The 72,089-nt window shown below is 32.3% G+C and overlaps 2 protein-coding genes and 2 long non-coding RNA genes across 4 annotated transcripts; 3 read left to right on the top strand and 1 right to left on the bottom strand.

The window, feature by feature from the left end:
• Positions 1 to 18,437: 18,437 nt before the first annotated feature.
• LOC103496314 (probable receptor-like protein kinase At2g42960) lies at positions 18,438 to 23,894 on the top strand. The gene is made up of 8 exons (XM_008458126.3): positions 18,438 to 19,735; positions 20,258 to 21,036; positions 21,124 to 21,228; positions 21,414 to 21,536; positions 21,717 to 21,887; positions 21,969 to 22,098; positions 22,385 to 22,594; positions 23,294 to 23,894. Exons 2-8 carry the CDS (start codon positions 20,378 to 20,380, stop codon positions 23,414 to 23,416), a joined length of 1,521 nt encoding a protein of 506 aa, XP_008456348.2. The 5' UTR covers positions 18,438 to 19,735; positions 20,258 to 20,377; the 3' UTR covers positions 23,417 to 23,894.
• Positions 23,895 to 33,772: 9,878 nt separating this feature from the next.
• On the bottom strand, positions 33,773 to 36,406 carry LOC103496315 (probable WRKY transcription factor 12). Its single transcript, XM_008458127.3, has 3 exons — positions 35,830 to 36,406; positions 34,969 to 35,109; positions 33,773 to 34,274 (listed from the first exon to the last, which is right to left on the bottom strand). Exons 1-3 carry the CDS (start codon positions 36,291 to 36,293, stop codon positions 33,962 to 33,964), a joined length of 918 nt encoding a protein of 305 aa, XP_008456349.2. The 5' UTR covers positions 36,294 to 36,406; the 3' UTR covers positions 33,773 to 33,961.
• A 1,671-nt stretch (positions 36,407 to 38,077) lies between these two features.
• On the top strand, positions 38,078 to 45,975 carry LOC127144072 (uncharacterized). Its single transcript, XR_007815691.1, has 3 exons — positions 38,078 to 38,180; positions 38,253 to 38,317; positions 45,894 to 45,975. It is a non-coding gene; the product is annotated as an uncharacterized LOC127144072 (long non-coding RNA).
• Positions 45,976 to 46,588: 613 nt separating this feature from the next.
• Positions 46,589 to 47,002, top strand: LOC127144071 (uncharacterized). The gene is made up of 2 exons (XR_007815690.1): positions 46,589 to 46,703; positions 46,841 to 47,002. It is a non-coding gene; the product is annotated as an uncharacterized LOC127144071 (long non-coding RNA).
• Positions 47,003 to 72,089: the final 25,087 nt, after the last annotated feature.

Below are 72,089 nucleotides of genomic sequence, written 5' to 3'. Positions count from 1 at the left end.
AAGGTTAAAGAATTTCACTGTAACGCCCCAAAAATTTAGATAATTTTGGAATCAGTTATCTTAATTTTGTTTATCTAGATTTAATTTATTGGGCGTTATTTTGAATCCATTTAATGAGAATTATTTGATTTAAGTGGGAATTAAAATTAATTAAATATTCATCCAAGAAATATTTAATTAATTAGAGGTTTTGACACGTGGTGTTTGTTGAGTTTTTATTAAATGGTAGGTTAAGAGGATTAAGTAAAGTTGTGGATTTTAGTGTTGTTGAAGTTGAATTTAATTAAATAATTATGGACGTTATTTAATTAAACCGTAGGGTGGAAAGTTTGTTGGAGATTTGATAATTATATGTATACGTGGAAATATATATATAATTATTATGTTAAAGGAAAAGATAATTATATTTGTTGAAATATAATTATTTAAGGAAAAGATAGTTGTATTTTGGAGAAAGAATATTTATTAAAGGAGAAAAAGTAAAATAATTATATTTTGGGAAAATATAATTATTTGTAAAAGGATAATTAATTACTTTGGAGAAGATAAATAATAATTAATTATTGTGGAAGATAGTTAATTATTTTGGAGAAAGATAAATAATAATTAATTATTGTAGAAGATAATTAATTATTTTGGAGGAAGATAAATAATAATTAATTATTGTGGGAAATAATTAATTATTTTGTAGAAAGATAAATCTTGATTATGGAGTGGAGTTGCTATGGTTGGGTTAAGATAATTCATGTTGAAAGTTATATACATATAATTATTATGTTAAAGGAAAAGATATTTATATTTGTTAAAATATAACTATTTAAGGAAAAGGTAATTGTATTTTGGAGAAAAGATATTTGGTAAGGGAGAAAAAGTAAAATAATTATATTTTGGGAAAATATAATTATTTATAAAAGGATAATTATTTTGGAGAAAGATAAATAATAATTAATTATTGTGGAAGATAATTAATAATTATTTTGGAGAAAGATAAATAATAATTAATTATTGTGGAAGATAATTAATAATTATTTTTGGAGAAAGATAAATAATAATTAATTATTGTGGAAGATAATTAATTATTTTTGGAGAAGATAAATAATAATTAATTATTGTGGAAGATAATTAATTATTTTGGAAGAAAGGTAAATAATAATTAATTATTGTGGATGATAATTAATTATTCTGTAGAAAGATAAATATTGTTTATGGAGTGAAGTTGTTATGGTTGAGTTAAGATAATTCATTAGTGATTTATTAGAAAAGATTTGATTGATTAAATTAATTGAGGACTTAAGTTAATTTGAGATTTTGGAGGAAAAAGTTAGTTTTGGTGGAATTGTAATTAATTGAGTATATATATATGTATATATATATTTAATTAATAATTTGGAAAAGTGTAGTTAATTATATTATGGAATATAATTATATTTATTTGGAAAAAAAAATAATTCATGAAGAGAGAGATGATTGATTTTGATTGGACGAAAAAGATATATATTTATAAGAGAGAATAATGGTTTAAATAAATATATATTTATTGTAGATTTTGGTGAGAGAAAAATAATAATAATAAAGAAGTATTATTATTATTACTAATGGTTATAAATGTCTAAAAGATTAAGGCATTGATTTAGGAAAGATAATGGGAATAAAGATATATGTATATTTTTTTGGTATTATATATATATATATATATATATATATATATATATATATATATATATCCTAAAAGGAAAAGGAAAAAGAAATAATAATAATAATTATTATTATTGTTATTATTTGGGTCTATAAATAGCATTGGAATGCTTAAGATGGAAATAAATGAAAAAGAAAAAGGTTTTTTATCTTCTTCTCTAAGATAACCCTCTGCTGTCGCCGCCTCAGTTGAAGTTAAGATTGGTCTCTTTGGAAGCTTGAGGATTTAAAGTGATGAATTTTTTCATCAAGGATAAGAGGATTTTCCAACCTCCATCTGAGTAACCTTGGTAAGCCAATAAAATTAAATTAATATTTTATTAATTTAATTTTGGATCTATTTGGGTTTTGTGTAAAAGGTTCAATTGGCTAAACTTTTTAAGATCTAAATCTTGGATTTTTCCCAATCAAGGTTGAATTGGTTTCAACCCCAATTTTTAGAAAGTTAATTAATTTGGGAGGATTTTTGGATGTTAGCCAATTGCTAATTTCATTAATTAAGATACTAAGTGTTCCTTTTATGATTAGGATCAAATTAATTGGAGAATTTTACTGTCAACTAGGGAGTACCTTTGTTTGGCTAAAATCTCCAGGTAAGAGATTCTCCTACTAGACTTTCGAACTGAATTTAAGAGACCGCATGTAATTATGATTATGCATTGATGGTAGCTAAAATGCATAACTTGATGCTACTGATAATGACTGTCATTGTATTGATGTTGATGATGATGACTGAGATTATTATGTTGATGATTGATGATGGTGACTGATGTTATGTTAATGACTGATAGATTGATGTTGATGATTGTTAATGCATGATATATTAATCACATGATTAAAGACGTTAAGATTAATACTCATGCCATGTTATGATGTTATGTTATGCTACATGCTATGGATAGGGTGTTCTGTTAACTTTGTCTATTAGAGTCGTACCTGCATGGGTGTCCTTCGGGATCACCACCTATTTAGGACTGTGTGGTTCGACGGGACGCCAGTCTAGCATGGATATAGATATGATTCGAGTGATTCGACGGGGTCCTCGCATCCCGATTGTCTTAGCGTTACCCTCGGGTTCACTACAGACCAGCATGTCCTAGGTGCTCCCTCGGGACACCGAAGACCAGATTTTCGTTCCTACGGGAGCGCATGTTGCACGTGTTCGGGAACGTGCCAGAGATTGGGTACCATTTTCAGGACTCTAATGGGAAGTTAACAGACACCTAGCGGGACTAGTAGTAGGTCCCTTACTGAGTATATGTTTATACTCACTCTTTCTATGTTTAACATTTCAGGCGAAGGTAAAGGTAGAGGAAAGCTGGCGAGCGACAGAGAAGGATCCGTGACATGCCATATGGGGACTCAATTTTGCTTCCGCGTTTATGTTTCAGTGTTTTAATATTCCGTTTTTAATGAAAAATTTATTCTTCCCTCGTTTCAAAAGTGTCTCTTGTCATTGTTCCTTTTAGTAACGACTTCAGCTTAGTATAAAGAGTTGGGTCGTTACATTTACTTAGTTATGCAATAAATTTATTTTACTATAATAATATATTAAAAAATTAGAAATTTTGATATTTCTATATTGCAATGTCACAAAATTTTACTTAGCTATGCAATAAATTTGTTTGACTATATCATACTGTAGTTTTCTTTTTTAAATATTGCATAGTCCACGTTTTTATGTTAACAAAACTAAAATGTGATACATTAAAATAGAAAAACATATTTATATTAATCCTGAGATAAATTATTTTGAATGACATTGTGAATTATTTTAATTAAACTTAATATTGCTAAAGAAGTATAGAAAGAAAATGTATGACATAATATGAAAAATAATTATAGAAAAAAATGATATTATATCCATCTTGAAAATAAAGAAAATGGTTTTGTCAAAAAAAGGGAAAAAAAAGAAAAGGAAAAAAAAGAAAGGACAGTAATTTGTATGTGATCACACCTCATATAAACATTATAAAGTGGAAGAACACTCTTAAAAAACTAACCCTATTTTCTTAAATAATAGGTTTAAAACCACCATTTTTTTTTCTTCAATGACTACCCTCGTTTTGCAGAAAGTAAAAAACTATATTTGTTATGTTAATACAAGTTGACAATATATATGGTATCAATCTTTACAAATTTCCAGAGAATAAATAATAAAGTGTAAATTCTTGTGTCAAACAATAAACCAAGTTTTGATCATTGAGGAATCGACATCGTCCAGAGGATTGGATTGTAAACTTTAGTTTCATGATTATACAATAAAATTCTAGCATTGTATATAATAATAGTTGCTAATCTTTGAACTAGATGATTTTACAAATTGAATTTAGTTAAAAAACAACCTACTTTGATCCATGAATAATCTTTTGAGGAATTGTGTTCTCTTACTTGCCTTCCTTTAGAACTTAATTTAGGTTTTTTGATGGGAAGGATAAACTACTTAATGATGAGATGATCAATCCCTAAGATTCTATTTATAGACACTATCCGTTCATGATGTTTAATTAGAGCATTATCTTTTAACCGAATGAGCTTAATAAAATAATAAACCCAAAAGAGATAAATAACATATAATGCAATTGGGTCACTTTAATAATAATATTATATTTAAAATAAATCTAACATTCTCCCACTTGACCCATTGACATTATTTACCATATACGTTCATAGATATAATGCACAAAATTAAACTTCATAACATATCATGTCAAATCAAAGAAATTACTAAAGAATCATGGTAGTCATACATCATTACATTAACGTACTCCCTTCCATGTATCACTGAAATAGTTCTTTTATTAACATGACCTATAATAAAGATAGTGAATAATGGTCTAACAATAAATGTTTTTATCAAAGATGACGTCGTGTTTGGTTTACATAATTCATTTATGTATATACTAATCATAAAGACAGAACCATAAGATAAAATAAAAAATAATAAATAAATGAGCTCAAAGTGTCAAATAACATAATATTGATTTCAATAATAATATCTACTAATGCCCACACGTTTAACATGATCATTGGATGTCTATGGTAGCAATCCTTTATTTAGTAGATATGCAATTATAAGTTTAATGCTAAGGTGTTTGATTGACACTTTTTGTTTATGAACTTTTCTTCTTTAACAACAAAGTATTTTAATTCCACATGTTTAGCACCTTTAGAATACTTGTGTTTTTCTTTCAGAAGAAAACTGTAGCAAAATTATCACAATAAATTCTTAGTGGCTTGACAATACTATCGACAATTCTAAGTTCTGAGATAAAGTTATGCAACTATAAAACATGAATTGTAGCTTCAAAGCATGCTACAAATTCAACCTTCATAGTTGATGCATCAACAGTATACTGCTTCACACTTTTTCATGAAATTGCTCATTCAACTAATAGGAACATATAGCCAAAAGTGGATTTTCGTATATCCACACATTTGGCAAAATCTGAATCTAAATATCCAATCATCTCAAGATAATCAGATCTCTTGTAAGTAAGCATATAGAATAAGGATTATAATTAAATTTACTCCCATTGATTCTTAGGTATATACATCGATCAACAATGTTTTCTTTAAAACCAAAAGATGTGATGGTATCATTACACTTAAGATACTATTGTCTGGAAGCTTGTTTAAATCCATATATGGACCTCTTTAATTTACACACTATATGTTCCTTTCTTTCAACCATAAAACCTTCTAGTTGATCTATGAACATTTCTTCATCTAAATTCCCATTTAGAAAGGTAGTTTGAAGGGATAAAAAACCCTTTACAGTGGAAGAAATACAGAGACCCAATTTTAATTGGAACCTTAAAAAATATCAATACATTGGCAAAAGTACAAAACTAATTTCCATGGCTAAACATGTTTTGAAAAAAAATACAGAGAAGAAGAACTTATTCTCGTTGACGACTCTGAATCTACCAAACACCAACTTGGGACACCATCACTTGAAAACCTTCTTATTCGCTGATTGAGATGGTTTGTTGGAACCAAACTGGATTAAGGGAATTTCTTTACAAATTTTTTTTCCAGAGAGAACGAGAGAGAGTCGTAGAATCGCCTTCTGTTTTGTTACGCAAAAATTCCCTCTTCTTCAGACGGAAGAAGTGGGAAGTTGAGAGAATAAATGGAAACGTGGGAAAACCACCCACGTTCCCTATTAATTTAATAAATAAATATTAAATTAATATATATTAAATTAATCAATTAATTAAATTAAATAATTAAATCAAATTAAACTAAACTATTAATTAATTCTCCAATTAATTAATTTCTAAATTAAATATCTTATATTTAATTTAATCCAAAATTTTAATCATATTCAAATATAAATTTATTTCATAACCTATAGTTTTAATATGTATCACATACACATTAAATTTTAACCTATAGTTTTAATATGAATATAATTCACATTAAAATAATATTTGAACTCATTCAAATATTTTATTCTCTCGTAATTTAATTTTGAATCATATCCAAAATTAAATTTATATAATAAAGTCTAATTAAAATATAAACTTTATATTATAATGTATCAATATACATTATATTAATTCTCAAAGTAAATTTGAACATTTCAAATTACAACCAATTATAAATCTCATTACTCTTTATGAGCTAGGAAGGGGATCTAATGGACCTACAGATCAGAAAATACAACGATATGAGATTAATTAGCTAAACTCATTAACTACATTAATTAATATTCGTTAACTGTGTGTACATTCCACTAAAGACTCACAGGTGAACTCTTCTCACTGTAGATATATTTATGTGTCCACGGATATAAATCAATACCAGTAAGTTAGTCCTTCATAATTGTTCGTAACACCAGCTTGGTCAAATTACTGTTTTACCCCTAGGTTACTTTTAGTCCTTAAATACCAGTGCTCCTCTGATGAAAAACTTGTTTATGGTCCAACCACTAAACAGAACCTCCTCTTGTGCCATAGAGAGGGTAGGGTCCTTTGTTCAAGTCCCGGAGACACCATTTAAGGGAACACTTATCTACTTACCCTAAAGGTGGGAAGAAGTGAATTCCATCTTGTGTGATTATGTTCCCAACTCCCCACTCTGTCTTGTCCCCAAAATGATAAGGATATTGAGTCGGCAATCTGGCCACTCTCACCTGTACAAATCAAAGGACAATTCCTCGCAAACAGGAGTTCATAATACACTCGGGATTAAGACTAAGTCACCTAGGTCATCCTAATGAAATAGAAATCCAACTAGTTAACGGAGTTACATCTAGTGATTACTATTTCGTGGTCCAGTCTTATGCAAACTCATTGCATAGGATACCCTCACTCGCATGTCGCATACATGAACGCATTGGATCAATGTGTTTGTATCAAATACAAAGTGAGCCGTATCTATAGTGTTAACAGGATAAGGTACCTAACCTTAACCCTATACTATAGACCCTTTAAGCTGATCTTGAACATTGATCCCCGTATGTCTCTACATACTGTTCAAGACTCATTAAACAGCTTAGGATGTTAGTTTATTGGATTTAGGTTATTAAGACAAAACTAATAATATAATCAATAACACTTATTGAAATTATAATGATGAAACACTTTATTAATAACGGTCAATTAATTATATTTACTATCTACGAGTTTTAGGATATAAAATCCAACAGTTATCACACCAATTTGATGAAACTCTACATTATAGTGAGCTACTAAAGCCATAATTATTCTCAATGAGTTCCTTTTCGAGACGGGAGAAAAGGTCTCTTTGTAGTCAATGTCATCTTTTTTAGTATAACCTTTGGCAACAAATCTAGCCTTGTATCGTTCAATATTGTCATTTGAGTCAAGTATGATCTTAAAGACCCATTTACAATCAACTCTTTTACTTTCCTTTAAGCAATTCTACAAGATCCTAGGCTTCATTATCATTCATTGATTTTAACTCTTCTTTCATGACATCTAACCATTTAACAAAATTATCTTTTGTAATGGCTTGTGAAAACAAAACTAGATCATTGTTAATACTTAAGTTTAATTTTGATTCACATGCAAATAAACCACATAGTCATCAGAAATAGATCTTCTTTATCTTACAGATCTTAACTCTATTTCTTGTGGTCCCTCAGTTACAGGTTCGTTTGTTATATCATTATGTGGTGTTTGGCCATTAATTTTTCTTCTTGTGGATTATTAACAAAGTCAACAACTACAAGAACAACAACTTGAGAAGAAGTTATAGATGAAGAAATTTCCACCCTAACTTTTTGAATTTTCACTTTATGTGGTTCCAAACTCCCACTAATTACGTCATTCTCAATGAACCTTACATTTCCAGTTTCAACTATTCATGCACATACTATGGTTAAGACAATAAAATCTATACCCTTTTGATTTTTTCTAAATAACCAAAAAGCTTTTAAGGCTCTATAGTTGCTATTTTAATCTTACGAAAACAAGAATCAAAATATTCTAAATTTCACTTTTGTTTCAAAATATTATTTCATAAGCCTATAGTTGCACTTATGTACTTGTGATTATCTCCTTATCTAACTAATATGGGACTTTGGTCACATTTCTAACAAACCTCCCCTCAAACAAAGTTCCAACTGAACCTCCCCTAAAATAGTCATTCATCCATTTAACTCTTATCTAGGCTAACTTCTCTTTACTAGAGCATACTGTCCATATCTAATATAGCTCAACCAAGGATCATACCATGACTACTTTTAAAGTTTCACTATACCTTTGTTTGGCTTGAGGATTATATCAACAAGGCTAAACTAGGGACATGACTCAGATACCACTTATTAGCGACAACTTCGGTATAAGCCTTCATGTCTTATAAAATATCACATATTCTATAGTCTAGATAATATCCTACGTTTCCATAAAATTCTATGGGCTTCATAAATAATAAATTTTCATATTTTCATACTACCAACAAGCTTTAGTAATATGGAAAAATTATGTTGTACAACCAAACTTAACTAAAAGTAATAGTACTACTTTTCAACTTTGCGGAAATCAATGACCAAACATAACAATTCATGATGTAAATGAAGCATAAACTTGGTCAAATGTAACACACATCTAACATGCTAATAGACATGCTAAGGGAGATCACAAGGCACATCAATATTCACAAATTGATTTATCATTTAAACATTATTTGCAACACTATTATGAGCATAATCAATAAACATAGTCAAATGTTTTCAATCTTACCATAGATTTCTTAAATACAAGATACGTTACCTTATCTAAACACTCCCACACTTCCAAGTATTTAGATACGTAGCATATCTAAAGTCCAACTATTCCTTTTTTTTAGGGTAATAAATTTCATAAACAAATCCATTTAGCTCACAAAACTTTATTATGAGGTATTCATGATCTCTTTGTTTAATTGATTTTCTACTTCGAATTTTATGTGTGATTCATGTCAAAAATTATTTACATCTAAGAATGAATATAATAGACTAACTCAAATTCACCACAATAGCATTCCATTTATGATATTCATAACAATACAATAACAATGAACTAATATGTTTATCAATGAAATATTCAATATATGCATATCAAATGCATATTGAACATCATGCTCAAATATAGCAATGAGATAAAATTGTCAAATTCTCATGTCATTTATAAAAACTTGAAATATTGTTGAACCTTAAACTATAGGAAAATCAAATTCACAGTAAAAATCAACCCGAGAAAGCGCAACAAGTTTTAGAAAGGTACAAATTAAAAGTTGTCAAACAATATACAAAGTTTTGACAATTCTCTTGTCGTCATTTACCTGGAGAAGTATTGTATGAGAAAAAGACTAGGTGTTTGCAAAAGAGTAGTTGTTTCTTCACTAGGAGGCTGAAGAGATTCTCTTGACTAGTATCCTCTTAGGCCTGAAAATTAAAAGATTGATGACAGTATATGTACGTATATGTATATATGGGTTAAAAGTAGTTAAAAGTAGAACTTGTTGTTGGATGTTTATAGTGGAAAAGAAAGTGAAACTTTAGTGCATTTTAAAACATAAAAATTGGATTTAATTGTGTAAATTAAATTCAATTTTTAGAAACCTCAAATTGGATTCAAAGCATCAAATTGAAGAAACAATATCTTCAATTTGAATGACTTGTATTTGATTTTGGTCAAATAACAACTAAATTAAGTTAAATTTGACAAATAATGTTTCAACTTTTGTATTTATTTGATTTTATTTTATATTTTGAAGAGTTACTAAGTTGCTAACCTATAGATAGTAACTTGTTCCTTTATTTATAACATCCATTCCAAAATTGAAGAGTTTTTACTACAAGGAATCAAGGTTCTCCCAACGCAGGCAAGCATCACCGTAGATTCCAAAAGGCATTGGCAAAAGATATCCTGATGTACATACATATGTCGGGGAGGATGTTGGCAGAACTGCATCGAGGGACCCATTCTCGATGAACGAACGACACAATGTCAGGACTTTCTTTCACCCGACGCTTCTATTGCCGATGGAAAAAAGATGTCAAAAAAACACTTCACACCCGACTTCACATTCATACATCGAGTGAGGTCACCGCCAACATCCCATGTAGACGTTGGAAAATGTTTCCCCAACATGTTACTCAATAGTCAAGGGAAAGGCATCATTCCCGACGCAATGCGAGCACCGGGAGATATTTTAAATATATCTCATTTTCAATTTATTGAATTTCTTTTTTCAATCGTGTGGTATTTTTTCGGTTCCAATTCGATTTAAATTGAATAATTGTAAAAAATAAGCAATAAATTACTAAATAATTATATAAAATACCAAACCAAAATTAAATATATTATAAATTAAATGTTAAATTGTCTAACAATGTCGAATGTTGCAAAGAAATTACATAGAAAAAAATTAAATACATTGATGTCCTAATGGCTGCCGATGCCATATTCCTACAAATCCACACCTACAATGACACAAAAGTACATTCGTATATATATATATATATATATATATATATATATATATATATATATATATATATATATATATATATATATATATATATATATATATATATATATATATATATATATCACCGAAGGCAAACTAAACAACTTAAAAGTTTAAAAATACTTATTACAAGTGCTCATGGTCCTCTCTGTGCCCAACTCATTTCCTCAATCATCTTCTTCATTTCTTCCATCAGTTGGGCATGTAGCTCCAATGTCCTTCTTTGTTCTTCAATCAAGCATTTGACTTTTCAAGCTCGATTCTTTGTTGCTCAATCAGAACTTTAACTTCTTTGACCTCCCTATAGTGCATTTCTTGCGAACATGAGGTCGAAGAACTAGCACTCTTTCTGGTCTTAGGCTTGGGGCCTAACCAAGACCTTTTGAGTAGCCCGATTGTCTACCAAAACGGTCTCGCATATCTCATCCCCGAAAAGTGGTTAAAAACCCTTTGGGGTGGGCTGGGACTGAAGTTTCAGCATTTGATTCTACAACAAAATTAAATTTTTAATTAAGTTATGAAGTCATGAATAAAAGTATATAGAATAAGACAAAAGATTTTCATAAACTTACATGTGCATCCGTGGCCACCTGCGAAACAAATTGACCACTCCGAGCGTATGTCTCTAAATAACTCCACACGGTCGACTGGCTGACCTCGTTGTTCAGCGAGCTCATGTTGTCGTTGTAGAAACGACTTTGGCCTGTTACTATGGTGTAAGGTTGCTTCTGTCTAGCAGCCTTGTTTGTCCTTGATTGCTCATGCATGCATGCCAAACATTTTTTTAAGTTATAGATGCATACAAAAAATTAAATGAAGTAATTTAACATTGCAGTATGTAAATCTCACTTGAAAAGCTCGGCTCAAATAGTGATCACACAGAAAGTGCCAATCTTTTAGACGTCCCACCAATTTGTGCAATGGGTTGGCACGTGCCTGTTATGGGTCACTGTACTTTTTGAAATGTTTATGACAGTCTCCCTTGAACTCCTTGAAAGATATGAGCATTTGATGCTCAACAAATCTAGTAAGTACTTGATCGTTGAAATCAAGCACGAAATAATGCTACAAAGTAAAGAATGGGAATATTAGTTTGGTTTATACTTATGTACGTTTAAAATAAAAACGAACTAATTACTGAAGTTACCTGTAGAACGTCCTTAACCACCTCGATGTATTTTGGTGGAACCCCCATCAGATTTTCAATACAACCCCCTTCCCTTCCCCCCCCCCCCCCCCCTCCCCCTCCCATCTCAAATTCAAATACAACACCTCTCAAATTTTCAATACACTCACCCCTCAAATTTTCAAATTCAATCAATACAATAAATTTAAATTTATTCACAATATCAAATTCAATGACTATCTCAAAATCAATCTAAAATTAATTCTTAAATCCTAAAAACACTTAAAATTTCAATTCAATACCGAAAATAAATTCTAAAACTAATTCAAAATCTAAATCCTAAAACTAATTTTAAATTGAAATCCATAATCTAAATCAAAATATACACTAAAACCCAAACTAACCCTAAACTAAACCAAAACTAAAACTAAACTACTTAACGAAAATAGGAGTAGTGGCAGCAGATGATGACGAATGGTGGTGACAACATGATGGACGAATGACAAACTTCTCTTCTTCTCTCTCTCTCTCTCTCTCGTTTTTCTTCTCTTTTGGTTCTGTGATTTATAGAATTGAAAGAGTGTTTTTTATAGTAGAACTACCGACGCATAAAGAAAACATTAGGAGAACCCCCATCAATCCCGATGCCATAAGGAATGTGTTGGTGGTAAAACCCCACATTACCAACACATTATTAATGGCGTTGGGAATAAGGGTCCATGTTCTTGACGCCATACAATTCGCATCGGGAAAATGTAATATTATTTAATTGTTTTCTTTCTCCTTACGCTGTAGGTGAACACGTCGAAAATATAAGCTACAGTCCCGACGTTTTCTGCATGGCGTCATAGAAGGTGAAACAATTAAATAATATCTTTCCTTTCCCTTGATGCCTTAAAGGTAAACGTCAAGAATATGGAAGCCAATCCCGATGTTTGTCACAACCACGTCGGGGAAAAAGAAATATATATTTAATTGTGCCACATTCCCTAACATTTATGTTTGTAGCATCAGGGATGGTCTACCTTTGCCCAACATGAGAAACATTACGGCGGGATAAATTAAGACTACCAACGTATACATTATTATTGCATTGGTGGAAGGCCTGTTTCTCGACGTCTCTTTCCCTGATGACATTTTGTGCATCAGGAGAACCCCAATTTCTTGTAGTGTCTCTCCATTCTTTCTTTCTTTCTTTCTTTCCTTTGTTCTTGTATTGAGTTAAGAGAAAGTGTCTAAGAGTTCTGCTAAATCCAAAAGTTCAAGGTTGTAGTTCTACCAAATTTAATCGTTGTATCCTGTTAAGACGATCGTTATAATCTATTTGCAAGTTCGTATAGAGCGAATAATTATCTTCAGGACAATTCTTATCAGGAGCGTGCCTTGATTACAGTTTGAGTATACAAAGATTTTGAGGTTCTTTCAAGTATTTGTTTGTTGTCATATCTAAAGACCGATTATATCATCTGACTTAAATGTATTTGTTTCCAATTGAGTTGTAATAATTTTGCTAGTGTATTCGGTTCACATTATATTCAAACTTTCTCCTGACAATCTAAAGACAATTAGTATTATGAACGAATGGTTGCATACTCTTCCACCAATGTTCTCGCTACTTATGCCATTATAGGGTCGTCCATTGTCAAACCTCATGGCTGAAAAACAAAAAAGGTTCAAGGGTGATGACTTCAAGATATGGCAACAGAAGTTGATCTTCTCTCTCACAACACTAAATCTTACCCGCATATTGAAGGAAGATTGCCTAATTACCCCACCAAAAGTTGTAACTCCAGAAATAGAAGTTGCAAATCATGCATGGATGAACACAAACTTTCTATTTTGTAATTATATATTTATTAGTGCTTTTGAGGACACTTTGTATGATGTTTATTGCAATGCCTACAACACATCAAAACTATTGTGAGAGGCACTAGACAAGAAGTACAAGCTGGAAGATGTCGGTACTAAGAAATTCCTCTTGGGACAATTCTTCGGTTATAAAATGATTGATACCAATCTGGTATGGTAATCAATCAAATGGAAGAATTGCAAATTATCATCAATAAATTGTAAAGTGAAGGATTGTCCAGTGAATCATTCCAAGTTGTTGTACTTGTGATTGAGAAGTTGTCTCCTTTTTGGAAGGACTTCAAGTGTTATATCTCAAACACAAGCGAAAGGAGTTATCCATGGAGAACCTTGCAATGAATCTTCACATAGAAGTGTATAACCGAAAAGGAGATAAATCTTTGTTAGAAGTTCAAGTCAAGACTCATATTGCTCAAGCTTTGAAGCATAAACGGTAACGCCATGAAAATTAAGATAATTTTGGAGTTAATTATCTTAGTTTTGTTTAATTAGGTTTAATTTATTGGACGTTATTTTGAATTCATTTAATGAGAATTATTTAATTTTCATCAAAATTGGAATTAATTAAATATTTGTTGGATGAATTTTAATTAACTAAAGGTTTTGGCTTGTGGTGCTTGTTGAGATTTTGATTAAATTGTATGTTATGAGGTTTGAGTAAAGTTGGGGATTTTTGGTATCGTTGAAATTGAATTGAATTAAATAATTATGGATGTTATTTAATTATATTGTAGAGTGGAAATTTTGTTGGAGATTTGATAATTATACATATATAATTATTATGGGAAAGGAAAAGATAATTATATTTTGGAAAAAAATATATTTATTAAGGGAGAAAAAAGAATATAATTATATTTTGGAAAAATATAATTATTTGTAAGAAGATAATTATTTTGAAAAAAGAATAAAGATTAATTATTTGGAAAAAGATAAATATTGATTGTGGAGTGAAGTGGATATGATTGGGTAAATAAGAAAGAGAAGAAAATATACTTATTTAAAAGGAAAATTGATTATTATATATTGGATATAATTATGGAAAATTGCGAAATGTGACAAAAAAATTAGAAAAAAACAGCTCATAATATCTCTTTTTTGCATATTGTGAATATGACAGATATGATGGCTATCAGACAGTTATCAGAGGGTTATCGAAGGGCTATTAAAGGGTTATTCGCTTTTAAATTTGCTATTTTTGCAATATAGAGAATGTAGTGACATAGCCTCTATTTTCATAAATTTTTTTGCTATTTTTGCAAGAGTTATTAGAAAAAAGAATCTAACATCACAAACTTTGAAGGAGTTTTTATTAATTAGGTTAAATTATTTGGGTGTTATATTAAGGATTGGAGCTAAAATTTAATGGTTGGGTTATAATTCATGTTGGACTTTATGATATTTTAAAATAATTGATTTATTGGAAAAGGTTTGGTTGATTAAAAGAATTGAGGGTTTAAGTTAATTTGGAATCTTAAAGGGAAATGTTGGTTTTGGTGGAATTGGATGTAAATATATACTTATTTAAATCCAACATTATATATGGAAAAGTAAAGTTAATTATATGATAGAATATAATTATAATTGTTTGGAAAATAATCCATGAGGAGATACATTGTTGATTTGATTGAACGAGAAAATTTGATATATTTAATTAGAAGAGAGAAGGATTATTTACATAAATATATATGTTTATTATATATTTTGGTGAGAGAATAACTCACTAAGTGTCGGTAGGATTATCCAACAAAATGTTGGATTTTCCCACTAACTTTAGTCCAAGAGCAATATGGTCATCAAGTCAAAGTCAAACTTTGATTTTTTCAAGTCAAAAGTCAACATTTTGACTTTTTACCATTTTGTCCGTCTTGACAAATTTTGACATCTTGAGCATGAATCCACATTCATTTATCCAAAATTAAAATCACATCTGAATATAAAGTTGGTCAAAGTTTGACTTTTTATAGTAAAACCTTTGACTTTTTTATTTTTACAAGTTTGACCATTTTCCATCAATTCCGAGCTTTCGAATATAAATTCACATTCATATTTTTTATATTTAAATTTTATTTAAGTATAAAGCTCTATCTCTAATATGATAATCTACGACTATATCACATATACTTGTCGGTCTCTCTCTCCTTATCTAATTCAAACAATTCAAAGCATTCCATCATATTGTTATAAGTTTATTCCATATGAGCTAGCAGAGGAACCTAATGGACCTATAGATCATGGGCTCAAACGATTTGAGATTAACTGACTAAACTCTTTTAGACCAAGCTAATCAACATTTGTTAACTAGCGGGTCGTCATTCCACTAAAGTCTCGTACTTGCACTCCCCTCACTATAGATATATTTGTGTCCATTTGATCTAACCATGATTAGTAAGTTAATCCTTCACATGTTGTTCGTAACCTTGATTGGATCAAAATATTGCTTTACCCCAAAGACTACATCTTGCTCCTTAAGTCTCACTGATCCACTATTGAAAAATTGGTTTAACGTCTAACCTATAAACCGAATCCCTCTTGGGCTAATGAGAGGGTGGGGCCCCTTGTTCAATACTTGGATTCAGTCCTTAGAGAAACAACCTATCTACTAACCATAAAGTAAGTAGGAGCGAGTTCCGTCTTACACCCTATATCCTCAGTTATTCACCCAGTCTTACCTCTCCGAAATGAAAGGCTTATTAGACTAGCGTTAAAGAGTTGCTCTCACCTATGCAGATGTAAGAATAATCTCATGTGAATAAGAGTTCATAGTTAGCTCATAATTAAGATTAAGTAACTTAGGTTATCAATAATTGAAATAGTTAGTTTTATACAGTAAAGTGTGTTATAACTTAAAAGTGACTGTTTCATAGTTCGATCTTATGTAAACTACATAGGAGTCACCCACTTTCATGTCTCTATTTGAATGATTCAGGATTACATCGTTTATGTGCTAACTGCAAAGCGAGTCACATCAACAGTGTCCCTAGAATAAGACGCCTAACCTTATTCATATATTATATAACTTTTAGGCTATATACTCGAAGTTGATCCATATTTATGTCTATACATAAAGTTCAAATTTACTCAAAATAACCTCAAGCCTTAGTTTATTAGATTCAAGATTATAGTAATCAATTTTACTAACAAATTCTGAATAACAACTTTATTGAATATAATATGATTTTAAATTACAAACTACATAAATTTCAATACAAGATACACCCGCAATCTTGTGTTTGACCATTGTAATACGTTAATCAGAGTTCTAGATACTTGAAGTACACTCTAGACTTTGGATTGCTACGAGGTATCCACATGCATTGGAAAGATTTAGTTAAGATAATCAAAATTTGAAAAATTAATATAAATTTTGGTTGTCAAAATTTCTCCAAATTATTTAATTAAAAAAATTAGTTAAGATTTGAGAAGATAGAATATCAGTAATATCGACCTACATGCATTGGAAAAACCTAAAACAATCGATAAATTAAAAAAAAAATATATATTTTAGTGAAATTTCGATTGTCATAATCATCGGAGATGGACATGTTTTCAACGATTTTTAAAAAAGAGTATTAGTTTTATAAGAGAAAACTTTAAAGTTCGTCATTTATATATATATTAGTTTAATTTAGATGAGACGGAAAGAAAAAGATGAAGTGGTTTTTTCAGAAAGTAAACATTGAGTAAAGTTAAAGGAAATTAGTTGCTATTTGCATTTTCAGGCAACTTAAAAACCAAAGTAAATCCATTTAATAAAAAATTAAATTTTAAGTTTAATGTAATTAAACCTTGTAATTAGGATATATTTATTTGACCTTAATTTTCTTTTTTAATTTTAAAAAAAAAGATAAGTTTCAAGGAATGCGAAATGAAACCAAATTATCACAATCCCTTAACACCTAATTGAACCATTTTTCAAATAAGAAAAAAACTTTACAATACTCAAAATCTTCTAACGTTTAAAAATATCTCCATTTCCTTTTTTTCTATTTTGTTAAAGGAAAAAAAAAAAAACGAAAAGGAATTTATAAAGATTTAATTCCTATGCTTTAAATTTGTAATTAATAATTTTGTTTTTAAATTTTAGCATGAAAAATTTTGGTGGACTTTATGAGATTTATTATCTCATTGGTCTATCCACATTTTGAGATGTTAAAGGATGTCTTTATCATCTAGGTGACAGTTTTGATTGACTTTTACTTTTGAATTGATTAATAAACTTATTAAGATCCAAATACATGTATAGTCTAAAATAACTAGAATGTTTTTATGGTACTTTTGATTATTTTCATCACAACGAATACGTTCTTACAAATTTAAAAATATAAAGTTAATTATCAAATAAATTAACTAAATTATCATTCAAATACTATTTCCAAACTACTTTGATTTAAGTATGCTTACGATATGCTGACTTTCAAAACTTACGTCACTCTTAATTGTAAAATTTTAATAAATTTTTATAAACAACTATAACTTATTTAATAATACATGAACCAAAATGAGTCATCAAAATAAGTATAATAATTTTTAGTTTGATGGTTAGTTTCATAATACCTCTAAGATCAAAATTGTTTAGAAAAAAAAAAAAAAAAGAAGTAAGTTTTGAGAGAGGGCAGTCATAGTGTTGGAAGAGTCGGCATGTCGATTACTCATCATGCGGCAGTCTGATTGAAACGAAATGTCGTCATTACATAGTTATTATGAATGAATATGAATATAAATGATATTGAATTGACAAGAAAATAAGAATTGAGTTCGGCAAAAGGTTGAGTCCATTCCAATTCTCACGCCGGCTTTCTCTTTAATTGCCGCTATAATTGATGGATTGTTCAATGTTTTTCTTTTCTTTTCTTTTCTTTTTCCTTTTCTACTTTGAAAATTCCTAAACAAACAATAAATGCAAAAAGAAGAAAAAAAAAAGAAAAATCAATTCCAAATTCCAAAACCAGTTGAGTTGACCCAATTGTCTCCTTAATTTTCTTCACCCGTATCTTCAAATCTAATAAAAATTAAAACTTTTCTAAAGAATCAATCATCAAATTCTGGGTTTTTCCTCCCCTTTTTCAAACATAATAAGAAAAATGAAATTTTTTGATATTGATTGTTGTTTTGTTGGTGATGACTGAGAAGAAGCCGTATTAATCTACACTCTTTGCCTTTTACTTTCACCGTTTTTTTGGTTATGGCTTTTCCTTTTGCTCCAAATGATTACAAGCCAGTTGTCGAATTAATACCATTAACGATCAAGATCATTCCAATCCCTCCTTCTCTTAACGGTGTTAGATGAGTGTCCCCATTTTGCCTTTTCACCAAAATCGGATTCGACCCGGCTTAAAGCCTTTGAATTTGGAGTTTTGGGGACTTGGAATTGAATTGGATTGGGAATTCTATATTTGGGTTTGATTAGTTTTTGACTCCTTTTCACAACTTTACCTTCTTCTTCTTCTTCTTTTTTTTCTTCTTCTTCTTCTTCTTTTGTGTGTTGTTTTGTTTTTCTGGTATTTATGTTATGAATGTCCTATTCTTGTTCGTTTCTTTTTTGCGTTTCCTTTACTGTTTTTCCTCTCTGTGGTTTCCTCCATTGCAAACCAAGCTTCCTTTCCAGCTTGCAGAGAGGTCCCTTTGTACTTGACGCTTTGCCTTGCAATACGCACCAACCATTTTCATCCACCTTTTCTTTTCTGACCCTTTAAATCCTCTCCAATTATCTTATTCAATTCTCTCTCTCTCTCTTTCCCTTCTTCCGTTCTTATTTCTTCAACCCCTTTCCTCTTTCTAAGGATTAGATTTTTGTTTTTGTCTGTGCTCTTCTCCTCTTCTATTTTATCATTCTCTTAATTTCTCTTTGGCCCACTATCCCTACTTGTTAATTACTCCTTTACTACTATATCTTTTTGGGGCTTTGGATTTGTTGGGGTTTGAGTTTATTTCAGTCAACATTTTGGTCTATCCCTCCATGCCTTTTGGGTCTCCATTGGCGAAACACGATTCGCTTTGTTTCCCTTTCTGGGTTCCTGGAGGAAGGGGCAAATCTGGGTCTATCTTTGATTACTACATGAGGTAAATCCCTTGTTCTTTAAATCACTCTCTGTTACAGGAATTACATTGCTCTTGTCTCTTGTTTGGATCGAGGAATTGTGTTTTTTATGGTATTTCCTTCTTTTGTCTACACCTGAAATTTGAACTTCATAATTGGTTGTATGAGAAATTAGGTTTCTGAAATGTTTCTTGGGATTTTGTATGGAAGGCTTTTGTTATGGTTCAACTTCAATAGTCTATCCCGATGGATGAGAATAGATAATATAAAATTGTGTTCAATGTAAAGAACTCAATATTGATTCTGGTTCAGCTCAATTGAAGTATTTGTAGTGGTGTTTGTAAAGATCTCAGTGAGACATGGGGCATTGTGATGGTTGTTGTTGCTTCACCTTGGAGTTCTTGGTCAAAGAACTTCTCAACTCTTCACTTCCTTTATAGTAGTCCCTGAGTTGGTGTATCTCTTCTGTAATCTTGTTCTTATCAATGCAACTGCTTGTTATAATTAAAATGATTACTGATATTTGGTCGATTCTCTATTTCTAGGTCCTTAATCCTTATATCATACATGAATTTCCAGATGGGAATGTGTTGAAAATTAAGAGGTTGAACTTGAAGTTTTCTTTGGCTTGGAAATTTGGAACTTTAGTATACAGTGGATCAGATATGGCGTCTGGGAGTTCATTGAATGATCATTTATCCAAGAAGACTTCATTTTGGGGATTGTCATTATGGGTTTTGATCTGCATTTGCATTGGTGCATTTATAGTTTTGATTCTTGGTTTGTTATCTATGTGGATCCTGTTTAGAAAAAAATCTAAAAGATCTATGGACAAATTCACTATTTCCCAAATACCTTTTTCAAAAGATATCAGGATAGATCAGGTTGGGATTCAAACTCCCAATGACCACCCTGAACATAGACTTCTTTCAGTTGATGTCAAAAGAAATGATGAAAATTCAGAAGTTAGGGCTGTGACAAAATCAAGTGAACCTGATAACAATAGCCAATGCAGCTCCACTTACCAACATGAAAAAGCTGGCAATTCACAATCCGGGGAAGAAGGAAGCTCTGGAAATGCTCGGAAGCAGGCTTCAAGGTCGTATGGAGGACTTGGAGGAATTGTGCCACCGTCTCCTCTTGTTGGCTTGCCAGAAATTTCACATCTTGGGTGGGGCCACTGGTTCACTCTCAGGGATCTAGAGCTTGCAACTAATCGTTTTTCCACCGAAAATATTCTTGGGGAGGGAGGATATGGGGTTGTTTATAAGGGCAGACTCATTAATGGCACTGAAGTTGCGGTGAAAAAACTTCTCAATAATCTGTAAGGTTTACTGTTCAAAGAACAATGTTGTTCTTTCCTAATACGGTACTTTTGGAAAACTTGCTTAATGACTTGAAATGCATTTAGGGGTCAGGCAGAGAAAGAATTTAGAGTTGAAGTGGAAGCTATTGGCCACGTTCGGCATAAGAATCTTGTCCGACTGCTGGGCTATTGCATAGAAGGAGTTCATAGGTATGACAGAATTCATCATCATCTATTTTTAGTCTCCATTAAAGAAATACCAGAACCCTTGTTCGGGCTCGTTAAGTTATATATACATGTTTTCACGAGTCCTCCATTTCTCTATGTTTTCTGAAATTTGTTCATTGCTCTGATAGCTGTTAGAACAGTTGACTTTACCTGTTTTCTTCATGTAGGATGCTAGTATATGAATATGTGAACAATGGAAATCTAGAACAGTGGCTACATGGAGCCATGTGCCAACACGGCACACTTACGTGGGAGGCTCGCATGAAGGTTCTTCTTGGCACTGCTAAAGCGTAAGTCTTCAAAATATAGCTTGCCAATTGCAAAGATAGTTCTTATAGTAGTAATATGTTTTTTAATTGATTTCTTCTCAACTGCTGTGTGGTTGGTGCATTAGGAACTAACATACATAAGACAAGAGGACTATAGCCGGGCTTAATTAACATAGATTCGTGTCTATTAACCTTATGCAGGCTTGCGTATTTACATGAAGCAATCGAGCCAAAAGTTGTTCACAGAGACATAAAATCAAGCAACATTTTGATTGATGATGAGTTCAATGCCAAAGTTTCTGATTTTGGATTGGCCAAACTCTTGGGCTCAGGAGAGAGTCACATCACAACTAGAGTTATGGGAACATTTGGGTATGAATGGAGCTCATTTCATTGAGATTTTACCGTCTCTTATTAGGAGCCATTGTACAATTTATCTTTTACAAATTTCAGGTACGTGGCACCAGAATATGCAAATACAGGCTTGTTGAATGAAAAGAGTGACATCTATAGCTTCGGTGTTCTCTTGCTAGAAGCAATTACTGGGAGGGATCCCGTGGATTATGCACGTCCTTCTAATGAGGTATCTATTATTATTAGACCTTTTTTTTTTCTCTACCCTAACTTGATGGTTGTGCATGTCAGTATCTTGGTAACCTGCTGGAATTTCTATTTTACATCTTTGAATGCGGCTATTTTGCTGATTCCTTGGAGAGATTTATCTCGTACTCCCAGATATTTACATTCTTCATTTCTTAACGAAATAGCTTCTGGCTATATTTTTGGCTACTGCACTCATTTCACAAAGTATTCTAATTATTAGTTATATTGATTGCTTGTTGAAACCCTGTGAATTGCATTTTTGTCAGGTTAATCTGGTTGAGTGGCTAAAGATGATGGTAGCAACAAGGAGAGCAGAGGAAGTTGTGGACATGAACCTTGAGATCAAGCCAACTACTCGTGCTTTGAAACGTGCTCTTCTTGTTGCTCTTAGGTGTATTGATCCTGAATCAATCAAGAGACCCAAAATGAGTCAAGTTGTAAGAATGCTTGAAGCCGATGAATTTCCACTCCACGAGGTATGAAAATCATTATCTTGTTCTGTGACTGCATCATTGCTTGTTGTCCCTTTGTCATTTGTCTAAACTTCAAAGCATTTCACTCATATTTGTTGGCTGGCTCTACAATAATGATTTGCTTTAAAAGAACATGCTTCCAATCTAGCTAGGTGCCACTTGTTCAGTTTTACTAAAACCAAAGTAATGCATTGGGTACAATATGATTCAAGTTTCTCTGATTTCACCATGTGGGAAATTTGCAGTTTTAACTCCTTTTCCAAAACCACATGACAATTTCAGTTTTATTATCATTTAAAGAGAATATTATAGGACAATGGCTATTAATTTTTTGTGCAACTGCATTCAAGTCTCTACTGTGACCACATTTTTGGACACTTATGCTGGAACTTGTTAGATTTATATACTTTATGGTGGTCCTATGATGGCATAGTTGTGTTGGCAGCTACGTCGTCGAGCTTTCTTTATTACACAGTCAAAACACTTGACGATGTGGGTTCTGCTACAGAACCTGAGTCATTTGAGTTTACATCAGTTCATTATTATGTTACTGAAACATCCCAAGATGTTTCATTTCTTCACCATGCAAAACTCCATTTTAACAAATCATGGTTCAGAAACCAATTTGATTTAGCAGTGAAGTGTTCGCTAATGGTTCAAAGATACAGTTGGAAAGTTCATCTTTTACATACAACTTTACAGGATAGGAGGAGCCGAAAAAGCCGATCAATTAGCTTGGAGATCGAGTCAATGAAAGAAATACCAGGTTCAGAGCAGACGGGTGGGCCGTCTGAGAGCCATAAATCAGAGACAAGCCATGAATAGAACTGACAAAAGCATGAGCATAGTAAATTATCGCACCTCCCATGTTCATGTCTACAAAAAAAAAAAAAAGATGTTTTTGCTAGAGAGAAGTTTGAATTGATGGTGGTCTAGCTTCTGCTGTTTGCTCATTTCAGGAGTACTCTTAGAGTTTATGAAATAGTGATGAAAAGGAGAGAGGTCCAACAAAAGAGCCATTTTCATTTTCCTCACACAAGAACTAAAGGTCTGAGAGAGGCAGAGAGATTTAGAGAGAATGGGAGAGAGATTGTACAGGCTTGTCTGAAGGACCACAGGACATGGCTGGCTGGTTTGGCTTTAATTTACATCATTGTAATTTCGTCTCTTGTTTTTCAACCTTTTTTTCTCCTTTTTGAGCATCTCTTTGATTGCTGCTGTTCTGTGCATGGCGACCATAATTCAAATCCTATTTATTTCTTCTTTTCTTTTTCTCACCAATAGAGAATGAGTTTCTGCTTGATATTCTGTTTGGTTCTGCATTGACCATTCCCATGCTTTTGGATATCATTACACATTCTTTGTTTCTCATCTTTCTACAATCGAAATTGTTGAAATGTCTTAAATTTGTTATTGTTTCTCATCTTTCTACAATCGAAATTGTTGAAATGTCTTAAATTTGTTATCTAACATTTTGAATTTGTATTTAGGTTACTATTTTGATCCTAAGATTTAGAAAGATTGTGTTCTACAAACTCTTTTAACTCTGCTAGAGTTTTTTGATCTATAATATAATATTCTCTTTAGTAATAGTTTGCTCATTCAGATAGCTAAAATTGTTAGGGAATAAAGTAAGTCTCTATGATCAATTCTCTACCTTTTACGTTTTCTATTTTCTTTGTTTCTCGATGATTTTGACTTGTTTTCTGTTGCAGCAAAAGCATTGTTAATATCTCCATTGGTATGAGGTAATCACTTTCAAAGATGAGGATGTTGTGAAACAGAGAAATTAACGTGTGAGTTAAAAAATAAAGTAGAAAACATGTGAATTTCTAGCACTACTAGGTGATGATGATGATAATAATAAATGATGAAAAGGAATGGAGGTTGTTTTGTTTTGTTTGGTTGATTGATTAGTGAAAGTGAAGTCATCTGTTAGTGAAGTAATGTTGTGAAGCAAAAGCAAGAAAAGAAAAAATAGTTATAGACTGAGTTTCCATTATATTTGCCATTGGTCAGAGGCAACCTCAATTTTCAAAGTTTTGTTGTTTGGCAAATCAATTAATGCTCATCATTACTTTCGTTTTCATCCTCTCTTCTTTTCCTTTTTTCTCCATCTCTCAGTTTTCATGTTTCTTCTTGCATTTATTACTATTTTCTTTTTCTTCTTTTTAGATAAAATTGATAGTTTACTTCGAATTAATTTCTTGAAAAAGAATGCTTTAAGTAAAATTCATTTTTCTGAAGGTTTGCGAAAATTCAAAAATACATTTATTGTTAATTTTTTTTTTTTATAAAGATTGCTAGCTTTTGTTTAAAAAAAAATAACAAGCTAACTTTTTAAGAGGTTAGTTAAAATTAATGTTTCGTTTAAAAAATGACAAAATCATTTATTGGTGTTTCATTTCACATCTCTTCTCCATTTATTTTTCTTCTCTTTGATACTCTCTTTACTTTCCTTCTTTCCCTTTTCAATATCTAATTGTATAGAAAGGAAAATATTTGGAGTATGTAGGGATCTTACGACTTCAATGTTTCAACCATATTTATATTAATATTAGAGGTTGAATATGAATGAACATGTTCGAATTTCAAACACAAAATAAAGCAACACAAGAGAATTTACTGAAGATTTTTCCTTCTTTCATATGCGTTCCATCTTTGTGTTTCAAAAATTTGTCTTTTTAGTCCAAGTTTATAAGAATAGTTTCATTTGATCTAGAATTTTTTAAAAATATGATTAGAAATTTCCTCAAATAATTTTATACATTTATTTTAAAGAAATTATCAAAAATAGAAAAATGAGCAAACTATTTATACTTATGTCAAAATCAAGTATAATGAGATTTTGTTCTTCAGTAGTTTTTTACCTAAAGTGTAAATAGTGTTAAAATTTACATCCTAAAACTAGGAGTTTATAGTTAAAACTATATTCTATTCAATAAAGTGGTTATTGATGATTTATTAGTGAAAATAGAATACTATAATCTTGAATCTAATAAACTAAGGTTTAGAGGCTATCTAGTGTAGACTTAAACTTTATGTAGTGACATAAACTTAGATCAGTAGTCCAAACGGTCTATAATGAATGAATAAGGTTGGGCGCCTTATTCTGGAAACGCTATGGATGCAATCTGCTTTGTAGTCAGTACAAACGAAGTGATCTTAATCGTTCATGTAGAGACATGGAAGTAGGGCATTTTATGTAAAGAGTTTACATAAGACTGAAACCATGAAATAGTTATTTTAAGTTATAACACGATTGACTTTATAAACTGACTATTTCGATTATGATGACCTAGGTAACTTAATTTTAATTCTAAGTCAACTATGAACTTCTGTTCAAACGGTATTATCCTTAAATATGCATAGGTGAGGGCAGCTCGACGACAATGACCCAATAAGCCTCCCATTTCAAGGGTAAGACCAGATTGATGGCTAGGGACATAGGGTGCGAGACGTAATTCACTCCTACTCGCTTTAAGGTTAGTAGATAGGTTGTTCTCTTAAGAATTGAATCCAAGTCTTGAACAAGGGATCCCATCCTCTCATTGGCCCGAGAGGGACTCAGTTTATAGGTTGGACCTTAAACCAAATGTTCAATGGTTATATCAAATGAACACAAATATATCTATAGTGAGGGGAGTGCAACTACGGGACTTTAGTGGAAGGATTTAGTGGAATGACCCGTTAGTTAACGAATGTTGATTAACTCGGTCTAAAAGGGTTTAGCCAGTTAATCTAGGATCGTTGGAACCCACGATCTATAGGTCCATTAGGTTTTCCTGCTAGCTCATACGGAATTTACTTAGAACAATATGTTAGAATAATTCGAAGTGTTCGAATTAGGTAGAGAGAGAGAAACCGATGAATATATGTGATATAGCTGTCAGTTATAGGGCTTTATTTTTAAATATGATTTAAATGTTAAAAATATGAATATGGATTCGTATTCGGAAGCTCAAAATTAATGAAAATGGTCAAAGTTGTGAAAAGACAAAATGTTGACTTTTAACTTTTAAAAGTCAAACTTTGACCAACTTTATATTTAAATGTGATTTGAATTTCAGAAAAATGAATGTAGATTCATGCTCGGGAGGTCGAAATTAGTCAAAATGGACAAAATGGTAAAAAGTACAAATGTTGACTTTTGACTTAAAAGGTTAAAGTTTGACTTTGACTAGAATGGTCAAATGACCATTTTGCCCATTGACTAAAGTTAGTGGAAAAATCCAACATTTTGTTGGATAATCCCACTAACTCTTAGTGGGCTATATGAAAGTTTATGGTGATGACACCAAGCGCACTAAGAGAAAATGGAATGGGCTAACAAGAAGAATAGTAAAGTTAGAGGTTTACTTTAGATAAATGACAATTTTATTTTAAAATTGACAAAATAGCAAAAAAAGTTAAAGTTTAAATAATAAATGGAAGAACAATGTCTTAAATGCCTCTACCTAATTGACAAATGTGATTTCTAAATACAATTGTAACAAATATCACAAATATCCTATAATTAATACAAACTATGCACTCACACTTGAATATTCTAATTTTTCCCCAAAGAAAATAAACATCTTCTGCAACATATCACATCTTCTGCAACTACTCCACATCTTCTAAAAACCCTTTAGCATCTTTGTTGCTTCAAATCTTCGATTAGCATCTCCGTTGCTTCAAACCTTAGTTCGCGCGGTCATCTCCGTTCTTTCCTTCGTTCGGTGACTTTTAAGATCGCTTTCCACCGACCTTCGTTCAGGTAGTCAACCGTTTGTTTCGTCTTCAACCTTCTGTTCGTTTTCAACCTTCTATTCGTTCTTCAAACTTCTGTTCGTTTTCAAATCGGTGAGTTATTCTTTGGATTTGTCCCCTATTCGTTCGTGCGACCATCTGCGTTCTTTCCTCCGTTTCGGTTGATTGTTAAGATCGCTTTCCATCGTTGCTTCCAATTGAATCTTTTAATTTAGTTTTCCTTAATTAGTTAATGTTTATCCTAATAATTAATTATTGCATTATTTTTTGCATGATTTTAGGAAGGGATTCAATTTTGAATCTATAATTCGAAAAATAAAAAATAAAATATTTGAAATTCTTTTTCGTTAATTTCTTAATTTTTATCATAGTAATTTGCATTATCTTTGGCTAGATTTTAGAGAGGGATTCAATTTTGAATTTATAATTCAAAAAATAAAAAATTGAATATTTGAAGTTATTTTTCGTTCATTTCTTAATGTTTGTCCTAATAATTAATTATTGAATTATCTTTCTATGTCGCTCGCCAGCTTTCCTCTACCTTTACCTTCGCCTGAAATATTAAACATAGAAAGAGTGAGTATAAACATATACTCAGTAAGTGACGTACTACTAGTCACGCTAGGTGTTTGTTAACTTCCTATTAGAGTCCTGAAAAGTGGTACCCAAGAGCTGGCACGTTCCCGAACACGAGCAATCTGTAATCCCGTAGGAACATATCTGGTCTTCGGTGAACCCAAAGGAACACCTAGGACAATCTGGTCTTTAATGTACCCGAAGGAAACACTAAGACAATCGGACTGCGAGTGATCCCGTCGAATCACTCGAATCATGTCTATGTCAATGCCAAACTGGCGATCCCGTCGAACTACGCAGTCCTAAAAAGGTGGTGATCTCGAAGGACATCCATGTAGGTACAACTCTAGTAGACAAAGTTAACAGAACACTCTATCCATAGTATGTAGCACAACATAACATCATAACATGACATGAATATTAATTTTAACGTCCTTAATCATGTGATTAACATATCATGCATCAACAATCAACAACAGACGTCAACAACAACATACTACCGGTCATTAACATAACATCAGTCATCAACATCAATCATCCATAAAATGACAGCCATTATCAATAGCATCAAGTTATGCATTTTAGCTACCATCAATGCATAATCATAAATACATGCCGTCTCTTAACTTCAGTTCGAAGGTCTAGTAGGAGAATCTCTTAAACAAGTACTCCCTAGTTGACAGTAAAAATTCTCCAATTAACTTGATCCAAGGTTACTCAGATGAAGGTTGAAAAATCCTCTTATCCTTGATGGAAAAAAAATTCATCACTTTAAATCCTCAAGCTTCCAAAGAGACCAATCTTAACTTCAACTGAGGCGGCGACAGCAGAGGGTTATCTTAGAGAAAAAGATGAAGAACCTTTTTCTTTTTCCTTTACTTTCTAACTTAAGCATTCCAATGCTATTTATAGACCCAAATAATAACAATAATATTTATTATTATTATTTCCTTTTCCTTTTCCTTTTAGGATATATATATATATATATATATATATATATATCTTTATTCCCATTATCTTTCCTAAATAAATGCCTTAAATGCACAAATCTTAGTCATTTGTAACCATTAATAATAATAATAATGCTTCTTATTATTATTTTTCTCTCACCAAAATCTACAATAAACATATATATATTTATTTAAACCATTATTCTCTCTTATAAATAAATATATATCTTTTTCGTTCAATCAAATCAACCATCTCTCTCCTCATGTATTATCTTCTTTTCCAAACAAATATAATTATATTCCATAATATAATTATCTTCACTTTTTCAAATTATTAATTAAATATATATATCCATATAAATATACTCAATTAAATCAAATTCCACCAAAACTAACTTATCCCTCCAAAATCTCAAATTAACTTGAACCCTCAATTAATTTAATCAATCAAATCTTTTCCAATAAAATCACTTATAACTTCCAACATGAATTATCTTAACCCAACCATAACAGCTCCACTCCATAAACAAGATTTAACTTTCTACAGAATAATTAATTATCTTCCACAATAATTAATTATTATTTATTTTTTTCCAAAATAATTAATTATCTTCCACAATAATTAATTATTATTTATCTTTCTCCAAAAATAATTAATTATCTTCCACAATAATTAATTATTATTTATCTTTCTCCAAAGTAATTAATTATCTTCAACAATAATTAATTATTATTTATCTTTCTCCAAAAATAATTAATTATCTTCCACAATAATTAATTATTATTTATCTTTCTCCAAAGTAATTAATTATCTTCAACAATAATTAATTATTATTTATCTTCCTTCAAAATACAATTATCTTTTCCTTAAATAATTATATTTCAACAAATATAATTATCTTTTCCTTTAACATAATAATTATATATATATATATTTCCACATATACATATAATTATTAAATTTCCAACAAACTTTTCACCACACAATTTAATTAAATAACATCCATAGCATCTAGGGTAAAATTTCGATCATTATTTTCGCTACGATTGTATGCTATCCATAAAATAGAGAGAAAAATAAAAAAATAAATATTTGAAATTCTTTTTCGTTAATTTCTTAATTTTTATCATAATAATTTGCATTATCTTTGGCTAGATTTTAGGGAGGGATTCAATTTTGAATTTATAATTCAAAAAATAAAAAATCGAATATTTGAAGTTTTTTCGTTTATTTCTTAATGTTTGTCCTAATAATTAATTATTGGATTATCTTTGATAGATTTTAGGGAGAGATTCAATTTTGAATTTATAATTCAAAAATTAAAAAATTGAATATTTAAAATTATTTTTCATTAAATTCTTAATTTTTATCATAATAATTAATTATTGCGTTATCTTTGGCTAGATTTTAGGGAGAGATTCAATTTTGAATTTATAATTTGAAAAAAAAAATTGAATATTTGAAATTCTTTTTCGTTAATTTCTTAATTTTTATCCTAATAATTAATTATTATTATCTCTAGCTAGATTTTAGGAAGGAATTCAATTTTGAATCTATAATTCGAAAAATAAAAATTTGAATATTTGAAGTTATTTTTCGTTAATTTGTTGATTTTTATCGTGATAATTAGAGATGTTGAAACTAATGGCATATGTTTAGGGATTGTTGAAACAATATAATAATTTTTTGATTTAGTTAATAATTATCATAAGTGGGTGTGTTTACAAATATACTGTATTCGTGATATGTGATATTTTGTTTGATTTTTTGATCTCAACAAATACACTATATTCGTATATGGACAATTGTCATCCATGGAGGGGTGATTTCGGACAAAAAAAGTGGGAAAATATTTATGGCAGTTAGTTTTGCCTTAAATCAAAATTGTATAACAGTTTGCTTTTTTTTTTCTATCCTCATATTTGCTATTTCCACGGATTCTCCAAAATGGAATGGTGAATCAATCCACTAATGATTAGTAGACTGTGAGATGTTGGGCTTGGTGATGAATTGGTCTATTTAAAGAGACAATTTTCAAATGAAAGAGGATTTTTTGCCATTTTGTAATTTAGAATTACAAATTAACCTAAAGTTTTTCTCTCTCCCAAATCTCAAACCCTAAAATTTCTTCTCTAATTTTCATCCATCTTTCTTTATTTTCTTTCATTGAACGGGTCCTACAACCCGGTTCTAAGTCCGGAGTATAGCGGGTCAACTCTAGTGGTTGTCCTGGGTTTGTGATCGTGAGAAGATTTGGAGCATCGGGAGCTTTGAAGGTAAGTGTTTTTTTAACCCCAATTTAGTGTAATTAGGGTTGTATTTAATGCATGTTAATCTCTAATTAATTAGATGCATCTAGGTAAAATTTCGATCATTATTTTCGCTACGATTGTATGCTATCCATCAAATAGTCTGTATTTTTTTATTATTTTTTAAACAACCTCTATTTTAAATAATTATATGAAATTTTAAATTAGAATTTTTTTTTCTAAAAATAACATTCTCTGTAAAATTACCTTTTTTTTTTCTAATTTAAAATATCATTATTTTTGAGACATCAAACAAAAAAATTATTATTTGAGAACTTAAAATTTAAAAATAATTTAAATGGAAATTAATGTTTTAGGTTAGTAAAATACTTTTAAAAGTTAAAAAATACTTTTAAATTATTTTAAAAAGAATTAAAATATATTCATGTTCGTGAACAAAACATTAATACCCACTTTTACTCTCTATCTTTATCTTCTTTTTCTTTCTCTTTGATCTTTCTTTAATTCCTCTCATCCCCTTTTGTTAATTGTTCGACATTCCTTTTATCTCAAAACAAATAAGTAAAATTGCCTACTTAGTTTAAGGTGTATAAACTATAGCAAGAGGAAAGTGAATAATGGAAATACCCAAGATTTCAAAGATTTAAGGAGGTTTTGGACATTCGTAATTGTATTAAAATGTAATATAATGTAATAAAAAAGTCCGTTTTAAGCCTGAATTGTTGTTAAAAAAATTCATTATGTTCCAGCTATTTTCAATTAAACTCTATTTTCCATCGTTTTCATGTTTTACGAACAAATTTTTGTTCCACTCTCAATTCGTCATGTATTCCAACACTTATTTGATTTCCAAAAATATTTTGATTACATTCTAACTTTTCAAATACCATCTGACATCATATTGCATGTTACTATGTTAGTAGTTGAGTGGATGTTAATAGTCCAATACTCCTTTTTGTATTTTGATCTTTATCATTATGATATATTTTCACGGGATCTTTTGATTTTAAAATTTTGTCACCTTTTAATATTTTTAACTTAAAAGTTTTGGATTTTAGTTTGGTTGATGAAAGAATTGGGGAATTAGAAAATGTTTAAGAGTATTTATGCGGAAAGAAAAATTGAAGTTATACATTTAAAATTTATTCTTTCTTTTAACTTAAAAAAAAAATCAAAGAAATAGATAAGTATATCAACAATAGGGACGTTGTAAAACTTATATCTTTAAATTTTAGAGTTACTTTCATCGATGTATTGTCGATTTTTGTTTACCTTTGTTTTAAAGTTTTTTTTTTAAAGAAAAAAGAAAAATTAAGATATTTTTGAAGAGTTCAGAAGTAGTTTATACACAAATTAACTACAAAATCCCATAATATTTTTCTGATAATTTAACCCTTTTTTCAATGATTGTATAGTCCATAGACTTCTAAGCATAATGGAAAAAGAAAAGAACAAATTGAAAAAGATAATAAATATTGAGTATCACAAACATATGGAGATTCTAATTGACACAAATCATCATAAATCCCAACTCTACCACTGACCACTTTGAATCCCAACCCTTCTCTCCATTATTGTCTAAACTTTGACTTTATTTTTCTTCTTAATTTTTCAATTAATCAACGCTTCTCCCCATTATTACTCTTTGCCCTCTTTTTAATGTTTCTTTTAAGTAATACAACCATTATACTATAATCTTCCATTAATACACAAAAAAATATATGGTCCAGTTAGGTTCATTTGTAATTATATTTTATAGAGATATTTAGAATCTATACCTACATTATATATGCATATATATGATAATAAAACCATAATTTGTTTTTGCAATGCAAAGATGACACACTGATATTTATTACCTAAAAAGTCAAAGTTTTTTAGATAACACAATATTGTGATTTTGATAAATATTACTTTACATTTCAGCTTATGTTATATGTTACTTATTATATCATACTATGTGAACATCATGTGCTTATCATTATGAAGGAAAAAGACTTGAAGAAGGATTATATTTAACACCAAAACATTTACATACAATGATTTTAAAATAACATGGTTTTAAATGCCAAAAATACTAAATACATTTTTAAATACAGTAAAATATTATTAGCCATTGGTGTTTATCATCATTTGGCCATAATATAATATAAAGATAGAAATAATTTTCAATATTTATAAATAAATTAACTCACCTTCTTATATATATTGAAAAAAAAAAGTTATCGATGTTTTGTGTAAATATGCAAAACTTGATAAATTAAGGGGAAAAAAATGAAACTAAGCATCTTATATACAAGGTATCCACTTCTAATAAAACCCTGATACTGATAGTGGGCATGATTATAGATAATATTTAAGACCTTCTCACCCAAGTTAATATATTTAAAATAAATAAATTAAATTAAAAAAAAAAATCCAAATCATTGCTTAATCAACCCTATTGCACCTACACTATATATATGTACATTGAAAATAATAATAACATATATAATTGTGTATGTAGATATTCATAGATGCAATTAGAAATCTAGGCGTATCTAAATAACTTTTTGATATATTTTCTTTTTTTAATTTAAAATTTATTTATTGTACATTATCGACATACAAAACTATAACACATAACAAAAGATTAATGAAAAACACACAAATTGATTAAATATGGTTCATCATAATTATAGTATTTAGTCTTAATTAAGAACAAGAAATGAGAGTATTAGGGGTAAGAAGGAAGAATTCACTAAATTAGGCTAATTGTTTTGAAGTCAAATACACACATATATATATAATTAATAATAATTAAGGAAGAGAGATTTATAATTTAATTTGATGGGTGTTGGTTTGAATTATTAAATGATGGATTATTGATAAAATCTTGGAAGAGGCCATACTGATATTGTTGGTGCAGATTTTCACAGAAGGACTCGGTGGAGAAGAAGTTGGGCGACGGGGGAAACAAGGGCGGAGTGACGGAGGGCGGCAAGACTCCGGTGGGATTGTGGCCACGAAGTGTAATTGGACAATAATGGTTGTGTTTGCCTTCGTATGTTGTTATAACAAAACCCGGATCTTCCGATGATCTTTCTACTCTTTTTTTCACACTGCAATTTTGACTTGTGCATTTATAATAACTTCTGCACACCCCAACAAAGATCGGTTTAGTTGCTTTTTAGTTCTTCAAGATCATATTATAATTTTTTTACACAATGTCATTATACTTCTTGTTATATTACTTTCTACCTTAAATTAAATCTCTATCTTAATTATTATCTCTAAGTTATTTGGCTTATTTAATTAAAATCATGCTCGCATATTCAACATTTAGTAGCTAGCTAGTAGGGGATATGCATAAAGTCAATAATTTTGTTAAAATTAGAATAAAAGTGATGATCAAAATTGTTTTTGATTTCTAAAAGTAGTGGACTAAAATAAACTATTTGAAGTTTGAAAACCAAAATAAAGTTGAAACATGGGAAGCTAGAATCTAAACATCAAAGTAATTTTAGAAACAAATTATGATTCAAACCTAAAAGTAAAATGTCATGTGCCATTGAAACTACAAAAGACCATTTTTAAATTAAAAAAAAAAAAGGTAGAAAATCCATATAAATATTTCTAGGGTTACAATATCTCTCAATTAGAACACTGATCTTAATTAGATTATATGTCACAAATCTGATTATTGTTCTATAGCTCTCTGTCTAAATAACTTAAGATATAATTCAAACTTATAATTAGTTTATGTTAACCGAAGTCTTTTTTCATCTAACTGGGGTTTTAATGAGGTAAAAGAGTGAATGAATTTGGGAGAAAAGAAAGGAGATTAACCTTGGAAAAGGGCTGTTTTTGACTGCTTTTTGACCATATTTTCTCCACCTATATCCATCTTCAAGATTATCGATTTCGGTCTTGGTCAAGAAGGCGAATCGGGGCCCTTTTTCTCTTTTCTCCTTCTTTTTTCCTTCATCCCTATACAATCCATATCATATTAGATAACAGTAACACCATGTTTCATCTCAAATTCATATCAATGTGTATTTATAAACATTATAAATTCCCATCACCTTTTCATCGTAGGATCCTTAACATATATTATCTCTAGACAAAATATGAGTATAAGAGTCAAGAAAGACTACTAATAATCAACATTTAATTTGGTAAGGAAAAAAAATAAAGAAATTGTAGTTATAATTCTACTGTCAATTTGTTTTTGAGAAAGAACTCCATCTTATTTAAGAACAACCGTAACTTTTGTCCTCTCAAATTTGTCGTTTGTTTTCTTAAATAAATATTACCCACATGAATTCTATATCTAGATTTCAAAAAACCACTCATAGTGTTGACCTCTTTTGAATTTTGTCTTGTAATTACAAATGATCGAAAGGATCATTAGGTGTGTAACATCTCATGCAACTCGGTTGTTAATACACACCCTTAACACTCACACCATACGCCGATAACATTATTGAGCAGATGAGAAGTACAGTGTCCAGAGCTAGAGAAGCTTTCTCAACAACATAACATTCAGCAAAACCCTAGCTATTTCTTTTGTTTGTTGATCATTGACTATTTTGCTTAAATTGAAAAGTTAACAATTAATTTTAAAAAATAAAAAGAAATAAAAAGAAACTCTGAAATCAAGCTCCTAAAATCCTATGGAAGGAGTAGTTTAGAGAGAAGAGACCTTACACTTTCTTGCTATTTTCTCCCTTTTTATCATCAAACCCTTTCACCTCTCCGCTCTTGGAAGAATCACCACCACCCGCGACAACCTCATCGGAGGAGCACGTGGTAGAGGAACAATTCGGTGTCAATGGGTGCTCACCAGTCACCACCGATGACAGATCTCGACCCAGACTTGACGACTTCTTCAAAGCATCGTCGACAGAAGAAATAACTTCCGACGACGTGCACGACATCTCAAAGGGAGTAGAGAAGATGTTGTGGTAGTCATAGTGAGATGAGGCATGTGAGAAATCAGAATAAAACCCCACATTATAAGGAGCAATATCAAAAGCTTCAGAATAAGGGTTTGTCAAAGGAGGAGGAACTTCAAAGGGTTTTTGATGATGAAAGTTGTGAGTGAAAGGATCAAATTGTGGGTAATAAGGATCATCCTCTTCCTTCTCATGATCATGACCTTCATTTGACATTGAAAGAAATTGGAATTAGAAAGATTAAAACTACAAAGATGAGAGGCTGAATTTAGATCTTTCAACTTGCTTCTTCTATGATCCTCATTTTCTTTTTTTATTTTTTTTATTTTTTGGGTGTGTAAAAAAGTGAACTTTACCTTAGATCTTTGTCCTATTATACACACACAACTAGAAGGGATGAAGTTAGATATGTCTTGAATTGGATGGTGGATTTTTGCTTACTAGATCTACTTCTTATTTTCTAAAGGGTGAATTTTTTTAATATATATCTGTATATAAAATATAATAATATAATAATATTTCATTCACTTTTAATTATATTAAAGGAAATATTAACAAAAAGAACTTTATTGGGGTCAAACTTATATTAAGTTTAGTACTCAATTTAAAACTGAGCTTCCATTTGCTTTAGAACTAATTTAAAATTGGTGAAATTAATACACCAACTAACCCAATCATCAAAAATGTAAAAAATACCACATATTTTAATGTAAACATGAAACTCTTAATCAAAAAGTTCTGAAGTTTTCTAAAGCATTTCCACCTTAATTAAGTCTGCTATCTAAAACTTTGCTCAAAATAAGGTTTCAATAAGGGTTTAAGAGAGACTGTGTCATAAATAACCTTCCATTCTTACATATTGTAACGCCCCAACAAACTCGTTTTTGTTCATCTTACTATTAATATTTATGTATGGTCTTGGAAAATACAAATTTATTGGGAGAACCTTATCATTTTGAAGTTTCCGGTTTATTAAAGTTGGGATTTTCCACTTTTTATTATTAAGTATTATTTTACCTGTATCAGTATTTAGAATTTATTTAGTGAGTTATTGCTAATTGAAAGGAGGGTTGGTTGATTTTGGTGAGATTTGGAGAGAGAGAGGAGATGGTTGGTTTGGGTTATTTAAAAGGAAAAGAAAAGAGTTATTGCCTTATAAAAAGCCTTGGGACTCGTGCGTAAAGAAGAAGAGAAAAATCAAAGAAAGAAAGAGGGGAAAAGAAAAGAGAAAAAAGAAAAAAAATTATTATTAATCAAACCCTAGCCGCCGCACGCCGCCGCCGCCACCGCCGCGAACCCGAGCCGCCAAGCCTTCCCCTCTCTGTTCAGCAGCGCAACCGAGTCTGCAGTCAAAACCGAGCCGTCGTCGAGCTTCCAGCCGCGTCGGAAGAATCGTCCAAGCAGATCCGTGCACGCCGAGCGTCCGTCGGAGCAGCCGTCTCTCGCAGCCGTCGCCCGAAGCCGAGCCGCGTCACCCTTCGCGATCCGCAACCGATCCGTCAGCCAGCCGCGTCGCGCCGCTTCGATCCGACGCAGCGCAGCCGAGCGTCCGTCTGCAGCCGTCGCCGAGCGAAGCCGTGGTGTAGCCGGACCACCCACAGCCGTCGCGCCACCCGGATCCGAAAGCCAGCGCCTCGTCGCGTGAGGACCCGACCCGGCCGAAGCCCGCTCCGTGACCGAGGCCCGGCCCGCGCCGCGTGCCTCCGACCCGAAACTCGAGCCACGTGCACCCGCGAGCCGAGCAGCGCCCGCGTGCGAGCCGCACGTGCGTAGCCGCTGTACCAAGCCAAGCCGCGCCTGTCTGCACCACGAGCCGCGCCTGTCTGCGCCGCGAGCCGAGCCGGTCTTCAACCTCCAAGCAGAGCCGATCCCTGTCCTTTTTCCAGCCGAGCCGCCAAGCCTAATTTGGCTCCTTCCACCTAATTTTGGGTAAATTAATTAATTATTTTGGCATTACCCAATAAGACTCAATGTTTTGGACACTAAATAATTTAATTTGGAACTAAATTAAATTATTTTCCTTAAGGGACGTCTTGGACCAAGTAACTGCTGCAGTGTGGGATTTCTTCAGTAGGGGCTCGAGCATTGCAACCTCTTTCTAGGGTAAGTCATTTCAACTGAGTTTGAACCGTTAGTCGTTGGTGACTTAATTACGAATTTCGGCGTATTAAACAGTTAGGACCTCGTTGCTTGGAAAGCACACTTGCCTCGCGGTTAGAACTCGCCAAGTAAATCTCCAGGTAAGAGATTTCTACTACTAGCTCCACGTTTAGAGTTATGAGGTCACGTATGCCTCCAATGGTGCATGTTGAGGGCTAGACTGTACGATGCATAAGATTTATGATAGTATGATGCCATTGATGATACAATTATATTATAGCATGATGTTGTGATGACGAGAACCGTTATGGCTGTACGATGGATGTTGAGATGGAGAGTGAAATGATGATTAATCTGTTATGATTATATGATGATGCCATGTGTATGTATGTTGTGATTAGGGTACCTGTTAGCTTAACCTATTAGAGTCGTACCTGCATGGGTGTCCTTCGGGATCACCACCTATTTAGGACTGTGCGGTCCGACGGGACACCAGTCTAGCATGTATATAGATGTGACTCGAGTGACTCGACGGGGTCCTCGCATCCCGATTGTCCTAGGTGTCCCCCGGGACACCGAAGGCCAGAGTTACGTTCCTAAGGGAGCGCATGATTGCACGTGTTCGGAAACGTGCCAGAGATTGGGTACCAATTACAGGACTCTTATAGAAAGCTAACAGGCACCTAGTGGGACTAGTAGTGGGTCCCTTACTGAGTATTTTATACTCACTCTCTTCATGTCATGTTTTTAGGTAGAGGACGAGGCAAGGGCAAAGGCAAGCTAGCGAGCGACCCGAAGTGACCGTGGCGAGCCTTAGGGACTTTTGTTTCCGCTTATTCTTGTTTTGACCTTGGTACCTGAGTTTTAGTATTTTCCACTATTTACTATTTTTTTAAAGTAGATAGGGCTCGAGTAGGACTTTAGAACGAAATTTCATCTTTGCATATTAATTATTGGATTTTCATAAACAAGTTTCTCAAACCTTATGCGTTTTACTAAATTTTATGACTTAAACCACTTGTTCTACATTTAGTAATGACTTCGACTCAGTATAAGGAGTTGGGTCGTTACAGTTGGTATCAGAGCCCAGTGTTTTAGGTTCTGTAGACTGCCCTACGATGTAAGTCATTGTTTTGTTTTGGTTTTACTTCACCCTATGGCTATACGGTCCTTCAGGACTCGCCAGGTATGTCTAAAGCCTTGCTAATGTTAAGATTATACTTTTGCCTGAATAGACCTAGAGATAGGTGTGTTAAGTTCTTGTGGTGAAAAGTTTTGTTGGTGAATTTTAGGGAGAATGCCGCCACGTAGAGGTGCACGCCGAGGAGGTGGTAGGGGAGGCAGAGGAGCCGGTCGTGGCCAGCCGAAGGCGCAACCTGCTTCACCGGCGGTCGACCCTAACGCACCGGTCACCCAGGAGGATCTCGCCGCGATGGAGCAGCGTTATCAGGACATGCTGCAAGCTGCTTTGGCGCCTTTCCTCGCCGCCCAGCAGAACCAGGTCGCCCCTGTTCAGGCCCAGGCCGTCGTTCCTCCAGCCCTTGAGGAAGCTCAACTCGTACCAGTTCAACTGTCGGCCGAGGCTAAACACTTACGGGACTTTAGGAAGTATAATCCTAAGACCTTTGACGAATCCATGGACAACCCCACAAAGGCCCAAATGTGGTTGACGTCCATAGAGACTATCTTCCGGTACATGAAGTGCCCAGAAGACCAGAAGGTGCAGTGTGCAGTCTTCTTCTTGGAGGATAGGGGCACCGCCTGGTGGGAGACTGCTGAGAGAATGCTGGGGGGCGACGTCAGCAAGATAACTTGGGAGCAGTTCAAGGAGAACTTCTATGCTAAGTTCTTCTCTGCCAACATGAAGCACGCCAAGTTGCAAGAGTTCCTAAACTTGGAGCAAGGCGATATGACGGTGGAGCAGTACGACGCCGAGTTCGACATGCTGTCCCGTTTTGCTCCCGATGTGGTAAGGGATGAGGCTGCCAGGACGGAGAAATTCGTTAGAGGACTCAGGCTAGACCTTCAGGGCATTGTCCGAGCTCTCCGGCCAGCCACTCATGCTGATGCACTACGTATAGCACTGGATTTGAGCCTGCATGAGAGGGCTGATTCGTCTAAGGCTGCCGGCAGAGGGTCAGCCTTGGGACAGAAGAGAAAGGTGGAGACGCAACCTGACGTAGTACTGCAGCGAACTCTGAGGTCAGGAGGTGTCTTTCAGAGACACCGACGGGAGCTTGCAGCAGCCGGGAGGACTCTGAGAGAGCTACCCGCTTGTACTACCTGTGGGAGAGTCCACGGAGGTCGTTGCTTGGCTGGAAGTGGAGTCTGCTTCAGGTGCAGACAGCCGGGGCACACTGCTGATGTGTGTCCTCGGAAACCCTTTGAGACGACACCGCCCCAGCCTTCTGCTTCCCAGTAGGGGAGAGTTTTTGCCACTACCCGGCAGGAGGCCGAGCGAGCTGGTACAGTGGTGACAGGTACGCTCCCAATTTTGGGGCATTATGTTTTTGTGCTATTTGACTCTGGGTCATCCCACTCGTTTATATCCTCTGCTTTCGTTCAGCATGTGGGTTTGGAGGTAGAAGCTTTGGGTAGTGTTTTGTCTGTTTCTACTCCATCTGGGGAGGTCCTGTTGTCCAAAGAACAAATAAAGGCATGTCGGTTAGAGATAGCGAATCATATGTTAGACGTGACCTTACTAGTGTTAGACATGCAGGATTTTGACGTGATTCTAGGCATGGATTGGCTGTCAGCCAATCATGCAAATATAGACTGTTTTGGCAAGGAAGTTGTCTTTAACCCTCCCTCTGGGGCTAGTTTCAAATTCAGGGGGGTAGGCATGGTATGTATACCCAAGGTCATCTCAGCCATGAAGGCTAGTAAACTACTCAGCCAGGGTACTTGGGGCATCTTAGCAAGCGTAGTGGATATTAGAGAGCCAGAAGTTTCCCTATCTTCCGAACCTGTGGTAAGAGAGTACCCTGACGTTTTCCCAGACGAACTCCCAGGACTTCCGCCTCCCAGGGAGGTAGACTTCGCCATCGAGTTAGAGCCGGGCACTGCCCCTATCTCGAGGGCCCCTTACAGAATGGCCCCAGTCGAGCTAAAAGAGTTGAAGGTCCAGTTACAGGAGTTACTGGACAAAGGTTTCATCCGGCCCAGTGTGTCACCTTGGGGAGCCCTAGTGTTGTTCGTGAAGAAGAAGGATGGGTCGATGCGCCTTTGTATTGACTACCGAGAGCTGAACAAGGTGACAGTTAAAAACCGCTACCCCTTGCCCAGGATTGATGACTTGTTCGATCAGTTGCAGGGAGCCACTGTCTTTTCCAAGATCGACCTGCGGTCAGGCTATCACCAGTTGAGGATTAGGGACGGTGACATTCCCAAGACGGCCTTTCGTTCGAGGTACGGACATTACGAGTTCGTTGTGATGTCTTTCGACTTGACTAACGCTCCTGCAGTGTTCATGGATTTGATGAACAGGGTGTTTAAGAACTTTCTAGACTCGTTCGTCATAGTCTTCATTGATGACATCTTGATTTACTCTAAAACTGAGGCTGAGCACGAGGAGCACTTCCACCAGGTTTTGGAGACTCTTCGAGCCAACAAGTTGTATGCCAAGTTCTCCAAGTGTGAATTCTGGTTAAGGAAGGTGACGTTCCTTGGCCACGTGGTTTCCAGTGAAGGAGTTTCTGTGGATCCAACAAAGATTGAAGCGGTGACCAACTGGCCTCGACCGTCCACAGTTAGTGAAATTCGAAGTTTTCTGGGCTTGGTAGGTTACTACAGGAGGTTCGTGGAAGACTTCTCACGTATAGCCAGCCCGTTAACCCAGTTGACCAGGAAGGGAACCCCTTTTGTCTGGAGCCTAGCATGCGAGAGTAGCTTTCAGGAGCTCAAGCAGAAGCTGGTAACTGCACCAGTCCTGACAGTGCCCGATGGGTCGGGAAGCTTTGTGATCTATAGTGATGCCTCCAAGAAGGGACTGGGCTGTGTCCTGATGCAGCAAGGTAAGGTAGTTGCTTATGCCTCCCGCCAGTTAAAGATTCATGAGCAGAACTACCCTACCCACGACTTGGAGTTGGCAGCTGTAGTCTTTGCACTGAAGATATGGAGGCACTACCTGTACGGTGAGAAGATACAGATTTACACCGACCATAAGAGCCTGAAGTACTTCTTCACTCAGAAGGAGTTGAACATGAGGCAGAGGAGGTGGCTTGAGTTGGTGAAAGACTATGACTACGAGATCCTGTACCACCCAGGTAAAGCAAATGTAGTGGCTGACGCGCTGAGTAGGAAGGTTGCACATTCAGCAGCGCTAATCACCAAGCAGACCCCCTTACTCAGAGATTTTGAGAGAGCCGAGATTGCAGTCTCAGTAGGTGAGGTTACCGCACAGTTGGCTCAGTTGTCAGTTCAGCCAACCTTGAGGCAAAAGATCATCGCTGCTCAGCTGAATGATCCATACTTGGTCGAGAAGCGTCGTATGGTAGAGACAGGGCAAGGTGAGAACTTTTCCATATCCTCTGATGATGGCCTTATGTTTGAGGGACGCTTGTGTGTGCCGGAAGACAGCGCAGTCAAGACAGAGCTTTTGACTGAGGCCCACAGTTCCCCGTTTAACGTGCACCCTGGGAGTACGAAAATGTACCAGGACTTAAGGAGCGTCTATTGGTGGAGGAACATGAAGAGGGAGGTGGCAGACTTTGTCAGTAGGTGCTTGGTGTGCCAGTCGGTGAAGGCACCTAGGCAGCGTCCAGCAGGGTTGTTGCAACCCTTGAGTGTGCCAGGGTGGAAGTGGGAGAGTGTGTCGATGGATTTTATTACGGGACTACCCAAGACCCTAAAGGGCTATACAGTGATCTGGGTTATGGTCGACAGACTCACGAAGTCGGCCCATTTCGTGCCAGGGAAATCCACTTATACTGCCAGTAAGTGGGGGCAATTATATATGACAGAAATCTTGAGACTACATGGGCCTGCGTGCTAGAGTTTTCAGGAAGTTGGGACTCTCATCTGCATCTGATGGAGTTTGCCTATAATAACAGCTACCAGGCTACTATTGATATGGCACCGTTCGAGGCTCTGTATGGCAAGTGCTGTAGATCCCCTGTCTGCTGGGGCGAGGTTGGAGAGCAGAGGATGCTAGGCCCCGAGTTAGTGCAGACTACCAACGCAGCCATACAGAAGATCCGAGCTCGTATGCTGACAGCACAGAGCAGACAGAAGAGTTATGCTGATGTACGACGTAAGGATCTCGAGTTGAAGTGGGAGACATGGTCTTTCTGAAGGTAGCACCTACGAAGGGTGTTCTGAGGTTCGTGAAGAAGGGGAAGTTGAGTCCACGCTTCGTAGTGCCGTTTGAGATACTGGAGCGGATTGGCCCCGTGGCTTATCGCTTGGCGCTACCCCCATCTTTTGCTGCAGTGCATGACGTATTCCATATCTCCATGCTGAGGAAATATGTCGCAGACCCAACACATGTGGTGGACTTCGAGCCACTACAGATTAGCGAGAACTTGAGCTACGAGGAGTAGCCTGTCGAGGTCCTGGCAAGGGAGGTCAAGAAGCTTCGCAGTCGAGAAATTTCACTGGTCAAAGTCCTTTGGCAGAACCATGGAGTGGAAGAGGCCACGTGGGAGAAAGAAGAGGACATGAGAGCCCAGTACCCCGAGCTGTTCGAGGATTAGAACTTTCGAGGATAAAAGTTTTCTAAGGAGGGGAGTATGTAACGCCCCAACAAACTCGTTTTTGTTCATCTTACTATTAATATTTATGTATGGTCTTGGAAAATACAAATTTATTGGGAGAACCTTATCATTTTGAAGTTTCCGGTTTATTAAAGTTGGGATTTTCCACTTTTTATTATTAAGTATTATTTTACCTGTATCAGTATTTAGAATTTATTTAGTGAGTTATTGTTAATTGAAAGGAGGGTTGGTTGATTTTGGTGAGATTTGGAGAGAGAGAGGAGATGGTTGGTTTGGGTTATTTAAAAGGAAAAGAAAAGAGTTATTGCCTTATAAAAAGCCTTGGGACTCGTGCGTAAAGAAGAAGAGAAAAATCAAAGAAAGAAAGAGGGGAAAAGAAAAGAGAAAAAAGAAAAAAAAAATTATTATTAATCAAACCCTAGCAGCCGCACGCCGCCGCCGCCGCGAACCCGAGCCGCCAAGCCTTCCTCTCTCTGTTCAGCAGCGCAGCCAAGTCTGCAGTCAAAACCGAGCCATCGCCGAGCTTCCAGCCACGTCGGAAGAATCGTCCAAGTCGATCCGTGCACGCCGAGCGTCTGTCGGAGCAGCCGTCTCTCGCAGCCGTCGCCCGAAGCCAAGCCGCGTCACCCTTCGCGATCCGTAACCGATCCGTCAGCAAGCCACGTCGCGCCGCTTCGATCCGACGCAGTGCAGCCGAGCGTCCGTCTGCAGCCGTCGCCGAGCGAAGCCGTGGTGTAGCCGGACCACCCACAGCCGTCGCGCCACCGGATCCGAAAGCCAGCGCCTCGTCGCGTGAGGACCCGACCCGGCCGAAGCCCGCTCCGTGACCGAGGCCTGGCCCGCGCCGCGTGCCTCCGACCCGGAACCCGAGCCACGTGCACCCGCGAGCCGAGCAGCGCCTGCGTGCGAGCCGCACGTGCGTAGCCGCTGTACCAAGCCGAGCCGCGCCTGTCTGCACCACGAGCCGCGCCTGTCTGCGCCGCGAGCCGAGCCGGTCTTCAACCTCCAAGCCGAGCCGATCCCTGTCATTTTTCCAGCCGAGCCGCCAAGCCTAATTTGGCTCCTTCCACCTAATTTTTGGTAAATTAATTAATTATTTTGGCATTACCCAATAAGACTCAATGTTTTGGACACTAAATAATTTAATTTGGAACTAAATTAAATTATTTTCCTTAAGGGACGTCTTGGACCAAGTAACTGCTGTAGTGTGGGATTTCTTCAGTAGGGGCTCGAGCATTGCAACCTCTTTCTAGGGTAAGTCATTTCAACTGAGTTTGAACCGTTAGTCGTTGGTGACTTAATTACGAATTTCGACGTATTAAACAGTTAGGACCTCGTTGCTTGGAAAGCACACTTGCCTCGCGGTTAGAACTCGCCAAGTAAATCTCCAGGTAAGAGATTTCTACTACTAGCTCCACGTTTAGAGTTATGAGGTCACGTATGCCTCCAATGGTGCATGTTGAGGGCTAGACTGTACGATGCATAAGATTTATGATAGTATGATGCCATTGATGATACAATTATATTATAGCATGATGTTGTGATGACGAGAACCGTTATGGCTGTACGATGGATGTTGAGATGGAGAGTGAAATGATGATTAATCTGTTATGATTATATGATGATGCCATGTGTATGTATGCTGTGATTAGGGTACCTGTTAGCTTAATCTATTAGAGTCGTACCTGCATGGGTGTCCTTCGGGATCACCACCTATTTAGGACTGTGCGGTCCGACGGGACACCAGTCTAGCATGTATATAGATGTGACTCGAGTGACTCGACGGGGTCCTCGCATCCCGATTGTCCTAGGTGTCCCCCGGGACATCGAAGGCCAGAGTTACGTTCCTACGGGAGCGCATGATTGCACGTGTTCGGGAACGTGCCAGAGATTGGGTACCAATTACAGGACTCTTATAGAAAGCTAACAGGCACCTAGTGGGACTAGTAGTGGGTCCCTTACTGAGTATTTTATACTCACTCTCTTCATGTCATGTTTTCAGGTAGAGGACGAGGCAAGGGCAAAGGCAAGCTGGCGAGCGACCCGAAGTGACCGTGGTGAGCCTTAGGGACTTTTGTTTCCGCTTATTCTTGTTTTGACCTTGGTACCTGAGTTTGAGTATTTTCCACTATTTACCATTTTTTTAAAGTAGATAGGGCCCGAGTAGGACTTTAGAACGAAATTTCATCTTTGCATATTAATTATTGGATTTTCATAAACAAGTTTCTCAAACCTTATGCGTTTTACTAAATTTTATGACTTAAACCACTTGTTCTACATTTAGTAATGACTTCGACTCAGTTAAGGAGTTGGGTCGTTACACATATAGTTTAGCATAAATCTATATATCAATTTTTTATTGTTCTTTATACTTTGTTTGTCGATTAGTATTCCCATCATAACACTATAGATACCTTACATGTAAGAAGAGTATTTCACTAATTTTTATCACTATCAATCAAATTAATTAGGTAAGAGAAGTCAAAATTATGTTATGAATAATGGAATAAGAATATGATTTAGGGGTCAAAATTTTCAGCTTTTTAAATACAAAAATATCAGTTAGGTAGAGATGTGTGACTGCCAAATTTACCTATAATGTACCAAGACGTCCCCATTACATTCTTTCTTTTGTTTCCCTTTTAAGTTCAATTTTATTTTTTTTTTCTTTCATAAAGTTCATACAACAAAAGAATCTACAAACCAAAAATTAAACTGTTCCTCCATCACGCTTATGAATTGGACTTTGATAGAATTTGAATGATCATTCTTCAATCTTTAGGGCTGCAATTCTCTCCTTTCTTTCTTACATGTTTGTACTTTTATTTTCCCAACTTTCATTTGCTCATCATTTGCTATGAGTTTGTGGTTTTTATTTATATACATTTTAGTGTCCTTGTTGAGTTTATGTACATAGGTGTGTTGATGTGGCGGGCTTGGCGTGTGCAGGTCGTGGTGATGTTGCACAAAAAGGTAGGTCGGTGGAGCTTTAGCACGTGTACGTTGGAAATGGTATGTGGGTTAGAATGCTTTGAATTTGTTTCCACCCCAAGGTTTCTAGATCAACTCTAATCTATTATTTTCTCTCTAAATAAATTGTTTCTTTGTTAATCTACATAATTTATAATTTATAGTTAACCACATAAATTTCTGGAATTATTTTTTATTATTTATGTTTTCTTTTTTATGGTTGAATTCCATATAACAAGTGTGGGTACGTCTATATGAACTTAATTTTAAACCTTAGATATTTATTTCATAATATTAAACTATTATTAGTTTGATATCTACTCTTCTCTCTTACAATTTTTCATGTGGGTAAGTAATTTGGCTCCATACTTTATTAATAATGCCTTGGGAAGAAGAAAATAAAAAGAAAAGGAAAGAAAAAGGGTTGTAGGTTCATCTCATTTAGTGCACAATCTTCCACTTCTACAAAACAGCGCTCATTTAATTGAGATAATGAACTAATTAGGGAAGAAATTAAATAAGATAAGGAATAACTATGTACTAAGAAAAAATACAAAATCTAAAAGATCAAATTTTGATTAATTATGACATGAAAAAGGACACAAGTATATGCACGGATGACCTAATATGAAATATATTGAAGTGATAGAAATGATATGAACCAAACATAATTTATTTATCTTTAAACTATGTCATCGTAGAACTTTTTACACACATCAAAGAGATATAACTACAAGAGAAAAATAAGTATACGTAAAACATTATAGCTAGGTTTTTCATTAATACACACAACCTAATTTTAAGTATAGCTTAAAAAAGAAACCATACAAATTTAGGGTTATATAATTGTAGATTATATAGGTGCAGGAGATGAGAAACATAATGTAGCTATTTGGTGATTGATGTAGATAGATATATGGAAACATTATAGAAGGAATAATTAAATTTGAAAAAAAGAAATGAGGAAAAAGGGAGAGATATTATTCATGATATAATAGAAGCAATGGTAAATGTAGTATCATCATCATCATGATTGAAGAAAAATGAAGAATATTGCATATAGAACCAAAGGGAGCTAAGCAATAATAATAATAATAATAATAATAATAATTTGTCCAATGTGGGGGTGATTGAAATGGGAGGGAATTATTTTTTAAAAAAAGTAGGGAGTTTTGATGGGGAAGTCACCAAAAAAAGAGATACCCACATGGGATGTGAAGGAAATAAAATCAATAAACCAGCTGTGGAAGAGCTTGACATTATTGACTTTTTATTTTGTCTATTTTTAGGACTTTATTATATATAAAATATAATTCAAATATTATTATTATATATAAAAAAGAAAAAGAGGGAAAAAAAGAAACCTTATGGCGTTTGTTGCCTGCAAAGTGCAAGTTTTCCAATGGTGACTGATTTTTAGTCAATTGGGAGCAGTTATAAGTTAGGTTTGTGGCATATATATATATATATATATATATATAATAATAGTGGTATAAAATATAAATTTATAGTTTCTAAAAACTACCTAATTTAGATTTTGATTTGTGCATATAATATGTGCTTTCTTTTTCTTCTTCACGTCATGCATTTATGAGCATTTTCATCAAACTTAGCCCTTTCAACTTTTTAAAATATAATCATAAGTTAGGAGAATCATGGAGAAAGAAAAAACTTTAGGGTAAATTTGAATTCTAAAAATTTAGGTCAAGAAAAAAATTAATTTGAACAATTTGTTAATTTTGAAATCCAAAGATTGTCAAAACATAGTTTAATTGATTTAGGTATATACTTGATAGAAATTTAATTTTTGAATTAAAAAATGTAATAATACTTAAATATTTCTTTTTTAAAAAAAGAAACACAAAAATCAAAAGTTTTGCTACGTGTGTAAAAAAACCACTTAGTCCTACAACATAAATGTATCACCATCAAATGTTGTGGTCAACTTACCCTCTTCCTTTCAGAATTCATTTGTCATGTCCTAAGTGTTATATTAATCAATACTTTATTCTATCACTATATAGGACAGGTAATGAAAGGTAGGGTAGTAGGATTACAAATAAGAAAATCCCAACTCCTTAAAATTTTTTAGACTAAATAAATGTAACTATAAAAGTTTAATGATTAAAATTTATAACTCTCTCTCTCTCTCTCTCTATATATATATATATATAAAAGAATAGTGGTATATATAAACTTAAACTTTATATAAATAAAAGAAAAGATTGTTGTAGGAATAATCATTCTATTATAGAATTAATGAAACATCACAATATTTCATATACAAGGGAATATTTTGAATTGTATAGGGAATTGAAACATGAAATATATAATTAAACTAAACAAGAATGATAAAAATTGTAAAGATATATTTGTGTGAGTGGAAATTTCAAAGTCAGAGAAAGATGCAGTCTTCAAAAGAGTCATCTAACCACTAAAGTTGTTGTTTTTTTCAATTAATAATAAATAATATTCATACCAAAAGGAATCTTTATATTATATCATTAGTCATCATTGGTTGTTTTCCCCTAAAGACATTACATCTCATGTCAGAAGAACCTTATAATAATTATCATTTACTTATTTATTTAATTAATTAAACAATAGAAATAGAAAGTCTCTTAATCAAACAAATTGATATAACCAAAACACCACTTTGTTGAAGTAGCCGATCACTCTACTTTATGTATGAACCGATCCAACTTATGTCGTTTCCTTCCTAACATATTCCATTAAAACCCTCAAACCTCAACATTTCTACTCTATTACTTTTCTTTTTTTTTTTTTATAATTCAATTCACCTTTTGTCAAACATATACGTTAATTATTTATTCTAAATAACAAAGAAAATATTTAATTACAGAATCCATGTATGATATTTTATAAATATTTTAATTGTTTATGTTTGAGTATCGTTTTTTTTTCTTTCAAATGATACCGAGTGAAAGTAAGAAAAATAAAATAATTTTGAATAAAAAAGAAGCCACAGAAAATGGTGATAAAATTTAAAAGTAATGTTGTGGGTGGAAAAAAGAGTTGGTTGGAAGTGATAATGAATTAGGAGAATGTCAAAATCAGCTTTTGATAGATCCCTTTTTGTTATATGTTTGTGCTTTGTGGCCTCCTTCAAACCTATAATTTAATTATATGCTCCCTCACTTAACATATTAATATAATTTCACTTTAATATCTCTTATCATTTTATATACATCACTACAACAAACATACATGCATTTATCTCTATTATATTTTCTCATATTCATATCTAGAACTACATTACCTGGGAAGAGCTAGGGGGTTTGACTGATTTTTTTTCCAATCTTCACTACCTTCTCCTATTCAATCCCAAATCTTATTTTAGATTGACTGTTTAATTTTAAAATTCTTGCTCTAGTTGGTTCCTAAACTTTAGTATATTTAGGTCATGTTAATTATTGGAGAATCAACCTCATTTTGGCATTGTAATTTGTAAAATAATGTTGAAACTTATGTATATTTATGGTTTTTACTTTCCAAGTGTTTAATAGTAGATTTGTGAATTTAAAATATGTCAAACGAACTTGAAGATTTAGAAATAGACGTATCATATCTACCCAAATTCGAAAATTCATGGACCTATTGAACACACGATTGAGATTGAGATCTCTAGAGTTGTAGTTTAATTACCTTAATTAAACTAGTTATTAATTGTAATTAAGAAACATAATTGACATTAATAATAATTAATAAAGCTTAGAAAGTAGGGGTGTTTTATGCAAAATGTTGTACTTTTGAGGGGGACCAAGAGGAAAGTTAATGGATTGAGGGAAAAGGAAAACGTGGTTTTAAGTGTGGGAAAAGCCATTATATGATTTCGTTCCTTCCTCTACTGAATCAAAAGGACACACAAATTACTAATTCCATTGCTCCAATATTCTAATTTTCATTTACTATCTTTTTTCAATCTAATAAAATAATTGTCGATCCATCCTCTCTTTTAGAGATGTTAGGATAAATTATTATTGAACTAAGTGTACATTTTACCTACTTTTTGGATCCATATATGTTTGTTTAATCTCAATCAATTCTCTCTTGTTACAAAATTGTTTTAGATTTTATATAAATTAAGCTTTTTAATTGGTATTCTAAATGATGTTTGATGCAGTAGAAATGTTTAATTTAGTGTTGGAATTGGTATATCAATGCCTTTTATAATTCATACAACTCCTTACTATATAAGATTTTTAATTTAAATTTTAAAGTTAAAAGAGACTTATCATTGGTCATAATTTTTCCTTTTTCTTTTTTTTTTTAGAAAATTTCAATTTACATTTTTTAATTTTGACTAATAATTATATGGGATTTTTTAAAAATATAACAGAGCGTCAAAATATTGATTAGAACATTTCTAAAAATGGAAAAAACCTATAGGTCTACAATGGAAAATACCAAAAAATACCCCGTCAACAACGCACATAATATATTTGGTACACAATCTCTTAGATCTGGATATTCAAATCTAAACGATTTTTTTTTCAATTCTATAATTTAATTTGGTTACATGATCGTTTAGATTTGGCTACACGATCGTTTAGATTTATTTATACGATTGTTTAGATTTGTTTATATGATCGTTTATTTTTTCAAGATTCTTTGGTACACGAAAGATTTTTTTTTTTAATTCTTTTGGTACATGATCATTTATTTTTTTTACACAATCGCGTAGATTTAGCTAATTCAATCTAAACGATTTTTTTCAAGATTCTTTATACACGATCTTTTAGATTTGGTTACCCTAATCTAAACGACATAAAAAAATGAGGAAAATAAGAAAGACGATGGACGCAGCGGATGAAAAAAAAAAGAGAACAAGAAGAAAGACAATAGAAAGAAATCAGATTTGGTTACCCAAATTTAAACGACGTAAAAAATGAAGATGAAAAGAATAAAGACGATGAAAAGAAATCGCAACGAAAAAAAGAAGAGTAAAGGAAGAAAGATGATAAAAAAAATCGCACCGGAGTGGAGAAGAAAGACAGAAACACAAACCTGAAATATTTTAAAAATGATTAACTTTATGAGTTTTGCTACACGGATCCTAAATATTTTAGTATAATGTTATATTTATCAAAATTTTCCATAATTATATCTATCGACACATTTCTTCAAATTTAATTTAAAAATATCATTCGAGATATAAAAAATTTTTAATTAAATTTTAAATTGTTATGTTTACCTACTTTAATATTATTCTATGTCAAAATCATCAAATATATCGTTGGTAAATTGCTTCCAATGTTGACTTAATTAATAAAATGGACCATTTTTAAGGAGAGTCTAATCTATTTGTTTATATAAGTTTAGATGTTTAATCGATAAAGTCACAAATCTTGCACGGTGTTTATCCAAATAACACGTTATTCGAGTTTAAAGTGATATACTTACTAAAGTTAATTTACTTTGTTAGTATTTCAATTTATTTCAATCGAAATTCTAATTATCAAATTGAAATACATAAATATATAATTACTTACATTTTTTGATCACAATGATTCATAGAGAAAAGCACATCACACAAACACATGAGCCTTTTTGCTTTAACCACAATTATCGAATGCATATCACATCAAAATTACCAAAGTTTGAATAATCATATGCATATGCATATGCACACACATATGAAAACAATATATCTCAATGGAAATTCTAATTAAAAAGGAAAAACATGCAATTGGGTCTTAGCAAAAAAGAGGAAAAGACATGTAACCATTTTTACCTACTTAAACAATATTTGAATTACCAACAAACATCAATTCAATCTCAAAAATGTTAAAACAAATTACAAATGTTGGGTAGATGAGTAAAATATTGACAAATATATAGAATAGTTTTTGTGGCCACCACAAAAACTTACATACCAATATTATGTAAGCGATTTTAAAAGTTCCACGTGATTAGAGAAGACATAAATTGTGTTTTTTTTTTCTTTTAAATATCAATTTATCACTAAGATGGTTAAGGGTCGATTGATGATTATTTTTCAAATTAATTTCTGAAAAAGTGTTTGAATGTAAAAATTGTGGTTCTAAAAGGATCACAGATATATTTATGTTTTGAGCATTTATCTCATGTTTACATTATTTTGATGGCAACCTTCATATCATCATTAAAATATTAGTGCAATTGTTACATTTCATGCTATTGCTTTTGACCATTTGTTTCAACTGTTTCACAATTTTATGAGCACCAATTTGTTTTCTTCAGATTTTATCAAATTAATTATTAAAAGTATAAAATGTTTTTTTTTTTTTTTTTGTAATTTTATATAAGAATTTATTCACACTGAAATAAAAAAATTAGAATATTTACTTTACACAGCTGATTTCTTAAAACTAAAGCAACTGCGGACTAATTATTTATTTCAATTAGCTATATAAATCCCAATTATTTAATTTAAATAATTCATAATGGTTAATTTCATAAAGAGAGAGGGGGAGAGAGAGAACTGTTACTTAAAAACAACATAAACTATGGGCTTTTCGGCCCGAATGCACTCTACAAAATAGTTCAGCCCAACAAATTTATTTGGGTTTTATGATGGTCGGCATTTGGGCCTCGAACTGGGTCATGTGTATTTCTTTTTTGGGTTAACAACGACAATAGCAATCCACAATTTATCATTCGGAAAAATAGCAGATATGTTTTTTTAAAGAATAAACGAAGAAAAAAAAAATACAATAAATTAGAATTTGCAAAAATCCAAAATGACCCTACATACATACAATGTCAACTACTTCTTAACTATAAAATAAACCATAATTATACTTTAATAACTTCATGAACATAATTACACATACATGTCTAATCAAAATTCAGCAGACCCTTCGTCTCCACTTTCCTTTTTTGTTTCTCCATCTTTCACCTTCGTTTTTCCAAGTACAGATTCAGGTTATAATCTATTTTTTCAATCGAGAAAACCAAAAATTACACCTTGAAGCGGTAAACCCTAATCTTCACCCTTCTTTTTCCAACTTTATCCTGCATTTACAATTAAAGTATCAATCTCATCTTCAACTTCATCATGCATTTTCAAGAAGAAGAATAGAAACAAAATACAGTCTCATTTGAAGCACGCAAACACTATCTTCATTTTCCATATTTGATTTTCAAGTCTACAACCTGAAATCTCAAACACTAGGGCGGTTGAAGAACAAAGGTAAAAAAGTTGCATCTTTGATGTCTGTTATCAGAGATTTTGGTCGATTTTTTCTCAAAATCATTTATATTATTTAATTAATAAAATGTAGATGGGATTTAGGGAGATTTTATCTAAAAACACAATATCTTAGCCTATTTTGTTGAAAAAAAAAACATAATAGTAAATACCCATTTTTTTCGTATGGTTAAAAGGGGCGAAAGAGAAGAACATGACGAATGCGAGACGCAATGATCGATTGAGAGCTATAGGGTTGACTGGAATAAGTAGTGAAGAAGATATATTCCCTTCAAAAAAGATAATTATTTCAAATGCAATATCATAGTAATGAGAAACAAGAGACTGAAAATGATACAAAAGAGAATGAGGAAAAACAAAGCAATGAAGATATTGACTATGAGTTAAATATTTAAATTTTAAAAATAAATTAAGATCTAACACGAAAACGGTGAAACTCCCAATTAAGGTTATTTTGAAAAAAAAAAGTTGAGATTTAGTCAATAAAAATTAATAATATGATTATTTTGAAGAAAAAAACAAATAAAGTGGTTAAATCCTGAGATATAGGAAGAGGTTAATTATGATAGGCGTTAGATACATTATTAACACGTAGAAATTAATTACAGACTCATAAGTGTCATAACATAAATTAATCACACTGGTACACTGGAGAGACTTCTGATAAGAACGCAAATATTGAAATAATTATTACAGTTCATGAATGTGAGTTTTTTGCTATTTTATAAAATACCATGTACTTGTGACATTTCCAAAATCGTTTGTTTGATACTTTATTTCTTTAATAAGATGAACATTCAATTATAGACGTCAAACCAATATTGATATAAAATTATAATTTAATTAATGTTATTCAGTCAAATGAACATGTTTTTGTTTAAAAGCTTTTCTAAACACAATTAATGCAACAATTTTTTTTTTAATTTTAATTCATTTATACCATTGTATGAATTAATGGTACTGAACTAATTATATATATATAGACACAGACACAATGCTATAATTTTTAGAATAATTAGTTAATTTGAAATTAATAAAAAACATTAAAAAACAAATTAGCGAGTTCTCACTTAAACAAAAATGGTATGAAGAAAGAAGATTGATAAAATAGTTTACATTTAAACGACCGTTATTACTTAAAATTGCACAAAGGTAAACGCACATAAACCTTATGATCTGAAAATTACAATGTAACTGTATAAGTAAATAGAATTTCAAGTGTGTATATAATCAACATATAATAAAATTCATAAGAAAACAAATTTCATAAGTACTTACCACATAAATTCACAAAATATTCCAAATGAAAAACACAAGCTAAAAGTGCATAAAAAAAAAGACTCAAGTTCGACGAGGTATTGAATTTGTACATGCCCTTAAATTGTATTGGATTTGATGAATAAGATGAAACATGATCGTCAACGACAGAAACATCATCAGATGAGAAATCAGAAAGAAAGGACAACAACCACAACACATATTTGTTTTCGAAAATAGTATTAGAATTGTTGCAACCATGACGATACAATGTAAGAAGAGAAATTAAATATTCGAAAGAATGAAAAAGTTTAGATTGAATTAGATAAACAAGTTGGTTGAAAGATGTATTGAAAGGGACATACACTTCAATCAAATGGAAGTTATGATAACAATTGTTTTCATTTCATCTACTATGAACAAGAGTCTTAAAATTTTAGGGTTCATGACAATAGATTGTTGAGTTGACAGGATGAAGACAGATTAACTACGAGTTAAAAGTTCAAATTTCAAAAATGAATTAAGATCTAATATGAAAACTAATTTTAATTTTCAAATAATTAAGGGTTGAGATTCAGTAAGGATATTTTGAAATAATAATAAGGGATGAGGTTCAGTCAATAAAAAATAATAATATTGGTTATTTTAAAATTTAAAAAAAAGTGAATAAAGTTTTAAAATCTTCAACCAATTTGTTAAGTGCCGAGATAATAGGAAGGGGTTATGATTCAACACTTCAAAATTAATTACAGATTCATAAATGCATAAACAAATTAATTATGGAGAGACTTTTAATAAGAGCATAGATATTGAAATAATTACATTCCAATGTAGGTATTTTGTTATTTTATAAAATAGATGCATATACCATAAGTACATTTTTGCCAAAAATCCATAAAGAAAATCGGTTTTGCCATTTTTAAAAATTGATGGAATACGAAAAATGAGCAGCAAAATTAAGATCGGATTTTTACCCTGCAACTAAACTAAATTTAGTGATTAACATGCATTATAATTACCCTAATTAAACTAAATTAGAATTAAGAGAAGAACATACCGTCAGAGCCTCCTAATCCTTGCAATCTCATCCGAACTCGAGTCGGGACCACCCCTAGTGTTGACCCACTATTCTCCGGATTTAGAATCGGGTTGTAAGACCCATTTAATGAAGGAAACAAAGAGAGAGTGATAGAAAAAATGGAGGTGGAATTTAGGGTTGAGATATTTTAATCAGAGAAAATTTATGAATAATTTTCAAAATGGCAAAAGTTCTTCAAATTTTGAAAAAACCCTTTAAATAGACTAATTATATGCACAATTGCATGTAATTAATTTATTAAATTTCAACACCTAATAATCCACTAACCATGAGTGGAACTGAGTGGGCTAGTCGTCTACATCTATGTAGCACTTATCCCACTAAGTGTTAATGGAATTATACAACAAAATGTTGAATTTTTCTACTAACTTAATCCAAGGGCATTTTTGTCATTTGACCATTAAAGTCAAAGTCAACCTTTGACTTTTTCAAGTTAAAAGTCAATATTTTGACTTTTTACCATTTTGACCATCTTGACTAATTTAGACCTCCTGAGCATGAATCCACATTTCTTTCTCTAAAATTCAAATCACATTAGAATATAAAGTAGGTCAAAGTTCGACTTCTTCAAAGTAAAAAAGCAACATTTTGACTTTTCTTTGACCATTTCCATCAATTCTGAGCTTCCAAATATGAATCTATATTTATATTTTTAATATTTAAATCACATTAAACATAAAGCTCTTTCTCAAAGCTATAATCAACTACTATATCACATATACTTGTCGGTTTCTCTCTCTTTACCTACTTCGAACAATTTGAATTATTTCAACATATTGTTCTAAGTTAAATCCATATGAGCTAGCAGGGGAACCTAATGGACCTATAGATCATGAGCTCCAAAGATCCGAGATTAACTGGCTAAACCCTTTGATCGAGCTAATCAATATTCGTTAACTAACGGGTTATTCCACTAAAGTCCCGTAGTACATTCCTTTCACTATAGATAAATTTGTATCCATCTGATATAACCATGATCAGTAAGCTAATCCTTCACAGGTTGTTCGTAATCTCACCTGGGTCAAAATACCGTTTTACCCCTGAGACTACATATATTGTTCCTTAAGTCCTACTGATCCACTATTGAACAATTGGTTTAAGGTCCAACCTATAAGCTGAATCTCTCTCACGCCAATGAAAGGGTGGGGTCCCTTTTTTAAGACTTAGATTCAGTCCTTAAGAGAACAACCTATTTACTAACCTTAAAACACAGATAAAAGTGAATTCCGTCTTGCACCCTATGTCCCTAGCCATCCACCCAATCTTATCCCTGAAATGAAAGGTTTGTTGGGTCAGTGCTTAACAGTTGCCCTCACCTATGCAGATCTAAGGATGATATCATTTGAACAGAAGTTCATAGTTAGCTCAAGATTAAGATTAAGTTACATCATAATTGAAATAGTCATTTTTATATAATCGACGGTGTTATAACTTAAAAGTGACTATATCATGGTTCCAGTCTTATGTAAACTCTTTACATAAGATACCCCCACTTCCATATCTCTATATAAACGATTTAGGATCACCTTGTTTGTACTAACTACAAAGCGGACCGCATCCATAGCGTTTCCAGAATAAGGCGCTCAACCTTATCCATACACTATAGATCGTTTGGGCTATATACTCGAACTTGATTCGTGTTTATGTCTCTATATAAAGTTCAAGTCTACACTAGATAGCCTCTGAACCTTAGATTATTTGATTCAAGATTATAGTATTCTAATTTCACTAATAAGTTCTCAATAATCACTTTATTGAATAGAATATATTTTTACAAACTACGAGTTTCAGAACATAAATTCCAACAAAAATGATACCAAAAACATTGCTATATCTCTTATTATCCCTTCTTTTTTTTCCATCTTTTCTATAGTAAGCATTTTTGTCGTAAATAACCAAAAATGTTATAATGAAAATGACTTGAGCAAAATGTGCCACTTAATAATTTTTACAATTATTATGAAAATACTGATCATAACCATTTAGTGAAATGAAAACTGTGTTTTAAAGTGAATAATGAAATATTAAATTAATATTTTATGATCAAATATATATTTGTAGTAGTTTTGAGTGGGATAAAAGTAATGGTAACAATTTAAAAATCACTCACAAAACATGCATTCAATTGGAACAAATTCTTTAATATCTACCTCAAAGTTAGATGTTGAATAATCTCTAGTTCAAAATTATAAAAAGAAAAAAGATTTCATTTAACATATAATAATAGACTAATAGTAATATATTGAATAAGTTTATCAATTGTATGCCTTTGGATAGCTTCCTTTCAATCTTTACATCTAAATAACTTTGGATTGGAACAATATTTTTTGTAAAGATATGTTAGAAGAAGAAAAAGCTAATAACTTTGAATATGCATAGTTTAAGAAAATCTTTGTGCTAATCGTTACTTCTTAGAAAAAGTCTACATCTTTGTCACCTTTATATATCATGCTAAAAAAATATGAATATGGCCCAGCCTTTTAATTCTAAAAACACAAAATAATATTATATTTTTCAAATAAATAATAGCAATAATAATAAAACCAAAGAATTAATAAGAAATTGTAGCTTAATGAGTGATTTTGTAGATCCGTAGATTGAGTGCAATCTTGATTGAAATAGGTCAAAAGTGCAAAAGAATATTGGAATATGGAATCCCACCTTCAATTGTATTCAAAATATTGAAAACTAAACTTCATTTCCCATTTTTTATTTACTATATAATTTTTTTAAAAAATTAATTCATTTTCCATGCTTCTAGAAATTTCACTATATTCTCTTTTATTTGATTCAAACTTAATAAAATTCAACTTATTAAATATGAATTTTATTGATAAAGAGTACAAGCTTATTTGTAGTTGTTTTTTTTTAAAAAAAAAAACTCACAAAATTGTAATAAAACATTACTCATTTAACTCAAAAAACAATTTTGGCGTTTGATCATCTTTTAGCTCTTAAGTTATAATGTACTCTTAGACATTTTTTTTTAATTAGTTAGCTTTTTAAATATTTTTCAAAATCAACATGTCATAGAATGACATGTTGATTTATTTTATGAAACTTGACCACTAATGTAATTAAAGCATAGTTTAAAAAGATGTAGCTTGAGCATGACTAAATGTAAGAGGTTTTGTTTTTAAATTAAAAAATTGATTGAAGATTCAAGATATTCTTCTAGCAATTAAAAAAAGAAGACTTAAGAATGAGCCCATGAGATGGTTTTGAAATGAATAAGGTGGCCATTAACATAATTTAATATTTTAGGGGTTAAGTGAAAAGGTTGGAATTGGATAAATTTGATAAAGACAAAAGAATAACCAAATTTGTTTGAAGTATTAGGCACATTAACCATATGACCATATTTCATCACTTTCCAATATGTTAATTAAAGTGAAAACGACACCATCTCTATTACCAATAACAATAGACCATTCAAAATTTAATAATTATAATAATTTTTCTATGAAAAAAATAAAATTAAATATTAGAAAAGGGTAGGTAAACCAACCATATATACTTTCCTAAGATTAAGTGTTTTTTTTTCCCTTGAAAGAGATGTGGAAGCAATGAAATAATTGCCTTTATTTTCCTTTTCTTTTACCTTTTTTTTAAAAACAAAAATTCTTTTCCTTTTTTAAAATATTATTCTTCTCTTTAGTTTTTAAACAAGATGTTGATTGAATTATCTCTACCCTTTTAACTTCATTTCTTAATTTGATGTTTTATTATCATGAGAATAAAGAGATGTAACCACATAAATTTCTTTTGTCTAATCTATCACATCTTCGAAGTTTTGAACAATTATAATTTGATAATTTTTTTTAAAAATGAAAAAGGAAATAGAAAAGGCTTAGTTTGTAAATATGTTAGGAGATTCAAACATCGTTAAATTTTGACATAAATGGAAATTCATTAACTTAAAATTTTCATTAGATAGATGTGAGCAAACAACAAAAAAAAAAAAATAAAATAAAAAAAAAAAATCATGCTAGAGTCGTTTGGATTGTAGATATCATTTGGTGGGTATGAATAATAACTATTTTAAGGAGTTCTTAAGGCTTGGATTTTTCAAAACTATAGTAACCATCTTTTGCTCCAATAGGTACTATTTTGTATTTTCCAAATAGCTACATTCAACCCAAATCAAAACCCTCAAAATACTATATTATTTACTATTTTACATTCATCATATTTTATTAGCTATAGTGTTCACTATTTCTTTCTTAAACTAAAGTAGTTTACACCTCAAATATAAATCATTATAACTCAAATTAAAATAATTTATACTCTAAACACAAACTATTGTAATACAACTTTAATAATGTTAAGACTATAATAAACAACTTCTTTTTTTACCTCAAACACCCTCTTAAAATTTAAATGATTGTCTTAAATGTATGAGATATTTAATACATTTAGATATGTAAGATAATTAATGTATAGAAGTTAAATATATGTTCGATAGAAAACAAGAATATATCTCTAAAATAATGAAGTTATATAATTAACTAATGAAAGTGAATAGTCAGAAATTAAATTTAACATTATTCCATGTATTATCATTATAGTCCTAAACATTAATTTAATATTGAGTTTAATTACTAAAAATAATTAAAGAAACACAAATTAATTGATGTTGCGAAAACGAGGCACAACTGAAATAAAAAACCGAGAAAATATAATATTAAAATAGTATAATAATATAATATAATAAAAAGAAAATAAATAAATAAGAAAATAAAGAAAATTATTAAATTATTAAATGTCTCCGCTTTCTCCACTTCCTTTTGATTTCTCTCTAAATGTATGTATTTTTTACAATTCCACCAAATGCCACTATTTACAACTCTACCAAATGCCACTATTTATAGACAACTTAAGAAATAGGATGTGACATTACATGGCCACTAAGAGACCATGTTTGCTTGGCCTGTGGCATGAGTGTTCCATGTTTAATGAGATGACACATATTGGACACTAAGGGTCCAAGGTTAGGGTTAGTACTATGGCTTAGGTTAGCCCAACCCTAACCATTGTTTGGGCCCAAGATTAAAGAAATCCTAGTTTTAGGGTTTAGGGTTTCCTTAACCCTGGTTTTACCCTCAAACGTCTCCCCCTCAATCCACTGATTTTCCTCCTCCATTTGCATCTTCAACCCGTGTTAACCCTTCACGCTCAATCCATCTTCATCCCCTTCGATTTCTCCTTCTTTCTTTCTGTGTTGTCTCCCTCATCTCCTCCATTACCATTTTTTGGTTCTCAAATGTGTTTCATAAACCCTCATCTGTCCATTTTTTCCCCGATTCCCTGTTCAAACCATGACCATTTTTTCCACGTCTTCCGATTTCCATAACACCTTAACTCACATTTTTTGTATATTTTGTTCCTTCACTCGTCGTTGCGTTTTTCTGATCAACCCTCATTTTGTGACGCCGAATCTCTATCTACATCTCTCTCATCCGTCTCTCTCTATCCCCAAAGGTTTTCTAGTGTTTGTTGAAGCCAACCCTTCAACAGCGTTGGCTTCAAACACGATTTCCTTTTCGGATCTAGGGTTTTGCCTCCAAACACGTTTTGTTGAAGGCAACCCTCTAATTTTCTCCTTGTCGCTTGACGTTCCATTGTTGCGACTGGATGTTTTGCTTGTCGTTTTGTCATTTCTTTCACTCATAAGACAGACACTTCACTATCGTTGTCTGCCAATAGCTTGGTAGGGAGGTATTTGACTCTTTTGAATCCAATTTTTTTAGCCGATGATGAGTTCCCATTCCTTTGAATACAAATTGATTTTATTTTGGAATATATGTATCTGTTTGCATTTCGTTCTCTGTTATAATAATTTACTTTCAGTATTGGCATGATTTCCCACTGTTTGTGTTGATATCTGAATTTTTATTTCCATATATATATGTAGACCTATTTGTCGATTCTGTTGTGCTTTAATTTGGGTATGGTGTACTTTATTTTGGCCTTCCATTCTGTCTTATTGGTTTACTTTGTTTTGTTCATAAATGTATGTTGGCAATGACTTCTATGTTTCCTTATATTCACTCAACCCTTCATTTCCTATCAATTATGTTGCCTGATTTGGGATTTACAAAATATGTTTCAAGTGCATTACACACTTTTCTTGCATCATTGATATTTTGGGTTAAAAATATGTAGCTGCAAAGAATCACTGAGTTCAACATTGTGTTATCTCTTCCATCTGTTCAGATTGTATGTTTTAGGTATAGCTTCCAGTATATAGTCTTTGACTGCTTGGACTTTTCTATGCTTTTAGTCAGTTGTAGCATAAATTCCCTGTCTTTCAGTCCTTGATTTTATTGATAGAAGGCTTGTAGTGCATTACTTCCTTCTTTATTTTTTGGTTTCTCTTCATTAAATCCCTTCTAACTTTCCCCATCTTCCCCTATATATGTACCACGTTTCCTCTTTTCATTTATCACTTTCACTTCTATATCACTGCATTCTTCTCTCTGTTTTTATCTTCTCCTTCGTAAGCTATTTTTTTCTCATTCTCCTTTTAATCTGCTTTCTTTTTTATTTCATTCATTCCTCTATTGTATTATTCTCTCTGTTTCTATCATCTGCAATTAACTTATGTCCTCCTTTCTCACTTAGGAACTGTTTTGTATGTACTTATATTCATCTATTGTATTGATGTTTACCTTATATACTTATGTCCTCTTTTTTTGCTATCGTTTCATAGTTTTAATGTATTACCATTGTCCATCCTCTTCTTTGTTATTTTCTATTTACGTGTGTTCTGTTTATTCGTCTATCTTTTTTGTATTTTTTCATTCGCTTTTAATGTTTCTACAACTATGAATTCATTCATTATGTTGAATAGGTTTCAAAACTCGAGGCTACCAATTTAAAAAAAGAAATTCCATTTTCTTATGCTTTCCATGTTGATTATTAATGCCTTTACTCATCCAATGTTGATTTCGGGTCCTACTTGTCATCATAGAAGGTATGTATATGTAATATTCTTTCATTTTTTTCCTTCCATATCATGTCTTATGTACAAATGTTAACAAGGTTGTTTATCTTATGCAGGACGTCGCCGTTCACGAGTATACTCTTCTAAGAGGTACTATTGTAATGGCCATTTGGCTTTCGTTTATTTGGTTTCATATATTATCGTCACATACAGTAACGTTTATAATTTCTTTTCTATTGTTACAAACTTCTTTCATTTTTTTTGTTATTTATTTTTTTGGGTTTTGTATAAATTTATTACAAATATTTTATTAAACATTATTTGGTTTATAAGGTGTATGCATTGTTTACTTTAAAAATCTTCTTTTCGTAGTTTTTACATATGCAAGATGAATATATGTTTTGCAACGTTTGTTTATCTTCATATCATGCAATTAACGACTATATATGGAATTAAATTAGTATAACAGGAATGAGGGTACACATAACACAGTAATGGAGTAATGTATTTTTAACATTAATTAACGTAAAATCCTCCTTTCCATAATAAATATCAATTTAAATCAATTCTTACAACCATCAATTGAAACATGTAAATGAGGGGTCCATGTACGCCAGGAATTCTTTCGCATATTGCATGAGATGCCGGAACTAATGAGTTTGGATAGGATGTTGTTGCAAAGGTACCTTTTGTCTCGTATGGACGACATGCAGGATTTAGTACTGATGCCTGAGGATGAGAGGGAAGGTTTTTGTAGAGTCATCCTACGAGACATCTCCAAATAGTACTTTATGTTTGTACTTCGCTGGCTTGCTTTTCTTTTTCCTTGACTTCCACTATGTTATTGACTGTTATTTCTTTTTCCTATTGTACACAACTTTTTTTCGTATATACTTGACATTTTATGCATATGTTATCTTTTTCTCCCTTTTACATCCCTTTAATTCCATTGAAAATGTTTTTTAAAATTAACAAAAATAGTAACAATTTGAGCAATATGGAGTTCAATTGCTACCTAATAACTAATTTAATGAATAATTATAAATATGGACCCATGCGTCAGACCATGTAAATATATACGTTAAAAACAAATGTACGCTACTATCGCTAATTACAAATAGGTAATAAATAATTTGTATTTCTAAAAAATGACTTAGAATAAAATTAGTACAATTTGTTAACAAATTATTTTGAAATTGGACATTTGACTTTACTAATTTAATAACATTACACATAGAAAAAAATATTTCAAATAAGAAGAGTTTGACGCTTTCGTAAAAAAATATGCAATAATAATTTCTTACTTATATTTACAACGTCAATTTAAAAAACTTACTACATAAAAAAAATTACTACATAAAAAAATATTCATAACCCAACCCACACAACACTTTCCCCAAATAAATTTTATCATAAATTCCACATAAACCTACCTAGCTAACCCTTCCCCCAAACACATCTTATTCATAACGCTATCATAACCCTTCTCCCAAACACCTCTTATCATAAAACTACATTTCTAAACCCTTCCCCCAAACAAGGGTTATGATACAATTAGGTTTATCATAACACTAGTTTTATCATAACACTAACCCTTCCCTAACTCAACCCTTCTCCGAAACGCACCCTAAGTATTTAAATATTAAGACACATGACTTGATAGGCATCTATATATTATCTAATATTTAGAATATGTTCCCAAAATGTCCATTACATATATGAAATATGTACTCTTTTCTTTCACTAAAGATTTTTTCCCATGGGGTTTTTCCCTAGTAAGGTTTTAATGATGCATGTTTTCTTCTCTAGTTTCTTATTTATTATATTATGAATATGCCTCGTTAAAACCTTACTAAGGAAAAATCCTAGTGAAGGAAAAAGAGTACATATTTCATATATACTTATAAAAGTAAAATTTACTCCCCCTCATGTAACATCACTTGAGATCTCTGAGTCGCAACATCCTAATGTTGTGCACCAATTTTTCAAAAGTTGCGGTAGGTAGTGATTTTGTAAATAAGTCTGCCAGGTTATCCTTTGAACAAATTTGTTGTACTATGATGTCACTATTTTCTTCAAGATCATGAGTATAGAAAAGCTTCGATGAGATGTGTTCTATTCTATCACCATTAATATAACCTCCTTTTATTTGAGCGATACATGTTGTGTTGTCTTCATATAATGTTGTTGGAAGGAGTTTACTAGAAGACAAACCACATGATTTCTAAATGTGTCGAGTCATCATGTTAACGATACACATTTTTGGTGTTATAGTCTGCTTTACTGATTGCCAAGGTATAGCAGTTTCTCTACATGTGAATAGATAACATGTTTGAGATCTAGTTTTGTGTAGATTAGATAAATATTCAGAATCTGCAAAAGCAATTAAGTTAAAATTTGATTTATTTGAATAAAATAATCTCATATCAATTGTTCCTTGAAGATAATGAAGTATATGTTTAATTCCATTCTAATGTTTTTTTTTGTTGGAGAGGAATTGTATCTAGCTAATAAATTTACTGAAAATGCAATATCTCGTCTTGTATTATTAGCAAGATACATAAGTGCACCAATTGTAATAAGATATGGTACTTCTAGACCAAGGAGTTCTTCATTATTATCTTGGGTCGAAATATATCTTTCTTCTTTCACATCTAGTGAACGAACTTTCATTGAAATGATCAATGGATGTGCTTTATCCATATAAAATCTTTTTAAAAGTTTTTCAATATAAGTTGATTGATGAACAAATATCCCATCTGGTAGATGCTCAATTTGTAAACCAAGACAAAATTTTGTTGTTCTGGGATCTTTTATCTTGAATTATTTGTTAAGATATTCTATTTCATTCCTTTTATTAGTCTTAATATGATAACCATTGCAATGTATATATCTTTAAAACTCAATAAATTTCTCTTTGATTGACTAGAGAATAATACATTATCAATTGTGAATTTTGTTCCTCTATACAAAATAATATTTGTTTTTCCAAATGCTTCAACCAGGTTTGTAGAACCTGATATTCTATTGACTTTTGCTTCTAGTATTATCAATTTGGAAAAATATTTTTTATTTGCAAGTATCGTGTGTATGGTTGCACTATCTACCAGACATAAATCTTCTTTGTTCATTTTTGAATCAGCCATTGTATAAAAATGATTTGTATTTCTTTATTTAAAAGAAAATAATTACAATGAGTAAAATATACTTATATATTAAAAAAACAAAATACGAAGAAAGATAACAAAATAACAATATTATTCTAGATATTTTCAAAGTAAAAAAAAAGATAACAATATTAAAAAAATAACAATGGCTTCTACAATTTTTTTCTTTTTTTTCTTTCTATAGGGAAGCTTGATACAGGTCAATTAAGTGTTTCTATGTACGGCAAACATGTGACCAATGCCCAGTCATACCACATCGGTAGCATATTTCTTCATCAGTTTGTAAATTCTTATTTCGTGGAGCTTTCTCTTTATGATCATCATTCAGAGTGGTTCTTTTGAAATTTGGATTATAATTACGACCACCACGGAAATAATAATTGTTTCTTCCTCTTCCACGATCTCTACCTTAACCACCACCTTGTCCACGATTAAAATTCACAAGATTCACTTCAAGGAATGGTGCTGTTCTAATTGGTCGAGATTCGTGATTTTTCATCAACTCATTCTTTTGTTCAGCAACAAGGAGATTCGGGATGAGTTCATAATATTTTGTAAAACCTTTCTCTCGATATTGCTGCTGCTGAAGCATATTCGAGATATGAAAAGTAGAAAATATCTTTTCCAATATGTCCAAATGTATGTATACCTTACAACTCCACAAAATGCCACTATTTATAGGCAACTGGCAAGTAGATGTGACATTACATGACCATTAAGAGACTATATTTGCTTGACATATGACATGAATGTTGGATGTTTAGTGAGATGACACATGTTGAACACTAAGTATTTAAATATTAAGACACACGGTTGATGACATCTATATATTATCTAATATTTATAATAACCGTAATATTAACAATTAATTATCGATTATGGATTTTAATATTAAAGAGTTAAGACAATATAAAATATTATTTGCATATATATTAGTTAAATTTATTAAGTATAAAAAAATATATTTATATTTAATAACAAATGAATGAGACGTTTATGTAGGCAATAAAACTAATGAGAAATTTATCATGTTTATCTCTTCATAGGATACACGAAGGGTATTGGAAAATCCATGTCATACTCGTATGGGTTTTTAAGTTCTCTAGAGTCCGGATAATAGTATCATTATGCAAATATTAAATGTAGCAAAATAACTGAAATAGATTATATAGGTTTTATTTAGTTTTAAACCTTGTTACAAAAATAGTGAAACAAACAGTCCTTAGTGTTGAAATGGGAAACTAGTGACTAGCATGGCATGTGCTATGATAATAACAATGAGAGTATTTTGTGGCGAAAGGATGACCTCAAATGAAACTGTTCACTCTGGCCATCTAAATGTTAATAATTTCAATAGTCACAAATCTTTGACCTTTCAATTCAATATGTTTATTACTCTCACGATTTATCAAAATAATTCTATTAAAGCAAGGGATATTTTGAAAAATGGTAAAATATTGAAACTATTTTTAAAGCAATTATATTTTTATTACGCAAGATATATTAGTTTATCGATGATACACTTGAAAATGCATGTAGAATATAAGGGGTATTTAAAAAATAGCAAAATATTGAAGCTATTTATCAAATATAGAAAAATTCAATCAATTCTCTATAGTTTATTTAAGATTTTTTTATTTTTTTTTTTTGCTATATTTTGTAAATAGTATCTTTTTCTACCCATAACAATTTCCAAAATATAACTCAACCGAGAAATAAAATGGTTCATACAACTCTTGATAGGCAACTTCATTACAAGATCGAAGAATAAGATTAACGCTCAATATGTGGGTCTGGCTCATCCAATCCCCCGTTTCATTGAGCTAACGTGAGAGGCAAAATAAAACATTTCATTTTGAAAATAACTAAAAACGTTTTAAATTATAAAAATGGAAAAATAATTTTAAAATGAAGTAAGTAATAAACTTGAAGTTTAAAAGTTTAACACGAGGTGTGTAATAAACTCAATATATTAAAACTTTCATGCTTAAACTTGAAATTAAGAAAACATACTGGTTAGAATAACCAACCCACCGAATATCTCCACAATGGTATAATATTGTCCACACTTTAGGTATACACTCTTATGGTTTTGCTTTTGGTATCATCCCTAGAGGGCTCATACTAATGAAGATAGTCGTCTTCACTTATATACCCAAGATCACCCCTTTATCTAACCGATGTGGGACTTTAGTCGAATTCACAATCCTCCCCTCGAACAAATTACCACGATCCTCCCTTCAAATAGTCATCCATCCGCCAAGCTCTATTTGAGCTAACTCCTTTTCTCGTTAAGTTAGAGACATGACTCAGATACCAATTGAAAAAGTTGTGAAATAATCAAAATATCTTCTAGCTAATTCTAAAGTAAATAATTGACAGAATAGCTAGATGATCAGGAAAATAAATAACACAAGAAGCTTTGGTAACTCAGTTTGGTGAATGTCACGTACGTCTAGAGAGCTTTCCCAACTCAGATAAGTAATATTAGTAAGATTAAAAAATATCAACATGAATCAATACAATAAGGAACCTTCTTCTTATGTAAATGACAATATTTAAGTACAATGTAACTTAAATGATTCAGGCTCCCCTTGAATTTATGGATGAATCTTCTTGATTAACTCAAGCTCCCCTGAGTTTAGTGTCAATTCTCAATAATCAAATCTTCATTCATATTACCTATCATCAGCTTCATCAGTAATCAACATATCGAAACCATAGTTAAATAATCACACTAAGTTCTTCTGCGCACAGTTGAGCAGCTTTTTTCAACAGATGAAAATCAATCAATTTGGTTAAAAAACGAGCTCTAGATTCAAAAATATATATACTCTTCTTCACAAAATCTCAAAAAGATATTAATAAAAGATTCCTCAAAATATGGAAGATCTTTTATTTTTTTGAAATTAAAAAATCACTAAATAATAAAAGAATCTCAATGATTCTTTTTGACAAAAATACCAAAAGACTCCCCATTTTTGTCAAAAAGATGAGAATTCTTTTTATGTTCAAGTCAATGCTTCACATATACTTCTCATAGTGTGATATCAGGAGACAACCACTTATCAATCATATATCAACACACCAGATAAACAAACACATCATTACTACATTAAGTAGAGTCTTCTCAAGATCAACATTCATTTAACATAACAAAAATGAAAACAATAATTATCATATAAGCTCCATAAAAAAAACAAAAACAACTAACCTCAACTTCTCATTCAGATGGCCAATAAAAAAAATGCACAAAACTCTTCTCCCCCTTTGAACATAAAAGAAATGTCTACTCTTAAGCCTGATCAGCTGCACTAGAAGAAGGAATAAGAGTCTTGAGATGGCAAACAAGAGAATCTACCTCCAACCTTCTATCATATAACAGTTTGATAGATGTTGAGAGAGCTCGAGATTCAGCCGTGAACATGTTGATGATTCTCGAGGCTAAATCACGAGGAACAAAAACTCCTTCAACAGAGTCATCTATATAATCAGTATAAAATGCACGAGGGTTCCTGGAGGACCTCATGTCATGTTCTAAATCAGAAACATGACTACCTTGAAACAACCTATAACTCAAAGACAAGGTCCTCAGATCAGGACCAAAGGCATCATTAGCAGTTAAGATATCAACGTTCAGATGAATCAGTAAGCTTGAGAAGAACCGAGGGAGAGGAATAGGAATCTTCACACCATACGTTCCAACATGCCTCAAGAATTGATTATATATAAAAAGGACCAGCATCAACATATTCATCATTACAAATTTGATACAGAAATGTTCATAGAGCCACAGAAACACTAGTGCATTTAAGGAAGGAAATCAGTTTGCAATGTCAATCTTATGGAGAATGACATATTTAACAATAAGAGAAACAGTTGGAATCCCATTCACTGGTCAAATTGACAATGTACCTCCAAATAAGATAGAAGCCAATTCATCATTAGATAGATGCGAAGACTGAGAACCAGACACCACAGTGTTTCCCAAAAAACCATTGATAATAGCAAAAGAAATATTAAACATAGAGCCTCGAATATGTACAGTCTGATAGTCAGGACTGCTTGGATCATTGAACTCTGAAGGCAAATTCACAGTAAACTCCTTAATTAGTTGTGGATACAAAAGACCAACATTGGAAATTGTCTTAGAAAGGTCCGCTTTAACTACCAAATCCATAATACTCAAACACAAGTGATGCTTATCAAACACATTTACTTCATCGGCAATTCATCTCTGTACAACATACTTCCATCTCTGAACACTCTCTTCTAAATGAAATGAGATTTCATCAATGGGCACAGATGAAACATTCCAAGGTATCTTTCTTCATAGGGCACACATTCAGATTCAACATTTTCAAGAGCATTTTCAGTAATATTATCCTCATGCAACGACACACTCAAACTATCAGAAGGAGGTACCTGATTCTTCTCAAAAGACAGTTGATAGGGTCTCTGAGAAGGAGTACTCTTGAAACGATGACCCTCATTCGAACTCCATACATGCTTGTTTTGGAGCAAAACCTTCAAAAACAACTTTAGTCGAACGAGTTTGATACTTGCCTCTGTGAGTGTTCACCATTTTCAAATACGAAGAACCTCAAGAATGTTTGTTGCGAATGCAAAGATGAATGGGTTTCTTGAAGTTAAGGGAACTTTAAACGAAAAAGAAACTTCTCGCTGAAAAGATACTAAAATTAAATGAACCCATAAAAGGTGCAATAATTGTGTAGATGTGGCCATAAATAAAGGACCATAAAGCTTTCTTCACGTCTCATTTATTTTAAAAAAAATAAAAATTAAATCTTGAAAATTCCTAAACCAGCTCTCAGATGTTCAAATGAGCTTGCATCCAATGGTTTAGTAAAGATATCAACCAGTTGAAGATTTAAACGAAAATGATCGAGAGTAACAATTTTTCCTTCAATAAGTTCCATGATAAAATGATGTCTAATATCAATGTGTTTAGTCCTACTGTGCTGAACAGGGTTTTTCGAAATATCAATTGCACTCATATTATCACAATAGAGAGCCATTGAATCCTGTTGAATACCATATTCGTTAAGCATTTGTTTCATCCACATTAGCTAAGTACATCAACTCCCAACTGCTATATACCCAGCCTCTGCTATAGACAAAGAAATATAATTTTGCTTTTTACTAAACCATGAAATAAGATTGTTACCAAGGAAGAAATATCCTGTTGAAGTGTTTTTCCTGTTCTATGAGCAACCTACCCAATGTAGCAACTGGAGTCCTCTTTTGTTGGGATTTATCAAGGCCAAACTTTTTAACAATATTCCTAGCATATTTCTCTTGTGATATAAAGATTCCCTCTTTCTTTTGCTTATTGTGAAGCCCAAGGAAAAAGGACAACTCCCTAACCATGACCATTTCAAATTCAAGTTGCATAATATCAATAAAATTATTGACCAACTCCTCCAAAAATCAACCAAATATGATATCATCAACATATATTTGTGCAACAATCATATCCATTTCAAATTTATTAATAAATAATGTCTTATCAGCACCACCTCTAG

This window comes from Cucumis melo, chromosome 11, assembly GCF_025177605.1.
Source record: "Cucumis melo cultivar AY chromosome 11, USDA_Cmelo_AY_1.0, whole genome shotgun sequence".
Lineage (NCBI taxonomy): Eukaryota > Viridiplantae > Streptophyta > Magnoliopsida > Cucurbitales > Cucurbitaceae > Cucumis > Cucumis melo.
This window is presented reverse-complemented; position numbering and strand designations above follow the sequence as displayed.

Excerpts from the sequence above, each read along its gene's own strand:
- LOC103496314 (XM_008458126.3), top strand. The coding sequence starts at position 20,378 with ATGGCGTCTGGGAGTTCATTGAATGATCATTTATCCAAGAAGACTTCA. Across the intron at positions 21,229-21,413 it reads TGCATAGAAGGAGTTCATAG|GATGCTAGTATATGAATATG; the intron begins GTATGACAGAAT and ends TTCTTCATGTAG. Across the intron at positions 22,099-22,384 it reads ATGCACGTCCTTCTAATGAG|GTTAATCTGGTTGAGTGGCT; the intron begins GTATCTATTATT and ends CATTTTTGTCAG.
- LOC103496315 (XM_008458127.3), bottom strand. The coding sequence starts at position 36,293 with ATGTCAAATGAAGGTCATGATCATGAGAAGGAAGAGGATGATCCTTAT. Across the intron at positions 35,110-35,829 it reads GGAGAAAATAGCAAGAAAGT|GGATGAAGGAAAAAAGAAGG; the intron begins GTAAGGTCTCTT and ends TGGATTGTATAG. Across the intron at positions 34,275-34,968 it reads AAAAACAGCCCTTTTCCAAG|AAGTTATTATAAATGCACAA; the intron begins GTTAATCTCCTT and ends TGGGGTGTGCAG.